The 72,089-nt window shown below is 44.1% G+C and overlaps 2 protein-coding genes across 3 annotated transcripts; one reads left to right on the forward strand and one right to left on the reverse strand.

Annotated features, from left to right (window-relative positions):
- Positions 1-13,712: 13,712 nt before the first annotated feature.
- On the forward strand, positions 13,713-47,699 carry egln2 (egl-9 family hypoxia-inducible factor 2). Of its 2 annotated transcripts, none has more exons than XM_080731597.1 (6): positions 13,713-13,793; positions 14,590-16,076; positions 41,101-41,220; positions 43,010-43,146; positions 45,326-45,393; positions 45,522-47,699. In XM_080731597.1, the coding sequence occupies exons 2-6, from the start codon at positions 14,799-14,801 to the stop codon at positions 45,599-45,601; spliced, it is 1,683 nt and encodes a 560-aa protein (XP_080587723.1). In that variant the 5' UTR covers positions 13,713-13,793; positions 14,590-14,798; the 3' UTR covers positions 45,602-47,699. The 2 variants fall into 2 exon arrangements, with proteins under 2 accessions (XP_080587723.1, XP_080587722.1); XM_080731596.1 differs by having other exon boundaries at positions 13,718-14,014.
- Positions 47,700-59,285: 11,586 nt separating this feature from the next.
- Positions 59,286-60,296, reverse strand: LOC308290120 (adenosine 3'-phospho 5'-phosphosulfate transporter 2-like; the record flags this gene model as incomplete). Its single annotated transcript, XM_080731895.1, has 1 exon — positions 59,286-60,296. One exon carries the CDS (start codon positions 60,294-60,296, stop codon positions 59,286-59,288), a length of 1,011 nt encoding a protein of 336 aa, XP_080588021.1.
- Between the last annotated feature and the right edge of the window lie 11,793 nt (positions 60,297-72,089).

The following is a 72,089-nucleotide window of genomic DNA, read 5'->3' on the forward strand; positions in this document are numbered from 1 at the left end:
GTGCCGGTTCCCCCTTTAATGCAAACCCCATTATACCTGTTATTGGGGTTTGCATTAAAGGGTGGGGCATTCATGGGGTTTGCATTAAAGGGTGGGGCATTCATTCCCTATTTCAAATTCGGCACGTGCGTTCCCCACCGCAGCAGGTAGTGCAGTGCTCGGCCTCGACCCGACCCGATACACGATTTTCTGGAACCAGCACGAAAGGTTCGGATTCTGATGTCTGACATCAGGATTTTCCGGAACTGGCACTGTGTCTGCATAGATCTCCATATATGGGCATAAAATGGATGCAGACAGACAAATACAGATATCTCCATATATGGGCATAAATGGACACAGGCAAACAGATGGTCAAAGATCTCCATATATGGGCATAAAGTGGACGCAGACAGACAGATACAGATATCTCCATATATGGGCATAAATGGACACAGGCAAACAGATGGTCAAAACGGGTCCTATGACAACAGGTATAATGGGGTTTGCATTAAGTTTGTCTCCTCCTCCATCTGTTTGTCTGTGTCCCTTTATTCCCATTATGGAGATCTCTGTATCTGTCTGTGCCACCGACTGTGTTGCAGACACAGTGCCGGTTCCCCCTTTAATGCAAACCCCATTATACCTGTTGTCATAGGACCCGTTTTGACCATCTGTTTGAAAAAGCGACAGAAATCTCATATATGGGCATAAAATGGACGCAGATAAACAGATATCTCCATATATGGCATATATGGGCATACAATGGATGCAGAATCACAAAGATCTCCATATACGGGCATAAAAGGGACACAGACAGACAGATACAGAGATCTCCATATATGGGCATAAAATGGACGCAGATAGACAGATATCTCCATATATGGGCATATATGGGCATAAAATGGACCCAGAACTATAACTGCAGTGATCTCCATATATGGACATAAAATGGACACCGACAGACAGACAGATACAGATATCTCCATATATGGGCATAAATGGACACAGGCAGACAAATGGTCAAAACGGGTCCTATGAAAACAGGTATAATGGGGTTTGCATTAAAGGGCGGGGCATTCATTCCCTATTTACATTGTTCCGAGTTGGCCAGGTCGCCGACTAGACGCTGGGCCGCCCGAAGGGCGGCCCAGCTTCTAGTATTATTAATTGAACTTAGAGGGAAGCGTGGGTGGGGTGTTTTTGTTGACATTTTGTTCTAAGGGTCCTAAAAAGCCATGGGGTCAAAATCAGCCATGGCAGTTCACCCAGTAGTTTTTGAGATGATTGTGCACTTTGGTTTGGGACCAAGTGGTAGTAGACAGACGGACGGACGGACGGACGGACGGACGGACGGACGGACGGACGGACGGACGGACGGACGGACGGACGGACGGACGGACGGACGGACGGACGGACGGACGGACAGACAGACAGACAGACAGACAGACAGACAGACAGACAGACAGACAGACAGACAGACAGACAGACAGACAGACAGACAGACAGACGGCTGGACGAATGAACGAACAAACGAAGAAACAGACATGACGGAAGAACGAACGGACGAAAAAACGGATGGACGAATGGCAAGATGGTCATTGCCATGCTTAGATTCCAGCTGATAGAGAGTGATGCATTTGAGCAGTTCATGTGTGTGTCTCACTACTGCCCCCACGGTTGACAAAAGTTCGCCACGGGTAATTCATGCATATGTACGTTTTAATCGGTTTTAATAAGTCGGGTTGGGTGTTGTCCGCTAGCCTATGGACAGGGAGAAAGAACGGACACCAAACGGACCAGACGGCAGGAATCTCTCTTCCCCTACATTTCTAGTGTCGACCTGCGGTCCTTATGTACCGGTACACTATGCATGATACTTTAGTGTGCTCAACAGCGCCACTTGCTCATCCAGGCCTGCCACTGGTCAACCAGCGGTATTGCAGCTGATGCTAAAAACATACGTAGTTAGTTACAAACACACGCAGTCAAGCATTGGAGACGGTGTGACCACCTCTCAAAAACATTGGGAAAGCTCCCTCATTATGAACACTACAGGACACTGGATGGGCCTGTGAAGAAAGAGTTATTTATGGGTGCAATAAATGTGCTGTATGTGCATTGTGCATGCATGTGTTTCTAGGCCTGTTGTTTCCTTTAATTGCGACCGTAGGTAGCATTTACTATCAAACCCTGCACAAAGTGTAAGTCCGTCCGTCAGTCCGTCCGTCAGTCAGTCTGTCTGTCACACCTCACACGTCACACTCTTGCCCTGCTCATATCTCCGCAACCGTTGCCCCGATCCATGCCAAATTTTGCACACACACTCCTTACCTGCCAAACTACAACCTCCAAGGACCCCCGGAGCTCCAGGGACCCCCAGGTCCCTGGGGGACCCCCAGATGTAAAAAATGACCAAATGTGCTAAACTGACCAAATGACCACCCCAACGGGGCTGCTCACGGGGAATTCCCGGGGACCACCGACTCCTGGTGCTCCAGAACGGATGCAAAAGTGGTGGCGCCCCCAGTGGAGGACCCCCTACACTGCAGCTCACATAAAATGCCGTAACTCCGACTAGGAGCGACCGGGACAGCCGGGGCCGGTACCTATTCGTCCGCCTTGCCGGCGCGGAGACCCCACCCCTCATTTCTCACATGGCCCTCTTCTAGCGCCACCATGAGGCCGATTCTTGCAAAACACATTTTTGGACACTGCTCCTACAATTTTTGCCCTAAAATCACGCAAATCGGTACACAGTATGTCTACACTCATCCCATCAACATGAATCTCTCCCATATAGCGCCACCTCCAGGCCGATTTTTCAAAACACATTTTTGGACACTGCTCCTACAGATTTTGCCCTAAAATCACGAAAATCACTACACAGTATGTCTACACTCATGTCAGCAACATGGATCAGGAAGATTTTGGCAAAACACATTTTTGCCCTATTTGTGGAGATAATTTAAGTGACCTACGGTCGCTTATCTCCCGATTAGGGAGTCTTACTGGTTATGAATTTACTCCCTATCTCCATTAGTGCATCAATAACATTGTAGTGGCGTGCACATGTGTGTGTCTCACTGACTCCTTGAACTTCAATTCAGAACTAAACTTTTTTTTCCAGAGACTCAAACACCAATATTGATCTGCACCAAGCAACGCTCCTAAAATACCACACAAGAATGATTTTCCAAAAAGATGTCAACTTGTTACGTTTATTTGCATCCATTTGTTTCATCACATCTTTTGTTGCTGCAGCAACATAATGAAAACTACCATGCCAAGTGCCAACCTAGTCACACAGATGTGTCAAAAAAGACACATCCATTTAAAGAGTGTGCAGCAATCAATGAAGCATCTTACATTTCCCACTGCTAGGAAAACCACATTGTTTCTAATTTTAAGCTATTATTGCGACCGTCAGGTCGCAGTTACTATCAAAACCTTCACAAACTGTGAGTCCGTCAGTCAGTCCGTCCGTCAGTCTGTCTGTCACACGTCACATGTCACACTTTTGCCCTGCTCATATCTCCGCAACCGTTGCCCCGATCCATGCCAGATTTTGCACACACACTCCTTGCCTGCCAAACTACAACCTCCAGGGACCCCCAGGTCCCTGGGGGACCCCCAGATGTAAAAAATGACCAAATGTGCAAAAATGACCAAATGACCACCCCAACGGGGCTGCTCTCGGGGAATTCCCGGGGACCACCGACTCCTGGTGCTCCAGAACGGATGCAAAAGTGGTGGCGCCCCCAGTGGAGGACCCCCTGCCACTGCAGCGTACATAAAATGCCGTAACTCGGGCTAGGAGCGACCGGGAGAGCCGGGGCCGGTACCTATTCGTCCGCCTCGGCGGCGCGGAGACCCCACCCCTCATTTCTCACATGGCCCTCTTCTAGCGCCACCATGTGGCGGATTCTTGCAAAACACATTTTTGGACACTGCTCCTACAATTTTTGCCCTAAAATCACTCAAATCGGTACACAGTATGTCTACACTCATGTCATCAACATGGATCTGTCCCATATAGCGCCACCTTCAGGCCGATTCTTTAAAACACATTTTTGGACACTGCTCCTACAATTTTTGCCCTAAAACAGTGGTGAAAGTGAGCCGGAACGGCCGGAACCCCCGTTCCGTTAAAACATTTGGGGCCGGAACGGAGTTCCGTTAAGACGAGGAGAAGCCAGCTGTCAAAATCCCATGTTAAACCTGCCACAAACACACGTCCAGGAAGAAAACAATAGCCTATACCAAAGTCAGCCCTGCTAGAAAAACCAGCACAAGACCAGCACCAGCACAAACCAGCGCATGTTGTGTTTTCGTGCTGGTCTGTGCTGGTGCTGGTGCTGGTTTGTGCTGGTCCCACCATCTAAACCAGCATGAACCAGCACCAGCACAAACCAGCGCTTACTGCTGGTCTGTGCTGGTGTGGTCAGGGACCTCCGGGGGACCCCCCAGAGAAGTGGACCAGGTCTTTGCTGGTTTAATTTGCTCTTTGCTCTGGTGCTTGAATCCTGTTCTGTATTTGACCATATTAGATTGTGACATTATTTTTGACATTGTGGGTGTGAGTGGGATTCGAACTTACTACCTCTGGCACTTCAGTCCTGCACTTATCCTCGGCGCCACTGGAACCTGTTAGTTAAAATGGGTGTTTGTCCCTATTTGTATATGACCAGCTTAGACCAGCACAGACCAGCACAGACCAGCACCAGCACAGACCAGCACCAGCACCAGCAGTAAAACACAACATGTGCTGGTTTGTGCTGGTGCTGGTCTGTGCTGGTTTATGCTGGTTCATGCTGGTCTGTGCTGGACCAGCACCAGCACCAGCACAGACCAGCAGTAAAACACAACATGTGCTGGTTTGTGCTGGTGCTGGTCTGTGCTGGTCTATGCTGGTTCATGCTGGTCTGTGCTGGACCAGCACCAGCACCAGCACAGACCAGCAGTAAAACACAACATGTGCTGGTTTGTGCTGGTGCTGGTCTGTGCTGGTCTATGCTGGTTCATGCTGGTCTGTGCTGGACCAGCACCAGCACCAGCACAGACCAGCAGTAAAACACAACATGTGCTGGTTTGTGCTGGTGCTGGTCTGTGCTGGTCTATGCTGGTTCATGCTGGTCTGTGCTGGTGCTGGTGCTGGTCTATGCTGGACCAGCACCAGCACCAGCACAGACCAGCAGTAAAACACAACATGTGCTGGTTTGTGCTGGTGCTGGTCTGTACTGGTCTGTGCTGGTCTATGCTGGTTTATGCTGGTTCATGCTGGTCTGTGCTGGTGCTGGTGCTGGTCTGTGCTGGTGGACCAGCATGGGACCAGCACAGACCAGCATAGACCAGCACCAGCACCAGCACAGACCAGCATGAACCAGCATAAACCAGCATAGACCAGCACAGACCAGCATGAAAATTGTGCTGGTCTGTGCTGGTTTTTCTAGCAGGGAGATTAACATACAGTAAGGCAACACAAGTGTTACTAGTTATATTTTCTGATAAAGGGCTTCTAAATTATTCCCGTGGGTTTGTGTAGGTCAGTGTGATCCAGTCTGTTTGCGTTATAGTGTTTGTTTGACACGGAGCACACGGAGCTAATAGAGGTGGGACGTTCGCGAACGAATCAAGTCTTTTGAACGGCTCTTTGAAATGAACGATATGATTCGGTTCACAGTAGGGAGCCGTTCCTTTCTAATGAACAGTGGCCGTCTTTTGAACGGCTCTTTGAAAGGAACGGATCCCAGAGATCCGGCTCACTTCAAAGAGCCATACATCCCATCTCTAGGAGGACTCGTTGTGTCTGTCTGTGCCTGCATGGATGCGGCCTTAAGCTAGATGCAGAATAGACCAAAATGATTCTATTCTGCATGTGTAGTGGAGTAGAATTAAAAGTATTGGAAATACTCCAGTAAAGTAGGCTAGGCTATACTTAAAACCTGTACTTAAATACACTACTTTAGTAAATGTACTTAGTTACTTTAGATAACTGGTTATAATAATATTAATAATAATATGGGTAATAATATAATAAATATAATAATAATATATATATGCTTACCCTTCTGTATGGAACAATGAACAATATGAAGAGGCTTATTATAGATATTTCATTTAGGATTTCAATCATGTTTCATGTTACAGTAAGTGTGTTGCCTAATTCAGGTGTAGGACCTGTAGTGTTTTACTGTTCCAAAATGCATTTTTCTATGCATTTCAGGGGTTTTGGGGGGTTAGAGCCTCCCAATTTTTTTCGGCCGCGCAGCTTCGCCGCGCGGCCAATTTATGACAGTTCCGGCAAGAATTTCAAACCACTTTCACCCCTGCCCTAAAATCACGCAAATCGCTACACAGTATGTCTACACTCATGTCATCAACATGGATCTGTCCCATATAGCGCCACCTTCAGGCCGATTTTTTCAAACACATTTTTAGACACTGCTCCTACAGATTTTGCCCTAAAATCACACAAATCGGTACACACTATGTCTACACTCAGCGCCACCATCAGGCCGATTTTTTTCAACCACATTTTTGGACACTGCTCCTACACATTTTGCCCTAAAATCACGCTGCGACCTGACGGTCGCTTATCTCCCGATTAGGGAGTCTTACTGGTAATAGACAGGCTGTCTGTCAGTCTGTCCGTCTGTCAGTCTGTCCGTCACGTCACACTTTTCCCCAACTCATATCTCCGCCACCGTTGCCCCAATCCATGCCAAACTTTGCACACACACTCCTTGTCTGCCAATCCACAACCTCCACCCCTCCCGGGACCCCCGGAGCTCCAGGGACCCCCAGGGACCCCCTGTCGCCGCCGCCAAAAAGTGCTAAAATGACCAATGACCACCCCAACGGGGCTGTTCACGGGGAATTCCCAGGGACCACCGACTCCTGGTGCTCCAGAATGGATGCAAAAGTGGTCGCACCCCTAGTGGAAGACCCCTGCCACTGCAGCGCACATAAAATGCCGTAACTCGGGCTAGGAGCGACCGGGAGAGCCGGGGTCGGTACCCACGCACCCGCCTCGGCGGCGCCAAGAGAACCGTCAACATGAATCTGTCCCATATAGCGCCACCATCAGGCCCAATTTTTCAAACACATTTTTGGACACTGCTCCTACAGATTTTGCCCTAAAATCACGCAAATCGGTACACAGTATGTCTACACTTGTGTCATCAACATGGATCTGTCCCATATAGAGCCACCATCAGGCCCATTTTTTCAAACACATTTTTGGACACTGCTCCTACAGATTTTGCCATAAAATCACACAAATCGGTACACAGTATGTCTACACTCATGCCATCAACATGGATCTGTCCCATATAGCGCCACCATCAGGCCGACTTTTTCAAACACATTTTTGGACACTGCCCCTACAGATTTTGCCCTAAAATTACGCAAATCGATACACAGTATGTCTACACTCATGTCATCAACATGGATCTGTCCCATATATTTTTTTAAACACATTTTTTGGACACTGCTCCTACACATTTTGCCCTAAAATCACGCTGCGACCTGACGGTCGCTTATCTCCCGATTAGGGAGTCTTACTGGTTATAGCCAACTGGGCTGACAGATTGTATGCGTATACATTCTGAGCCTTATTGAAAGGGAATGAATTGATGAAATTCCACTTTGCAGTGTGTTTGTGTGGATTATGTTTTATTGACATAATGTACTAGTAAGACGCCTCAGGGCGACAAGCGACACAGTAATGTGGACATCAGGTTTGTGGACATTAGGGATTGTGGAAATCATCTCCATATACTTTATGGGCATAAAAGCGATTTGTTCCCCTGGCATCACAGGGATTTCCATATCTCCATATATGGGCTAAAAGGGATTTGTTCCCCCTGGCATCACAGGGATCTCTCTAACAGGGCATCATTAATATTGATGACATCAGGGAACTCCATATATGGCCATAAAAGGGATTCTGTTAGTGTGACATCACAGGGAAGCCAGAGCGTGATGTCAGAACGGCAAACCCATTCTGGTAGAGTGGTTCCCCTGACATCACAGTGACATCATGCTCTGGGAACCACTCTACCAGAGCGGCAAACCCATAGACCGTAAAAATGTGACAAGCTGTGACGTTTCTCATAGTAAACTGCGACCTTCGATCGCAATAAATGCTCCCCTCATCAACTGACCATTGTAAGATTAATGCTTGTGAAGATATAACTACCAACTAGTAAGACGCCTCAGGGTGACAAGCGGCGAGGTCGCGCCACTTGACCATCTGACCAGTGATGTTTATCGGATCAGTTACCCATATATGGAGACCCCTGGTACCCATATGGAGATCCATGTACTGTATATGGTGATATGCTGTGAGAGCCCAAACATGCTTACTCAGTTATTCTGAGCATGATGTCAGAGCAGCAAACCCATAGACCTTACAAAAGTGTACACGTCCGTCCGTCCGTCCGGACGGACGGACGTATACGGACAAGCTGTGACGGTCTGATAGTAAACTGCGACCTATGGTCGCAATAACAGCAACAGCAACAACAAAAATACCTTCCATCCAGCTACACAGGACGTTTGTGCACAGCCTTTATACATTTGTTTTTACCTTTACCAGTCTGTGGGGCAACTGTGATATCATTTCCAGGAACATGATAACCAAATATGATACATTTCCTGAACATGATCCATCACTGTGTAGTATTCTTCATGCTGATCCTCAAATAAGTGTTCGTCCTTGTTCTCTTACAGACCACAAACCAAAGTTCACTACATATCTGCTGTATATTTACACAATCCTGTTAGTCATGATGCATGCACATGAATGAACACTCACCAATGGAGATTTCTTTCTTTCTTTCTTTTTCTAATACACAGCAGTAAACCACTTTCAACTTGGTGTCCCTAAACTTCATGTTGCATCATGAAGACAAGTATAGGGTTTAAGAGGTTGAACTGACTGACTGACTGACTGACTGACTGACTGACTGACTGATCAAATTAATACATAATTAATGAGAAAAGATGATAAAAACCTGGATTGGAACCTGAATGTATGTTGCTACTTTTAGATAACTTAAATAAAATAAATATGGATCTATAAATCCATAAATAAAATAAGACTCAGAGACAGCCAAGGACTATATCTTAAATCGTTGTATTTTGAAGAGAGTAGACAAGGAAGACAAACAGTGAGCATACCATCCTGGTGGCAGCATTCTATTCTCTCTTCCAAAGATGGTGGTAAGACATACAGTATATAAATAACAGTATATGACAGTTAGATCGTGGGACTCATTGATTGGTTCCCATATCATAACAAGAAGACAGAGACACGTAAAGTCCGGGTAACTTTCCACTAGCCAGAACTTACAGTACAACCACAACATGCTCTCAGGGTAACAATGACCTATACTGTAAGTTCAGACAGTAGATCATGTAATATAACCTGTTATGGTCATATGAGCCTCATACATGAATCATACATTTATGTAACATAACTCATATCTAATAATCAATATGAATTGATAAAAAATATGATATTAACCATAATAAAATACCTATCAGCTGTACTGCCCTAAAGTGTGACTGAAGGCTTGTATGAAACTAGAAGTTTGCGGCCCTTTGGGCCGCAAAAGTCTAGAGTTCAGGCCGCTGTGCGTCCCTCACCGCCATGTTGCGGAAGCGTGGTGTGTAATGGTCAAATATGGGTAAAAAAAAAAAAAGTAAAAAAAAAATGTTTTTGGAAAAAAAAAGTTTTGAAAAAAAAAAAGTATTGGTGATGCGATGACGTGGTGTATACGGACGTTACTGCGTTTGAGGTGAAAGAGAAAAGTGTAAAGTTGTGAGCTAACTATTAGCTATTTGGCTAACTGTTTCCGGGTCGACTTGAGTCTATTTTATGCAGAGGAAAAATATGAGGGTAATAACGAATACAACTAACTGTATACAGAGGTTTGGAAACGACATCTTGCAAAGGTGACATGGGTGTTTGAATTTTTAAGCTATATTTAGTACATATATAGTACATCTTGGCCAAGTGGTTTGGTATTAAGTTAGCAATACATACGGGTGATGACCCGGAAGTAGATCACTTACTCTGATGTAATATAAAGATGTGTGTGTGACTTAGTGTATTTTGTAATGTATAGGCTGTTCCAGATACCTTTCGCTGAACTACTGTAACATTTGCTCACTTTATGTGAAGTATTTACAAGAAAAGAAAAGAAAAACACAAAAAGACACATTAAAAGTGAAACTCCATGGACCAAACAAAGAAAAACTGCAGGACATTGTGACTTTGAACTTTTGACCCAAATATTATGCATTGCCTGCATGTGGAAATATGTAACTATGACTAACACCATCTCATTGTGTATTTGAGTTACAGCACCAGTGTGTGTGCGTGCGTGCGTGCGTGCGTGCGTGCGTGCGTGCGTGCGTGCGTTTGTGTGTGCGCGTGTGTGTGTGTGTGTGTTGTGTGTGTGTGCGATGTGTGTGTGTGTGTGTGTGTGTGTGTGTGTGTGTGTGTGTGTGTGTGTGTGTGTGTGTGTTTGTGTGTGTGTGTGTGTGTGTGTGTGTGTGTGTGTGTGTGTGTGTGTGTGTGTGTGTGTGTGTGTGTGAGCAGCCCCATGCTGATCCAGCCCCATGTCGTCCACATTGGCTGCTGTCCAATCCCATATGTCCATGCTGGATGAATGTATAGCATACCAACATTCAGTACAAAGACCTCCCCCTTCCTCTAGTAATCCCTCAGAGTGGGCCATGATAATCCTTAACCCCATTCCTGGCAATATAGTGGCACATTTTACTTCACTTCCCCTAATACGTATACATTATGATTGGATCTCAAAGTCATTTTATTTTGAGGAGCTCCATAACGACACGGAACAACGTGTATATACAACACGGAACAACGTTTGGTTCCATTTATACACTCTCCGAGTTACAGACCCGTAAGGGTCCATTTAGAACCTCCTCCCAACCATCCCCCTCAAGGACTGAGAACCACTGATGCGTGTGTATAGGTCAAAGCAAAGATTGCTGTCTGACTGGGCCCAAACAAAATGCTGACAACGGCCTGCAGCAAAATCCACAAATTTCAATGAAGACATCATATAATATCATACTCTTGTCTGCAAGAGAGAAAGTCTTTTGTAGACTGGTCAGGTGTCTGTTAATTGATTGACACATTAATGGAAAAATATTATTCTTCCAGTACTTTTACTGGAAGTACCGTAAAATTCCGAAAGCCAAAACTTCTGGCACACGTATAGCTGTTTTCGCATGGGAGAGTATTTTTTGCAGGTCTTTCAATCCGAGTGTATCATAAAAAAGCAACTAGGTTAAGCGCTGTTGGTCCGACCAGTTTAACATTCACCAGGTTAGCATTCACCAGCGTCGGCAGGTTAGCATTCCACCAGGTTAGCAATCACCAGCGTTAGTTTTACTGAGGTTAGGGTAGGGTAACCCCAAGAGCGTATGGCTGCAGGGGTGGAGTCAGCTCCTCTCTCAGATCTCTCTTCTCAGATCTCCCGTCTCAGGTACAACGGCAAGTCTACATGGGTCAAAAATCCTAAAACAGTATAGCGACTTGCCGTTGCGCATCCGACTTTGCCGCCTCCCGTGTAGCCGCAAAAATGACCCCTCCAACGGGGCTGCTCACGGGGAATTCCCGGAGTAGTACCACTACTCCGGGGACCCCTGGAACTGACGCAAAAGTGGTCGCGCCGCCTAGTGGAGGACCTCCGCCACTGCTGCGCACATAAAAGGCCCTAGCTCAGTCTCCAAGCAATCAGGAGAGCTGGGGCCGGCACCCAAGCGTCGGTCTCAACGGCGCGGAGACAGCCGTGTGTAGAAGGCCACCTGGCGGCGAACCCCCGCCACTGCAGCCCACTAAAAACGGACATAACTCGGCCTCCCCCCGTTGGATAGGTCATTTTCGTGGCTACACGGGAGGTGCCGCCACCAGGGGGTCCCTGGAGCTCCGCGATACCTCCAGGGGTCCCTGGAGGTGGTCCCCGAGTGTGTGCAACTCTGCAGTCCCAGGCCGCGGCCCCAAAGTCGGATACGCAACGGCAAGTCTCTTTATCGTTTTAGGATTTTTGACCCTGTAGACTTGCCGTTTGTACCTGAGACGGGAGATCTGAGAAGAGAGATCTGCTGAGGGAGGTGCTCCACGGCTGCAGTCATACCCGCCTCGGGTAACATCGTGTCACCAGGCTTTCTCGGGGGAAAAGGGCACCTCTGCGCAGCCAATCACAAGCTTCCGCTGCCTTAACCAAGTTGCTTTTTTGATGCACTCGGACTGAAAGACCTGCAAAAAACTAGCCTGGGCTGGCTTCCAATTTCGGGCTTTTGATCCGGTTGGGAGTGGATGGCGTCCTACGTCATTCTGTATAGTCAAAACGGACTACACTTTGGCAGGAATCACCAAACCGGAAAACGTTTTAACTCCTATTTGCGCATGCGTAAACTACTTGCGCATGCGCTAACTGGGTTGAAACTGTTTCCGGTTTGGTGTTTCCTGCCAAAGTGTTGTCCGTTTTGAATACAAAATGACGTAGGATGCCATCCGGTCTAGACCGGATCAAACGACCTGTTTTGTAAACGAAGACCGGTGAGGCGAGGTTAGCAAAAAAAAAACTCCCGTTTCATGAGGTGAATTTCTGAATTTCCACTTTAGGCCTAGGCAGGGTTCGAGTTATGTGGGGGCCAATGGGGGCTTAGCTCCCATAGTTAAAGTCTGGGACCCCATAGTCAACAACCCCTGTGGGGTCTCTTTTTTTCTAAGTGTGTTTTTTTTTTTTTTTTTTTCTCCTCGTTTTTTTATTTCATGTTCCATTGACAATGCCCGTGACAATGTTTTTTTAGTAAATAAATATGAACCCGACCCGCCTTGTTTTGAGAAAGAAAAATACCCATTTTAGCCAACTTTATGCTGCCAGAACGGGAACTTTTGGCTGGATGGCTCAGAGCTCAGATGGAGGAATTGGGAAGGCTGAGCAATAATGGTGAGTTAATATGAACAGAAAAGACTGCCTGGAGTTGTCAACATAGCCAATGTGAAGCCCCAAAGACACCCGAATTAATATTGTGAAAGGAAAAATATGATTTAATATAGGAAAATACCCGTTTTAGCCGACTTTATACCCGAAAAATACCCGATTTAATATGATTTAATATAGGAAAATACCCGTTTTAGACGACTTTATACCCGAAAAATACCCGATTTTTTCCCGCCGAGAGACTCGAGTTTATTAATATCTGTTTGTTTTTGTCGCATTCCTAAAGACAAAAATCAGATTATAAAAATGTACCCCCATTCTGTCTCCACCCGGAATAATAATAAGTAATGCGTCAAAAACAAAAAATATATTTGAAAATATTATTGAACTCAAGTCTCCATGTGGGATGAGTAATCAATAGAAACTAATAATAAACAACAACCACGTGGGTAACAGTTCCACAGACACTTTCACCATTAAAAAATGAATAATAATCTGATTATCTGTTGAAACACATTAAGCTAAGGAACCAAGGCACACAGGCCAGGCATACTTTTATGGTATGTGGTTCCTATAGCAGCCCTTCCACATGAGCTGTAGTAGAAACACGTCACGTGACCTCTGTGCACGTGTAACTGACAGCATAGGGAATGGAGGGAGGGAGAGAGAGGAGGGGGGTGGAGTGGAGGGAGCTAGAGATAGAGCGAGAGAGCGAGAGTGTCGAGGCAGAGAGAGAAGTGTTGGGGAGCAGTAGACGCACGTATGGCACGGAACGGAACGAAGCGGACTTTCTAGTTGTTGTTGTTGGGGTGTCGTGTGTATGTAAGTATGTTGTTGGACTACAACTGGACGCTTGGCTTGTATATATTATTAACAGCGCCGAAGAAGAGCAAACGGTGTCGGTTTCTCTGATATTTATAACCGCGCAAAAACACATCAAATAAAAATAGCATGGGACGAGGAGCGGCATTAAGACAATCCCGGCGGAACATGCGTACCCGCAGACCGTCACGTACGCTGCTGTAGCTCTGCCTCTGGCCAAGGTAAGACCCACTGTTGTTCCATTCACTGTAACCATATCTTTAATAGTCTGGCAGGAAGGTGTACGCTTGCAAAAAAAAAACAGCTAAAAGCTGACACAACGCGTTGCACCATGACTTTTCTTTTATATATTTGTGTGTGCCTTGCCTTGTCTTGTAAGATCTTACTTGTACCAAAGCAAATATCAACCCAAATTGTTGTTGATTCAAATATCAGTGAAGACCAGGACCTGCTGGGCGTTTCAGTGCATATCATCGATTCATATTTCAATTTTGAAGAGAAAACAAATCATTTATTGTTACTAAATTCACCTAAAGCAGCCTACAGAAAGTCTATCGTCAGTTCCTATCACAAGATTTGCCATTCAGAAAATATCAGAGACATAATAGGCTAATTATCGACATTAGACTAATATAAGTAGGCCTACAAGAAGTGGTCTGTATTTACTATAGGCTATAGCCTACTTTAAAGCTTGTGGAGCAACACCTATTAACAAAGTATGTTGATTATCCATGTCTGCTGTCAGCCTGTCAATCAGACTAACATCCTGTTTTCTGTTTACTTCAATACCACCCAGGACATAATGAGTAAAATAGTCTAATCCAGGAGGATGAATGAAAGAAAAGCACACGGAAGAAGTGAAAGTTCCAGCAGTAGCATTGTCAAAGGCCCTCTCCCTCAGAGGGAACCGTTGTTGTGCTGCACTCTCACTGTGACTCAGTGCCACGGCTAGAAAATGAAGCGAGGAGGACGTGAGCTACGTGAGCATATTATGTACACTATGAAATGGAGAGCTGGGATCACATGGACCTCTTGAATCCCAGCTCTTCCTACAGGGCTGTCAGTGTCTCGGTCTCTCAGGAGAGAACGACAGCTTGCAATCCTCGGTCGGCTCACCAAGAGAACATGGGACGGAAGCTCTACTGCACGGTAAGGCACTCAAATAGTGCCCCCGCGGCGTCCGCATTGTTAGCGGGCCTCGCCTCCCAAACCGTTCCCAACGGGATTACGGCCATACAGATTCAGTCCAAATTGGGAATTCCTCGTTGCAACGGAGTGGTGTCTCCGTGTTCCGGCATCAAGGGGAGCCACAGTTGCGGTTTGACCCAAACACCCAAAGGTTACCCTCCGCCTTTGGAAGGGACAGCTGCGGAGGTGCCGCCGAGTGGTTACACCCTTTTCGGCAGAACGTGTGGGACGGAGAACGGAGACAGAATAGTTCCTGGCGAATGTGATTCGTTGCTGAAAAGTGTCAGCGGCGAGCTGAAAACCAGACAGGTGCAACAACAGAAGCGGAAAGGCGGGGAGAATCCCGAAATCGAGTCAGTGACTATTAATGGGCATATGGGGTCATCAGGGTCCGGGTTGGGAAGTTCCGTGGCCCTGGCTTACTGCTCAGGAGACTCAGCGACTGCAGATTTCAAAAGGAGGCGCCTTGCAGAGGACAATGTCTTTCACAAATCCTCTGACCGTTCCGGAATGTCCCGGGTCGTTGCTGCTTCACTCGCCGTCAATGGCAATAACATTATCCATAGCAACCAAATGAACCACAACAATAATTTGCACTATAGTGTATCTCAGCCCCTTACCTCGCTGCATACCCCCACCTCTCAGCTCCACCACAGCGGATATCTGCCGGCGTCACTGGGCCCGTTTCCCGCGGCCGGCCAGACCTCCCCGGTGGAGGCCAGCGTCATCCCGCCGTTACAGTTCTCCGCGGGGTCCGGCTGGTCGGCAGAGCGCGTGGCTCAGCAGTACATAGTTCCCTGTTTGAAGTATTATGGCATATGTGTGAAGGAGAACTTCCTGGGTTCTCGTCTGGGAGAGCGGGTTCTCGAGGAGGTGGAGGTCCTGAACAGCACCGGGAAGTTCAGAGGCGGCCAGCTCGTCAGCCAGAAGAACATTCCTTCTCGGAACATCCGGGGCGACCAGATCGCCTGGGTGGAAGGACGCGAGCCGGGGTGCCAGAGCATCGGGGCGCTGATGGCTCATATCGATGAGGCCATCATGTACAGCGCCGCCAATGGACAGCTGGGGGACTGCGTCATCAATGGCCGCACTAAGGTGAGAAACAATGCAAGGACTGTGGTCCTGAAACTGCATCCTGCTGAACTGCAGTAATATGTAATATGCTAATAAGAAGGGGGGGGGGGGGGGGTATATTATGTGATTGTTGTTGACATTTTATACCAAGTGAAGAAAGACAGCTGGGAAGATGGGGGAGGGTGATAGCAGCAAAGCAAAGCTGGTATATTTACGAAAGTCTGATGTCAGTCTGATGACATCACCAGTTCCTCTCAATGTCTCTGTGTCCGCATTGTTCCAAGCAGGTAGACAGGAAAAGAAAACACACACACGCGCGCGTGCCACAGAGCAGGGGTGGGAAGTGTAATCGTCAGGGTGAGTCTGGCTTAAAACCTGACATTGTATACACTACAGGCTAAGATTCCAGATTGTATTTATTACATCCCATATACAGGTACGCGAGAGTAAAATTAATTGGTTTCAGCTCCTCAATGTCATATTGACAAGAGAAATTACCAGTTATAATATATATATATATATATATATATATATATATATATATATATATATATATATATATATATATATATATATATAATAATATAGGCCCCATGCCTTGGGGAGTTGTTTATCACAGTACATTTGTACATACGTGAAATGTATTCTCTGCATTTTACCCATCCTAGAACGACTAGGAGCAGTGAGCAGCCATATGTGGCACTCGGGGAGCAATTAGGGGATAAGGGACACATTGACACATAGCTGCCTGACCAGGAATCGTACCTGCGACAACCAGGAGCTGTGGCTCCCCGGGGCAGGCTCCCTAACCACTCCCCTAACCACTCAGCTACGGCCGGCCCTGTTCGCACGCCAACCAGTCTTTCCTGTGGCCTTGGCTCTGTGCCCCAGTCCAGGCCTGCCTCAGTCTGCCCCCGTCGCTGCTACCACTCCGTTGGCACCTCGCTGGGCTGTAGGTATCTCTCCTGCCATCGTTGTCTCTGTGGCTTTGAAGATGACGTTCTATCTCGATCTCTTTGCCCGTACCGTACACAAACAAGGCGTCCTTGAAGCTGGCATGGTGTGTGTGTGTGTATGTGTGTAATTTTCTTTCCCCCATATCAGTTTGTGCAGTTATTTTCTCTTTATTGGACGAGCGAATATGCCACAGCATAAACTGTTTGCTTGGGCCAACGTAGTAGTTTAGTGCGTACCCCATAAACCATGGTATTTGCCTGCAGAGCTGTAGGGTAGAAAGGTAGGGGATTATTGCTGCATGTTTTCCGCTAATGATATAGCCAAATAACATGAACAAATTTGTTCAATGATTTTGGGAGCAAATGTTTTTCATCACACTTTGTGTGTCTGTTTGACAATCCCATTATTATATTTTCTTGTTTTCTTTTTAGTAACATAAAACTTGGGTAATTAATTTAATGTCACCCCTATTATTTTTTACACCCTTTGTTGCTGTCAATCTATTTGCCAATCCTGTTTTGTTTTTCAGTCGATCATCTGTCTGTTTATCGCTCTCTCACACTTGCTGTCTGATCTTTCTGGACTCTTGACTCTTGAATGGTGCCTTCATGGCCTAGTGTGTTTTCTTTTTCCTGTTTTCCTATCAGATGTGACTTATGAGTTAAACATCACAGGCCTGAATAGACAGTTTTACCTAACTCTTTCTAAACATTCTGTTAACCTCTGGCCTCGAGATCCTGACACTATTCTCTTTCCACAGTAACTTAGGTTATGTGTATAGTGTTGGTTTAAATGATTAGTATAATTTGAACATACAATTGAAAAATGTTCTGTTTAAAACCGTATTCACACAAGGAAATTGAGTTGCATAGAGTAGTAACACAAGATATTGCAGAGAAAGAAATCCATATACTCTTATTGGCCATACTCATACATAAAATAGTCTTTAAATCAACAGAATATTCAATTCTCTACTACAGTGTTTCTCAACCTTTTTTCTGCATGGGCACACTTTTCATGTCCCAAGAATCCATGGGCACCCCAACATAATACGGGGGTGTAAATATCGTCACTGTCGGCAAGAAACCTTGTATCTCTTAAGTTTCAAATTTGTACGTTTCTTCGCAAAGTAAAGCCCTGCTTCATCATACAAGGCTGTCGCACAACAGTAGTGAAAACAGCAGATCTACAAGCACACAACACCTCGCACCGCGAGGCGTTGTGTGCTTGTAGATCGTCTGTTTTCACTATTTTTAATCATTTTTAAAATGATAAATACAATACTGGCTTTCAAGCAGTTTCAAGGGGCACACTTGACCCTTCTCAGGGGCACACCAAAGGTCCCCAGGCACAGTGGTTGAGAAACACTGCTCTACTACAACAACCTTGGTCTCTGCTTGATTGCAACTATGCGTAAAACACACAATTACAGATTTGTTGATGAAATCACCTAATCAATTACGTTGTTGACAAATTCCTGTGACTCCTACTCTGGTTCGCTGAGAAGAGCTTGAGACACCTACTTTAGAGCACCAATTCTGTTTTTAATTATTATTTCAAAACATTTTCAAGAAACATTCCCAAAAAAGCAAATATTCTCATGATAAATGCAATGATTTTCCAAGTAATTTCATGAATAAATAAAACAAAAATCTAAGAAATTCCATAAATTAGAAAACAAATGTTTAAAGGACAACTTTGTTTTTTTACAACATGGGTTCATATTTTAGATTGTAATTAGAGAAAATAAAAGATGAGTGTTAAAATGTTTTAATTTACTGCTTTCTATCGTTTTAGTGATTTTAATGATGTTGATTTTCAGTGGGTGGGGGCATGCGTACAAGTGGTTAAATATGTATTTTTAGACACAACAAGCCCATTCCCAAGATGCACCACAAACTTTCATGGGCAGATGTAACTTATGGGGGCTAGTAGTGTTACTGTAAATAGTATTAAAGAAATCGGTGGCTTAAGGCCCTATCATAGTACAGTCTAGGGTGATGAGCCATCACCGCGGTGTAGTCTTTTAAAGTCAGAAAACTACAACATTACGTCATTAGCCACGGTGAAGCGCTATCACCGCAAACCCCGACATATCTCCTCTCATCTCTCATCTTACCTTCAGACATCTTCCCATCACCCTGTTCACTGATTGGTCGATCTAGACCAATCAGTGTGCCCCCTGGTTTCAGGCACAGAGGAATAATAGTCACCGTGATAGGACTTCACCGTGACTACGATGGCCTCCACTTGTTATCTAATTTTTAGGTGATAATTTATTAACTGAAAGTTGAAGTGATCACCCTTCACCTCGGAGTATGATAAAGCCTTTATTGTGTCTAAAAAGACATATTTAGGCACTTGTACGCATGCCCCCATCCCACCAAAATCAAATTCGCTAAAATGGCTAAAACGAATGAAAGCAGTACATTTTATTTATTTATTTAGCGAATGCAAAGTCCTTAAGCCAAGCAGTTGCCTCCTGGTCTGCTGTATGGAGGATGACTAATCCTCCTTCCAGTCTTTGGAGAGGGCAGGCTTCTATGATGTGCTCCATAGTTTGCTCCTCTCCACAAGCACACAGTGGGCTTGGGCTGCTGCCCCATCTGTGAAGGCTGGCCAAGCAGGGGCCATGTCCAGTCCTGAAACGATTGAGTGTAGACCACTGTCTCCTTGGGAGGTTGGTGCCAGGAACCTGTTGGTTGGGGTTTGACACCAGATGTTTGTTTGGGACCTCCTTGGACTCCCATTCCTTTTCCCAAGCTGATTGGATGGTGAAGTCAGCTGGTGGGGGGTTCTTCCAAATTGGTCGTCTAGATGGAAGTCGAGCAGTGGGTGGGTTGTATATGTCTGCGTGGATTGGTAGATGGGGAGAGTCTTTGGCCTTTTGAAGCATCCTTTGAGTAAGTGCTGCTCGCCGGATATGTGGAGGGGCTATGTTTGATAGGACAGGGAGCCAGGGGAGTGGTGTTGAGCGAATTGTCCCGGTTATGGTTCTCATGGTAGTGTTGAGCTGGGTGTCCACAAGGTGTGTGTGGGATGACCTGGACCAGACAGGGGCACAATATTCTGCTGCAGAGTATGCAAGGGCCTGTGCTGATGTGCGCAGGGTGGAGGCTGCCGCCCCCCATTTTGCACAAGCGAGCTTGCAGAGCAGATTGTTTCTAGACTTCACCTTAGCTGCCGTCCCCTTTAGGTGTTCCTTGAAGGATAGGGTCCTGTCAAGGGTCACTCCAAGGTAGGTTGGATTAGGGGCATGCTTCAGTTTCAGTCCACTCAGATGGATGTTTAATTCTCTGGCAGCTTTTGCATTGTGGAGGTGGAACACACTGGAAACAGTTTTTGCTGGGCTTGGTTTTAGGCGCCAGGTTTTGCAGAACTGGTCCAGTTTAGCAAGGTCTTCCGTAAGCACCCGTTCCAGTGCTTACGGAAGACCTTGCTAAACTGAAGCAGTAAATGAAAACATTTTAACACTCATCTTTTATTTTCTTTAATTACAATCTAAAATATGAACCCTTGTAAAAAACTAAACTTGTCCTTTAAAACGTCTAATTTCTCTTTTGGGTCACAGGCTAAACAGTTTTGGAACCACTGCTTTAGAGGAACCGTGTCTTCCAACTGTGTTATCTCTCCCTCTCTCTCTGCCTTCATGTGGCATGGACATGTGATGTGCCCAATGTCCATGCCACACTCACGCACATGATAGTATCTGCCAGTCTTATCAGTTAAGCATTACCCCGACATCTGTGTTCAAACAAGGACTGCTAGGTCTCACTCCCCTATCAGCAGCCTTTGCTCCGCTACAACAGAGCGGCCTTTGGCGATTGGAGGTCGAAGGCCACACTTCATCTATTATTTGCTGTCTCAGTGAAATGCCAGACGGGTTGGAAAGGAAAGTTACAGTCAGCAGTGTGTGCGTATGAGACTGGATAAGTCATTACGTGTTTAAGCTGGTGAACATTTCCTCTTTTTCTTTACCCTCCCCTAATTACTTGTTCCACCTTGGATTGCATGTTGGTTTCAATGTGGATAGATACAATATTATGAGTCAGCTGTTCAATAATGTCCCATGGTCAGTCATACGCAACCAAGACACGAGGGTCTGAATGAATGAAATCGGAATCGCACGCAGTCAGGGTTAGGGTTCTGCCATAGAAGAATTCAGGTAAGACTCCGATTGACTGTGCTGTAATCCGATTGGCTGTGCTGTAATGTAAGCCTGTGGTTGGTCTAAGGATATCCGTGTTCGGTCATTTCTTGTCTGTCACAATTTCTTTTCTTTTTTCTTTTCTTTTTTTCTCCCCTAATTACTTGTTCCACCTTGGATTGCATGTTGGTTTCAATGTGAATTGAGACAGTATTGTGAGTCAGCTGTATAATTATGTCACGTCTGTCACACTTTTGTTTTGTCTTAGGGGGTGGTCATTTAATAGCTTTTCAGTAGTTGTGACCCAGATGTTATCAACTGGCTCCTGCAAGACGATTTGCACACTACAATCTGCCCTCATTCTTCTGCCCCCACTTAAAGGGATATTCCACTTTCAACAGGGAAACACCTTATGGGCTTTTCTCCCCACACACACCCATTGTAACTTTTTAACCATGATAGATTAATTAAAAACACACATAATTTTTTTTCTGGTGACTCATACTACCCTCCTAATACGTGAGCAGGCCGTGCGTTTTGCGTGCGCGATCCGTTCACGTAAATGTCCCCGCAATTAATCCATGTGTGACTCAAGAGCAGAACTGAAAATTTTCGCTAGCATAGCCCCTAGCATGGCTGCTGTACAAGCACCAGGGTACAGACAGTAAACGAATGGGATAATGTGCCTTGGAAAAGGAAAGGCCAATGACATCACTTCTGCTTCATCTCAGCCCAGCCATGAGCTATCGATGCACGAGTGGTGACTAGGGAAGGTTAGACGATCGCCGATTTTCGGATGAAAATCATTTATTTCGGTAAATACGGGAAAGTACGGGAAAAGACGATTGGCTGCCCCTCCCCCCCTAGGAAGTTCGATATAGTACGGTTTTAACATTAAGGGGCTCCCCGTGGCTTGGAAAGGATTAATACAAAAAATAAATGAAAAAAAGTACCCTCCTCACGTATTAGGAGGGTAGTATGAGTCACCAGAAAAAATAATGGGTGTTTTTAATGAATCTATCATGGTTAAAATGAAGTTTGAAGTTACAATGGGTGTGTGTGGGGAGAGGCCCTGGGCCTGGAGAGCCTGGTAACATTTACATCAAATATCTAAATATTGAATCAAGCAAATTTAAAACTGTTCAGGGTGTTCATAAAAGCCTGATTAGATGATAAAATTGCCAAAAGTTTTTTTGAAAGTGAAATATCCCTTTAAAAAGAATAAAAAGAAGAAAGTCAGCAATCGTACGCAGCTTATCCTGACCCAGTCCTCTCTTTTAAGATAGGGATGGACGAGAAGGCGTCATAGGAAAGGAAGAGAGGGGGAATCAGATGAGTGTTCACTGCAGCCTGATAGAAGGTTACAACACCTTTATCTTTCTGCCTTCTGTCTGCATTGCTTTCCCTGTCTATTCCTCCTTTTGTTCCCTCTCTCCTAGAAACCTAGATCAGTGGTTCACAAACTTTTTAGCCTGTGACACAAAAGAGAGATTAGATGTTTGCCCGGGAGCCAAATTACTGAAAACAGCAGATCTACAAGCTCACAACAAGCTTGTAGATTGGCTATTTTTACTACTTCTTAAATGTTTGTTTTCTAATTTATGGAATTCCTCCGATTTTTCTTTGATTTCTTCATGAAATTATGAAAAAGAATCATTGAATTAGTTTTTTAATTCATGAAAGATTTTTAGGAATGTTTTTTCTTTTTTTTTTTTCCCAAAAAATAAATAAATCAAAATGTAGGAAACCAAAAATTAAGGGACACCCATAAAAATCTGTCTGCAACCCACAAATGGTTCCCGACCCAGTGTTTGGGAAACAGTGTGCTAGATCAGTGGTTCTCAACCTGTGGGTCGGGACCCCCAAATTATTTTGGGGGGTCCCCAGATGATTAACTTAATGTGCGACATTGTTTTCTCACTCAACAGTAAACAAACCAACATAAAGTTTAAGTGGATAAAGGGTATATGCACTTTTCTAAAGTGACAAATTAAACATTGGCCAAATTGTCAAATATTAGAGGCATAAATTGTGAAAATAGCCGATCTACATGCTCACCACGCCTCGCAACGCGAGCATGTAGATCGGCTATTTTCACAATAGAACCGTGTTATACAAAGTGTAATGCCTCAACTCTTAGTGCTCGTCAGGGTGGGGGGGGGTTCCCCATTTAAAATATGATTATTTTGGGGGTTGTGGCCTGATAAGGTTGAGAACCATTGTGCTAGGTGTTTGTCCTGGCCAGTGTCCCCATGCCCTCTTCGTCCTCTCTCCTTCACCTTCACCAGTCCCTCACTAGCTTCTCACACCAAATATTCCCCCACTGTTTCCTTGGTAACGGCCCATACAGAGAGGAGCTCTGCGATGTGTGTGTGAGTGTGAGTGTGAGTGTGAGTGTGAGTGTGTGTGTGTGTGTGTGTGTGTGTGTGTGTGTGTGTGTGAGAGAGAGAGAGACAGAGAGGGGCTGGCACCGGCAGTGCCCACAATAATGTGAACCCAGCTCTGGCTTGTATCGCTGCAAACCCAGACACTGTCTGGTGTCTCATGGAATCATCTTGGTAGTAATGCTGGAGTTAGAGGAGGTGGGGGTATACAGTATGGTGACATTCAAGGTTCGAGGTTGTATGTACTCCATTGTTAACACCTTGTGCACAGGTACGTACTGTAAGCGTAAAACACATTTTTGTTTCTTATTTTTCAGACGATATTGCAGCATAGGTAATAAAGAAGAAGAAAAGAAAAGACAAGCAAGAAATAAATAAATAAAGGCAAGGGCAAAAAAGTGTCGTACTAATGGGATAATAAACATAGATCAGCGTTCGTAAACTTGGAATATTATATACACCACGGCATTCATCAGTAGTTGCCACAGTACTTTATACATGTACAACACCACAGTACCTTATCGTCACTGTCGGGCAGAAACCTTGTATCTCCAAGTTTCAAATTTGTATTTTTTTTCGCAAAGTGAAGCACTGCTTCATCACACAAGGCCGTCGCAGAAAAGTAGTGAAAACAGCTGATCTATAAGCACACAACGCCTCGCACTCGAGGCGTTGTGTGCTTGTAGATCGGCTGTTTTCACTAGTTTAAACATTTTTAAAATGATAAATGCAAAACAAACGGTTTTGGACATACAGGGTTTTCACCCGACAACGACCATACAACATGACGTTATGCGTTCATGAGAATGGTGTGGATATTAGTGATGGGGCGTTAATGATCGATTTGTTCAAAATAACTGGTTCTTTGCTCTGAACAGGAACAAAATTGTTCACCTCCTGAAACTGCTCCATTCACGCTTTCGTTCATACACGGGACGGGAGGGCGAGCTGTACACACAACGTAATAACACGCCCGCGATGGTGTATTTTCACTAGACAATAGCGCTACTGAAATGTGAATGTGAACAAATCATTTGAACTAACTTGATTGAAATCGTTCGTTCACTGAAATGTTCTTTTATCCCCCACCACCAGTGGATATGGTTAAGAACAGTGAATGATACACATACAGGAGGGGAAGGGATGTACTGGAAACCAGAACGACGCGAGGAGCTGGACTGTGGGTGGGGTTGAGAACAGGAGGAGACGCCACGCTGCAGATGCTGTTTTCTCAATGCAAATGTCTGCTGCAGTGTGTCCTTAGATGCCCCTGGCCGCAGCCCCTTGGCTCGGCTCGGCTCTGTCTGGCCTGATACAACAAACACACTCACAAACACAGAAACCGCACCTGTGTGGGAAAGAGTGTAGGCAACTCCAACAAAGGAATTCCGACTTCGCTTGTCGCTTGTGTTGACTAGGCCTGTCACAATTATTACATAATCGTCTAATCGCAATTATTTGACATTATCGCAATTATTTGACAATATCGCAATTATTTGGTCATAATCGTTTCCACATTGAAAATATGAGGCGTTGTGAGCATGTAGATCAGCTATTTTCACAATATTTATCTGCGGAACAGAGTCACATTAAATGTAATACCTGGCTACAATTCCAAGTGCTTGTCAGGGTGGGGGTCCCCAGTTCAAATGTGTTTATTTTGGGGGTCACAGCCTAAAAAGGTTTGAGAACCCCTGGTATACAGCATTAACAAATTCATCCACCAGGGGCATTGACAACTCATTCTTATGACTTCCTATCTCGCCAAGCTTTATAAACTATATATTTTTTAAAGAGAAAACAATAAAAAAAATAAAAATAAGCAAATATTCGACTTCGGTGAACAATGTCGAATAGTGACTTTGATATTCGATTATTCGATTATTCAAATATTCAAATATTTAGAAAAAGCTGTTGAGGTGCAAATTCACAGTATAGCAATGCTGAGCTGCAGCCAGCCAGGCGGGGCATCCGAGGACTCACTGCAGCACCTCGTCCTTATGACAATGTCTGCTGCATCCCAGCTCCTCTCTCTTTACATCTCCCTACATTATCCACTCACTGCTCTCTGCAGTCATTGATCCCCTCCGATTCACGATAATGTTTAACCACAGCCTCTTCTTTAGATGAATTTCAGTGTTAACGCAGCGTATTGTGTCAATCGAGTGAAAGATCGTGAAAGATTGTGTAGATTCTTTTAGATTTAGGTTTTGTGATCTCCACTGAAAGGCATTTTGTGCATTACGGTTTGGCCCGTTTCCATTTCATTCCACAGCAACGTTGGGTTCTAGTTGCTGACCGGTAGTGCCTGAATCTCTGTGCTGCCAGGGGAGCGTGTCGCTGTTACTACATCTCATCTTTTCGACACCCGACTCTAACCCTCACCCTAACCTTAACCTCCGTGGAGTGAATCGCTAACCCTCCAGTCGAAATGATGGGTGTTCGCAAAAGCGAGATTTCCCCGCTGCCAGACAGACGCACGCGCGCGCACGCGCGCACGCACGCACGCACGCACGCACGCACGCACGCACGCACGCACGCACGCACGCACGCACGCACGCACGCACGCACGCACGCACGCACGCACGCACGCACGCACGCACGCACGCACACACACACACACACACACACACACACACACACACACACACACACACACACACACACACACACACACACACACACACACACACACACACACACAGCATAGAGAAGTTGTTGAAAACCACAGTGCGTTTTCCATAACTCTCAAATGATTGCTCATGTACTCTACAGCAGTGGTTCTCAACCTGTGGGTCGGCCCCCAAGTTATTTTGGGGGGTCCTCAGATGATTAACTTAATGTGCAACATTGTTTTCTCACTCAACAGTAAACAAACCGACATAAGGTTTAAGTGTATAGAGGGTAAATGCACATTTCTAATGTGACAATTTAAGGACTTTGTATGTAAAACCTCTAAAATGACAAATTAAACATTGGCCAAATTGTCAAATATTAGAGGCAGAAATTGTGAAAATAGCCGATCTACATGCTCACAACGAGCATGTAGATCTGCTATTTTCACAATAGAACCGTGTTATGAAAAATGTAATGCCTCAACTCTTAGTGCTTGTCAGGGTGGGTCTCCAGTTCAAATGAGTACGGTATTTTGGGGGTCGCGGCCTGAAAAGGTTGAGAACCACTTACAGTACAATGCCAAGTCAGAACAGAAGCCAAATCCAGCTAAAGGTTAAAGTCCACATGAATATGATTTGGAGCTTATAGAAACCGGTGTTGTGATGTATTTCTGAGTGGAAACGAGATAGACAGGCAGCAAGTTGAAGGCCTGTTTCAAACCTACGTAAGAAGCACATATATTTTGGTTTACACAGGAATAAAATATTATTTGATTTTGATAAAACGTTATCAACATGGCCATGTTTATCCTCCGACTGAATGGAAACAATGGACCCTTTTCATAGCAAACATTTTGATGTCTAAAAAGACAGCTAAAGAAAGGTAATAATGCTATTTGGGGTGGGTTTCAGTTTATGTGTGCCAGCATGAAGTTGACTGTATAGCAGTTGTCAATGCTTGTACACAGTAACTCCTTAATTAAACATATCCACAGTTAGCTTTATTTATCTTCAGCTGCGTTTGCGTGTCAAATCGCAGACATGCTGATATCCAGTATAACAGCCGACCTCGACTGTGATATTGCTTAATCATTTATTGTGCTCATAACTTTGCGGAATCCAGCTGACAATACAATTTGGGACTTCTGCCCTCTCAGACGAACTCACGCACTCACGCGCGCGCATGCGCGCGCGCACACACACACACACACACACACACACACACACACACACACACACACACACACACACACACACACACACAGAGCTTTTCTTAGACTTATGGGGTTATTGGTGACTCATACTTAATGTGAACCATTGGGACCATCAGCAGGATTGACTCATCAGGGCCGAGCGCCATTTCTACCACTTTCTCTTTCTCTGTGTTCTCTGTCACTAAGCACACACACACCCACGCACAGCACAGCACAGCAAACAGAAGTACAGTTACTTTACAGTAAGTACCCTAGCCAATGACGCATAAACCCCACAGACCCATTATCCAGCATACCGTTGTTGTCGGCTGGAAACCTTGTGTGTTCATTTTGTATTTATCTTCTTTTTTTTCGATTTATGTGTGCTTGTAGATCTGCTATTTTCACTTGTTTTGTACAACAGTCTTGTATGATGACGCGGGGCTTTTTACTTTACGAAAGAACGTACACGTTTGAAACTTGGAGATATAAGGTTTCTGCCCGACAGTGACGATATAGGAAGAGCTGTTATGTACCAGGGGGAATGCTACAGTAGATTGATGATAGACCATGGTGGGAGCCAGGGAACAGAGCAAGGATAAGCTAGCAGTGACATAACACTTGATGATTACTGGTCATGATTGATCGGGATTCTATTTTAAATTCCTCAGGACTTTCATCTGTACTCAGCCGTACTCAAATGGAAACTATCGCTAACCTTGTATATCTCATCTTATTTGCCTACCAGCTTGTTATTAGCTGTGGGACTGCAGCAATCAAGATTATCTTTATTACTATGGACTGTAACTACAGTGTAGTGATTCCACATGGATCATTCAACACCTAGAATCTTTTCTGTATTTAATATTCATCATAGTCATTCTGTTCTGTAAAAAAAAAAAGACATTTGCTTGAGGCAACTTACAACACCAGCAGAACTAGAAAGGTTGTACTCAGTAACCTGGGATATGAGTGATTATGTCATTTTACAGATCTTCATCATCAAATCCTTTTGCTTATTGATAAAATGCCCCAAACAATTAATTTTGGTTAAAAAGTCAGTTCAGAGTAGTCAATTTAGTCGATCTTAAGAATTCTATTCTAACTTCTCATTTGTTTAGTTGATGTATAGGAAAATTATAGTTGCTTTTCGAAGATGAAGTAGGTTATTGGTACTAAATATCCGTGTCGATATATTGCCGTTAATTGACCAGCTCTATAACAGAGTTGTATCCATGTAGTTTCTGAGAATTATAGTTAAGATGGTGAAGGACATTGTAGTGACTAGTGAGTCAGTATAAATCTATCTGTAAATTATTGCAACAGAATGACTATCCTGACAAAGGTCTGACCAGAAGACCTTGATCTTGGTCAATTGTAGTTTGTCAGATTTCCACCTCTCTTGGTTTAATCAAATATACAATTTTGACATACAGTAAGTCCATTTTGCAATGTTTTAGGTGATATGTTATACATGTGATCATTCCCTGATCATCGCCACAAAGTTAAATGAAAATCTGGCCATTCGTTCTCAAGTAAAACCATCTGGCCCTGTGTTGTGTTGTGTCGTGCATCTCTGCCAGGCTTCTAAATGTATCGAATTTGAGCAGACGGCAAGGCTCAGCCAAGTTCAACCCATTTGCACATGGATTGCAGTGTCTTTCCTTTCCGTTTACATTGTGGTGTTCTTTTAAAAATATGAGTACTACCCTGCCATGCATGGTACAACAGAATATAAAGTTAATGTCGTTGCCCAGCAGAAGCCCACGTCATGCACCGCTTGTATGCATCACAGAATTTAACCCATACAGGCCTAGAATTGTTGAATGCTTTAACCAGTGAAAAATAGCAGATATACAAGCTCACAGCGCGGCACCGAGTGCCGCGTTGCAAGCTTGTAGATCTGCTATTTTTGAAAAAGTCGTGAAAATGTGTGCAAATCTTTGACTATATGTATTTTCAAAGCGAACGTTTGTAACTCAAGTTTTGCTTCTGGGTGGTCCCTGGAACTAAATATTTTGAGATGGGGGTCCGTGGCCAAATACTTATCATTTTGGGGGTCCTTCACATGAACAGGTTTGAGAACCACTGACATAGTAGTCTCTCAAGAACAGACCAACTGAGCTCCATTTAAGTGAAAAGGACCTTTTCGTTGACGATGGCTGGCCAGATTGCTGACATGGAAACATAGGTTTTATCAAAAAATCTTAGAAGGATTCAAAAGACACTTATTGAATCGGGTCAAAATTCTAATTTTCACGATTTTTCAAAAATAGGAGATCTACAAGCTCACAGCGCGGCACTCGGTGCCGCGCTGTGAGCTTGTATATCTGCTATTTTTCAATAGTTAAAGCATAAAATAATGATACACACCCGTTCTAAATGGGTTAAATGTGTTATTCTTGGCACCGATACCAGGCCAGCCTTTAGCAGCCTGCACATTACAGTTAAATTAACTTGCAGCTACAGCAATCTACCAACAACCTTTCTCTCTTTCCATCAGTGTCGCACGCACGCAACCCCACCACACACACACAGACTCTCTCTCTCTCTCTTCTCTTACTCCAGTAATGGCAGCAGCAGGACCTGTATTTGTTCAGTCTTATCTTGACCCCCTCCCCTTCGCTGTGCCTCTTATCAGAATATGCGTGCAGCAATGCCGTTTATTTTCATTCTTGTCCGGAACAGTGTGTACTGTGTGCACGGCCATCACCTTGGCAGTGCAGTTATCTACGCAGCACGCCTATTAAGACATTAATCCAGGCGGCTGGTGGACTGACAACCGTTTCCAAACAGACTGGTGGTGTCATGGGGGCAACTTTTTCTTTTTTCTTGGGTTAGGGTTAGTCAAGTCATTTTTTGGGGGGCTTTTTTGAGCCTTTATTGGTAGTGACAGGAAACGGGGAGAGAGAGAGTAGTGGATGACAATGACAGCAAATGAGTCGAACCAGCGACTCTGTCAGGCATTAGAGCAGGGGTCTGCAACCCGCGGCTCTAGAACCACATGTGGCTCTTTTGCACCTCCCTAGTGGCTCCCTGTAACTTAAAAAAATATATATGGAGGGGCGCCCACTGGCCTACTGGTCCATGCAGGCGCATACTACTTAGGCATAGCCACATAGGCATGGATGCCTGGCGGCACGCCGGTTCGATTCCAGATCCGGACGACCTTTGCCGCATGTCACTCCCCATCTCTCCCCCCATTTCCTGTCAGTCTACTGTCCTATCCAATAAAGGCATAAAAGGCCAAAAACAAATCTTTATATATATATATATATATATATATATATATATATATATATATATATATATATTGGAAATTAACACTTTGAGTGCCAGCCCCCCCTGGCCCCCGTCCCTTACCAGTGCCACCATTAGGTCCCATTCATTCTGCCCCGATTCCAGGGAATATATTGAAAATGATCCGATATTCACATCGGAACAAAAATGGGAGGTTTGGTAAAAGAGGATTTTTTTTTTTACCAAAAAGATTTTGGAGTGATTTCGGTGAGCGGTTTTGGAGATAGGTGCTCGAGAGTGCGCACTGCGCAAACCAGTCAATAACCTCAGAAATCTAGATTCTGAGATATTTGAGTTCAAAGAAAAAAAACTTTAGGAAGCCATAGCGACAAATTGGTAAATGGTAACGGAACACAAGTACCCTTGACAGAAAGAATAGCATGCCTACTTTATTTTCTGCAAAAAAAGTGAAAAAAATATTGTACCATCGTCTAGTTTCAAGGGGGCAAAGTGAAAAAGTATGAAATGACTCAGAAGGTGGAAATTGCCTTACATTTTGATAGAACTATGCACTGTGAATTCACTGTGTTTTTACCTGGTCTAGAAGGTCAGGAAGACAAAAAGTCAGAAAAGCGATGTCAACCTTTTATTTTATGGCAACATCGAACCCTAACCCTGGTGAGTACCTCACACATCCAGCATGAACATATTTATGTTCAACAATATTTACAAATATTTCCAAAAAAAAAATCACAAATATGACTTCACAAAAATAAAATATAACTGGATAAAAGTAAAATAAAATAAATGTGCAGCAAGTAAAGAATAAATAAAATAATATAAAAGTCAAAAAAAGGCATTCAACAAGCCAACATTCAGGAGTCAAAGGCACCACAAATCAAGGTCAAAGATGGTACTGTTCACCGTGTGTGTGTGTGTGTGTGTGTGTGTGTGTGTGTGTGTGTGTGTGTGTGTGTGTGTGTGTGTGTGTGTGTGTGTGTGTGTGTGTGTGTGTGTGTGTGTGTGTGTGTGTGTGTGTGTGTGTGTGTGTGTGTGTGTGTGTGCGCGCGCGCGCGCGTGTGTGTGTGTACCTCAGGTGCCTCAAAATGGCCTGGTACCTGTTCCTTGCCATTGTTCTGGGAAAGTACGGCATGGCAATGTTTTTTTGACCACTGCATGGCAATCTCCGGCTTGTGAACGATAGCTGTGAGGAAGAGAAGTCCCAGAAAGTTCTTCAGCTCCCCTAGAGTGACATTGGTCCAGGCAGCGAACCTACAGTGTGTATGACCTATGCCTGACTCCTCCGCTCTCGCTATCTCCGCCATCATACTGTCCTCTGCGTTGTCATTGGTCTGGTTGCAGATCGGGCTCCCATCCTTCCTCCATCCAGTCAGACTCCACGGGCCCTGTATATGATAGAAATAAATACAAAATACTAAATGAACGTGCTTCTGTATAATTTGTATGTTCTTTAGCAAAGGCTGTCGCACAAAAGTAGTGAAAACAGCAGATCTACAAGCGAGGCGTTGTGTGCTTGTAGATCGGCTGTTTTCACTAGTCTAAATAATTTCAAATGTATATATGTATATATACGTGGCCACTGAATTCTATAGGCTCTGCTTTGATACAAATTTGATACAGATTTGAGATCGATTTGATAGATTATTATGTCACACACACACACACACACACACACACACACACACACACACACACACACACACACAGATTGTATTACTAAACTATCTATCTAGGTATACACACACAATAAAAAACTAAACTATAAAGAAATGTATTCTTACTGGAAGAAGTTGGAGGAACTTCATACACCTACTACAAACCATGGATTGACATCTAGACCTACTGCACATACAGTATGAAACAGAGCTGATACCTTTATGTACTATGAGGAAAATAATGCTGCTATTTGTACCCTGTATATATATAAAATGACAATGCGACATAGCTCTGTTTGAACAATGCTGTACCCCCTCCAACTGTATATTTTCAACTGTTTTTTTTATTGTATTTGTGATACTTGCTTTGGCAATGTAAACGTATGTTTTCTCATGCCAATAACGCTCCTTTGAATTGAATTGTATATTACCAAATGCACCCTACGTGGGAAAAAAACAATAGCAGGTCAGGCTTATTGACATCGGTTATTGATTGATTGAAGAATGTATTACAAGCTTGCATTAGAGTAGACCTACAGATTCATGGCTCATTTCCACAGGAACACACTTTATGCATATCATACAGTGGTGTGTTCTAGACTTTTTTTGAGGGCATACGATCAGCTACTATTCGTTTGGCCAGGGCAGACGCTATAGTACATAATCCCTATCAAATACGCTACTTTGAAAGGTTCACGAGGGCAGACGCCGTTCATATTTTATTGTTCCTCCATCACGGAGGTATAGAGGCCGGCGCCTGGCGGCGCCGTGCCTGCGAGGGTGTCCCAAGTCGGGCGAGGTGTGGAGGGTAGTCCCCGGTGAGTCCCCAGAACACAGCACTGATCTCATATAACATTGAAAGACAGACAGACGTATAGAACATATTGAAACGTAAAAAGCATAGCTTTATAATGCTTACCCGGTTCGCTGATCGCAGCACACCTCAGCAGTGCTTCCTTCAGGGCAGGGGCGAGACAGCACCGCAGCGACCGGGTCGTCCTCCTCGACTAAGTCCACGCACGGCCTCATTTGGGTGTATTAGCGCCCGCTGCAACTCCGCTCTCCGGGGCCATACCTATCGGTGCAGCCGGTGGGCGCCGTAAGATGATACACTGCTCCAAACAGCCTGCCTCCGGTCCGGATCACCGCCGTAGCTCCTCCGTCCACTGTGGATGGCTGGCGACGTTCCTTGGCTCCCCCGACACAGCAGCAAAAACACAGAATTCTCTTCAAATCGCCGGCATCAGCGTTCAACGGCATCACCGTTCATCCTCACGCGTCGCCTCAGTCAAGTCCCAAACGCAGCCGCGCAGCAACAAACGAAAGTCCAACTGGTGCTTCGGGTTTTGATTATGGTCGGTGGCGGCGCTGGGCAGCAGCAGGCTGCGGGCTTGGTGTCCACGGCCACGGGGCATGGTTCGGCTACCTGCTTGGTCTCCATGTGCGGCCATGACTTGCTCTCTGATCAGCGGAGCAACGGTCCGGTAACTGGGACGGCGTTTTCTTTTTTTACAAAATGGACGCCCCCAACCTACAAAGAAACTAGCCCTTCCCTTCCCCCACTCCTCCTAGGTAAAACCTCTACCTTCCGATCTCTCTCTCTATCTCTATCTCTCTAAATAATACTACATCTAATGATTTTATAACTAATTCTAGCTCATTCTCTCAATATATCTCTCTCTCCCTCTGATTGCTGTGTGTCCGGAAAATGTAAAAGTCACTGAACTCTTTGAGACCCTTGTTTCTGGGGGGAACCGGCCAATCAGCATGCTTGAATTTGGTCACATAAGCGTGTGATGTCATGCAGGGGCGTCAATTGGGTATGGCAGGGGTATGCAGCTGCCATACCTTGACAGGGGGAAATAATAAAAATGTACTTTTCATCGTGCCTGTTGCTAAGGTATGGCAACATGACTGGTGTCTTCACCAGACACCAGTCATGTTGCCATACCTTAGCTTGTTCTGAACTGACGCCACTGAATTGTCATGCATGACGACCGTCCCATCGTCCAAAAGGGCTGTATCTTGGTTACCGCATAGATCCAACACTGTACTACTGTAATATGAAAAAAAAGCATCTGGCGTCATATGACGCCAATATTATTTTCTGGCATCATTGCCAAGTGCGTGTCTGACGTCATATGACGCCCTGGCACTCAAAGTGTTAACTATAACATTTTCTTTACATCTTAATTTTAATTTATAGTTGCTGTAGGCCAAACATGACACATACATTCTTACAATAGGCTTATTGTAAAAATGTGTTATACATAAAAAGTTTCAACATTTCTGTCAAATGTAATGCAATTTCCGAATAGTAAAGTATAACTTACGGCTAGCATGATCAAGAACACAAGATAGGAAAAGGCACAAAGCATTATAATTTACTTTACCGTTCAAAATAATGATTTTGTTGGCTTTAAGTCCAGCTATTTCTGTTATAGTTTCCCCTTCAAAACTGACGCCAGCACCAGGAAGTTGCTGAGAAATTTGCTGAGTGGGCAGGCCGTGAATAGGGCTAATTAGACGTCACACTCCTTTTAATTACCGTTATTGTTGTGATTGTGTCATATATTATTATGTACACAGTAACATGTGAAATCTTTTTTTACCTACTACAACTACCTTTTTTCTTTGTCTGCAAAATAAGCAAAATAGCAAAAAAAATATTTCACCAATGGATACAAATCAACACTATTCAATCACATACTATACTAATTAATACGAATCACTGTAAAGGCAGGAGATAAAACTGTATTGTTTGTACATGGTATTATTGTACAGTATTAAATGAGTGATGGGTTAAATTGAGATTGCAGAGGTTGTTCAAGGACATGTTTTTGGCTGAAGCTGCTCAAACTGACTTGCTCTTTAATGCTACAAATGTGGCTCTGCATTGTTCATTCTACCTTCTGCGTTGCTAAGCAACAGCAGTGTAAATAGCAGTACAGTGAGTTCCATTGCAATCCCTGTCAATGGTGACCGAACATTTTGCTTCCATGTAAGCCTTACATGGAAGCTAATACATTGTAAGGTGTTTGTTTTCACACTTTTCAGAAGTATCGTATTCGTATTTCAACTTGTAATGTCAGAATGCTAATGGTGTTCCACTGCTTGGGAGAAGCCAAACATACTGTACACACAAATCAAAATCATACCCATCAAAGCAGCACATTCTTTACAGCCCAGGGCAATTGTAAATTACGCAATTTTGACCAAAATTTGTTTTTTGTAATTTCTTGTGAAAGATAAAGGCGAGGCTGTTTCTCGTAATAATTTATCGTATTTATTAATATGTATACTGGGGTCCACGCTTCTTCTTTCTTTCCTGCATAAAGTGTTATTTCCTTGGCAGCGTGCACGAATAATTTGGTGCCGATCGGCCCGGAGGTTTGCGAGATTAACCCCGCACAAACAAACGCACAGACTCTCACCTACAGTAGGCGGTTCTTCTGCCTTCTGATAGAGCAGGCGTCTTCAACGTTTTCAGGCCAAGGACCCCTTAGTTGAGAGAGTTTAAGCAGGGACCCCCACAACCTGTTCATAGATTCCATACAGTTTCATTGTTTGACAGCACAATCATCAGTGTATTTTGGATTCATGTCAATTTGTGTTTTCAGATATCTTCCTCTTGAGCCGTCATTACCTAATGAACTTGACCTTTTACTCTGTACTTAGTCTGCTCTTTTTCCCCTCTACACCAACCAAACCTCTTTGCTGAAAATAGCTGATCTAGCTGCGAGGCGTTGTGAGCTTGTAGATCTGCTATTTTTGGGTATAGTTCTCACAATATAGACACTAGAGTTCAAGTTGTTAATATAAAAAGGATTGGAAGATTTGGAGGACCCCCTGTAGTAACTCTGAGGACCCCCTAGGGATCCCCCTGTTGAAGACCCCTGTGATAGAGCCAAGCCGTAAAAATGCGAGTGGATTCTAGTCGAGTAGAGGCAGTTATCATGCAAGTGGAAAAGCGACATTTAATATACTATATAAGGGCCCACATATTCATACAGGAAAACAATACAGTTGGGATACGGCCAAGGGCCTGCATGTACCTGTTTTGACCTAATGCACTGAACGACCTGGGAAGTTGTTATTAGCAGGGCTTTGGTTGTTACTGCAGGCATTGACACTAACCACCTGCCCCCGGCAGGTAAATAAAACCTTCGGTCAGGTGGAGTTTGCTTTCAGGTTGCCTGACCGGGCAAGTGCTTGTTTGAGATGGGACGCAACCGTCTATTAACACAACACGAGATTTCTGTCTAAACACCTGAACGTGGCCAGGCGCTCTTGTCTTCTGGTCTGGGGAATAGAGCACTGTTTACATATAATGTGCTGTTTTTACTGTTGCTACATATGTGAACCCATATATTCAATCATAGCTATGTAGTTATAAAAAAATAAAAAGTAAGACAGTTTTTATCGCACAGCCCCAGAAAGTAAAACTAAATAAAAGTTAAATTGAACGGTAATTAAATTTTTCGGTAATTCATTTTATAATGGATTAAACAATTTACTTTTCGAGCAAGTGGGCATGACCTTTGGGCAAGTGGAACATGACCTGTACTTGCCCGACTTGCAAGTGCCTCTGAGATCTTAGTGTCAACTCCTGTACTATATTGGCAACATTGTTTGCAGATGTCTGTACACAAGTCTGTCGGTGTGTGTGTGTGTGTGTGTGTGTGTGTGTGTGTGTGTGTGTGTGTGTGTGTGTGTGTGTGTGTGTGTGTGTGTGTGTGTGTGTGTGTGTGTGTGTGTGTGTGCTTGCTCCAAGGTGCACAGCAGGTCTGAAAGCCAGAGGTTCCGAGGTTAATGGGCTCAGGCTGTGAGCGTTTGTCAGTAATGAGAGGCGACAATGGTGGCTGAGTGACCGCAGTCACACTTCACAACACCACTCATGTCCACTTGGCTCTACATGAGGAGTGACACACACTGACTGACCCCTCAAAGACACATAAATGTACAGCACACTTTATTACGTTAATCTGTAATCTATAACTGGATAGTTTTTCATATTCACTTGTAGGGTAATTTATGCTAGGGCATATATCGAAACCATCATTTTTAATCTAATCGGCATGATTTCTTTTATAATTGACTTAATCGATTAGTCTGATTAACCACTTAAGCCCTGTGTTATACTTAGCTGCAAGGCTGAGTTCTTCTCGCGGCAGGTTAGATATTTACCCGTGTTCGTTTTACTGAGGTTAGGGTTAAGGTTTGGTTTAGGTGCTACCTCCCGGCGCTCCGCATCGTCGTCAGGTTAACGTTTCACCTGCGTCACTTGAGGGGTCGCGCCCGCCCTCCATGGGGACGCGGCTCCCGGCGCTCCGCATCGTCGGAAGGTTAAAGGACCAGGTCACCTCTGGGACAACCAGATCTTATTTTATTGTTGTGTGGGACACGATCAACACAATCCTGAATTATTTTTTGTGTTCAATCTGTGTTTTTAGATATGTTAGTATTTCAGCATGCTACAACTGGTCATATGATGCATTTTGCATCATATGACCAGTTGTAGCATGCTGAAATCGGCTGAAATACTAAAATATCTAAAAACACAGATTGAACACAAAAAATAACTCAGGATTGTGTTGATCGTGTCCCACACAACAATAAAATAAGATCTGGTTGTCCCAGAGGTGACCTGGTCCTTTAACGTTTCACCTGCGTCACTTGAGGGGCTGCGTCCCCATGGAGGGGGATGGGCCGGGCCGTTTGAAGAAGCTGCTGTGCCTCATACTTATAGTTGTATAACGATGGCATGCAAAAGGTTTGTACAAGAACGTTGCTGCTGATTGGTCCAGCGATTTGTGATATTAACCCCGGGCAGACCACATACCCTACTGTTGATGGCTCTGCCCGTACAGAGCTTCTCCATAAAGATGACGTATTTCTGTCTGAAACAAAGTGTCGACATGAAACGTGGAGACTCTCGTCTCTCGGGGAGACCCTGGTGGAGACTCTTGTCTCATGCTGTAGTAACCCACAGCGTGAATGATAGGATCTGGCAAGTTAAATCAATATGGTAGCAGTGTAGAATTCGTCCCTGGAGCTTCCACGTGTATATTATGTTTCTTGTTAACCTGGGAAGACGGTGTCCCACAGACAAGCTGAAATGAGACAGGACTGAAGATATTGTAAGTGTCATTTCCCCCTACAGGGCGATGGAGCTCAGGTCATTGACAGCGTCGTCTGTCGCAGTCAGCCTTAAGAGATGGAAGAAGTTATTACTTTACATGCTGCCCCGTGGCCGCCATCATCAACTACAAAACTCTCTCCATCAGCCTAGACTAGTGATGGCGTGATTCTCAGTCAGATCAAGTCATGGATCTTTTCTGTTTGTGTTGCGTTTATGGACATACTGTAGCAGCCTTGCCCATAGTTGATTTTCAGTTTATGGATGGTTTAGTATGGCTTACAATATGGCTATGTATTGTTTGATTTTATGATGCGGCTGCATAGTAGATGAAAAACATATTGAAATCGACTTGTCTAAATTGGCTAATCTGCAGTCAGTGTAGAATCTCATTTGATTTGATCTCCCTGATGCAAGTAGGCTGCTGGGAAATAATTTATGTGGGGAAAAAAAGCAAGGCCAACATGTGTCACAAGTCATGTATCATAATCCCAATATTAAGCACACAAAAATGTCTCAATACTTCTACTCCACTACATCTCTGATCCAAATAGTGTGCTTTTACTCAACTATATTTATTTGAAAGCTTTAGTTACTTTGCAGATATAAATTATAATATTATAAAACATACATTAACCACTTTAGCCCTATTTTATACCTAGGCTATTTGAAAATAGCCGATCTACAAGCTCTCAAGCAGGTTGTGAGCTTGTAGATCTGCTATTTTCAAACATTTTGTACTCTTACTTTTAGTACTATAAGTACATTTTGATACCAACATTTTAATACTTTTACTCTGGACTTATACTTGCAACAATTGCATTTCTACATTGCAGTATTGACACTTTTACTAAGTTAAAATAATGTGAGTTGTTTTCCCACCGCTGGTTCCCTCTGTCTCCACATAGAGAAGGCTCCACTGCCTCTAGCACAGAGAAGTGACACAGGGGAAATACCAGCAGGAGACCATTGTTTTAACATTGATACTGCATCACAATACACTGACCTCTACTACCCCACTCCCTTTCTATGTCAGACCAGTTAGTGCATACCTTCACCACACATAACCACAGGCGTCCGTCCGTCCGTCCGTCCGTCCGTCCGTCCGTCCGTGTGTGTGTGTGTTTGTGTTTGTGTGTGCATGCATTGCATTTAGATCATACAGTACGTACTTACTGGTACATTTCCCTGAGGAGATCTACAAGCTCACAATGCCTCAAAAAAAAAACTTGAAGTTTGAGTTTTGGGAATTTTTGTGGGGAGGATTCATTGGCGACCGTCTGTTAGAGGAGAATAACAGGTTAAAGGAGAATTCCGGCCTAGAAGGCAATCTTACCTTTAGAAGTTGTTTTTCTCCACAAAAGGTGTTCCAGGTGGTTTTCTTTCCATAAAAGGCAATTTTGTCCATTTGAAATCGGTTGCAAATGGACGGTTGTATTGTTAATGCTCTTATTTCTCTCGCTCTAAAATCAAATTTCTTCGGTACATGTCTGTCGTACATAAAGGCTCACATAATGGTTAATCCACAGTCTAGTTTCGCATAGGCGGTCTTGTTTCGCACCGGGCGCTGCAATTGTGTGTTTACAAGAGAAGCTGCGCAGATGTGGGTGCGCACAAGGTCCCATCGACTCCAACAGGATTTGTATTTCTCGCGAGACAAGATTTCGCACGTGAATTCAAAGTTCACAGCTCGTAAACAACAATGGTGGTGCATTGTTGGGAATAGACACTGTATAGTGACTGGTGGGATTACGGTACGACAGACATTGTTGGCTTGTGGTGGACATTCTTGTCAAAATTCTATTTCAGTTTTTGCCACAGACCTACAATGAGTGCACAATGATATTAACAGAAACACAAAGAGATAGCCCTGAACGACCATAACAGGTCTGTATCTTTGTCAGCGTTACAGGGGTCCTTTAAAATAAAACATTTGGACTATTTGGATAATGTGCCATAGTGTTGTAGTAAATAAGTCATACATAATTATTCTGAAGAAAACCTGGAGACGTTCAGTAATTGGTTCCTATGATCAAAATAAGAACATTTAAAAAAGAAAATCTAAAAGTTGCCTCGGACAAGGGCCTTTGCCAACGGACACATTTGTCTGTGTACAGACATGTTGATGACCCCTGGTAATTGTTGACTAAACATGTGTTTTTCAAGTTTTTCAGAAAACAGGATTTAGACTGTTTTTTTTAGAAATGGCCTCAGGTCTGAAATGGGTCTCCCGTTCAGCAACATAACCAGGGACGTGCAGAGAATATTAGAGAGGCAGGGGCTGAAACTTCCAAAAGGGCCTTTTGGTGAAAATATTGAAAATAGCAGACCTCGGCTAGAGGTCGGCTATTTTCGGTGTGTGAAACCACACTGAACTAAGCAAAATCAAGTCAATACTGGAGATGTGGCGTAGTGGCATGGATTTCTACACAGAGAGGGCAATTCTTTCAACATAAGATGCTGCATTCAAGTTCAGGAGAGTTTGGACAAGGCAATTCTCTTGAATGCTGCCTTCAGGTATGGCATGGAAAAGGGGGCATTTGCATTTCTTTCACGAAGGTAAAAACGGCATTCATGGTCTGGAAAGGGCAGTTTTTACAGACCGATAAAGGGTCAGGGGCTCAAGCCCACTTTGATGTCTATGTGTGCACGTGCCTGGACGTAACTAAGTGTCCTCCTCTGCTCTGTCCTCAGGCCATGGTGGCATGTTACCCGGGCAACGGGACAGGGTACGTTCGTCACGTTGACAACCCCAATGGTGACGGCCGCTGCATCACCTGCATCTACTATCTCAACAAGGACTGGAATGTCCAGGTACGCACACACGCACGCACGCACGTGCACACACACACACACACACACACACACACACTGCACTCTGACTCAACTTTGGTGGACACATCCTTATGGACATGCCAGTGTTGGAAAGTAACAAGTAGATTTACTTAAGTACTGTAATTAAGTATATTTTTTAGGGATTTGTACTTGAGTATTTCCAATTTCCAATACTTTTACTTCTACTCCACTACATCTCGGATCCAAATATTGTACTTCTACTCCACTACCCTCCACTTCACTTGAACAATTGAGTTACTAGTTACTTTGCAGATTTAGATTATCATAACAAAACATACATTAACCTCTCCAGCCCTTTATGCATTTCAGCCATTTGAAAATAGCCGATCTACAAGCTGCGTGCGTGCGTGCGTGTGTATGAATGAATGAATGGATTCATGTTCTCAGTCGCCGATTCTTTTAAATATAAACCAGCAATAGAATACATCTATTGCCTAAAGTACAACTCCAGACTAAATAACATATACTGTATGCTCATATTCCTCCTTACATTTATTCCAAATGACTTGCCATGGGGTCTATTTTGTAGAATTGTTCAGTTTTCTATGCAGACCTTATAGCATAGAGCGGACTCCATAAGCATATCGCTTTTACGCAATTTTTTCTGGTCAAAAGATATACCCAAAAATATAGGCAAGTAACATATTATGTTATGTTACTAAGTAACATATTATGTTATGTTACTAAGTAACATATTATGTTACATAGTCTGGAGTTGTCCTTTAAATCCTACATTGATGTTCAGAAACATACTTCCATAAAACCCTAATGGTGTCAGTCTGCAATTCCTTCAACTGGTCAGCTGTATGTTAGAAGAGCAAGAACGTAGGTTTAAGAATGATAATACCTTAACACGGTGGTGGTGTGTGGACGACTACTTTCATGCTGTTTAACAAACAACGGCCTAAACAAACACATTCAGTCGTGAGATTTAGGTTTTGCTTTAAAGGACAACTTTAGTTTTTTACAACAAGGGTTCATATATATATATATTTAGATTGTAATTAAAGAATATAAAACATGAGTGTTAAAATGATTTCATTTACTTCTTTCTATTCCCATTCCCAAGATACAATGCAACCTTTCATGGTTGCATGTGACTTATGGGGGCTAGAAGTGTTACTGTAAATAGCAATAAAGAAACTGCTCGCTTATTGTGTCTAAAAATACATATTTAGCCACTTGTACGCATGCCCCCATGCGTACGCATGGCCCGCATTTTAGCACATTAAACGCGATAAAACCATGCGTACGCATGCCCCACATTTTAGCACGTTAAACGCGATAAAACAATAGAACGAAGCAAATTAAAACATTTTAACACTCACTTTTTCTTTTCTCTATTTACAATCTAAAATATGAACCCTTGTTGTAAAAAGTTGTCCTTTAAGCCATTTAGGCCTGAGGCCGATTCTAAAAACACTGGGTCGGGACCCCCTTTGTGTTTCGCGGACACGTGTCAGCTATTTGCAGAGTGCCACACCCGAGTGCAACCAAACATAAAATGACTTGTCTTTTAGTTCTACTGGATCTCTTCTCCACTAGTCCCTCCCTAACATTTGAGTCTATTTTTTATTTGTTGACGAAATTGTCAATATTTAGTCTTCGTTTTAGTCATCATAGCTTAATTTTTATTTCGTTTTTATTTTGTATTTGTCAATGAAAAAAGGTAGTCGACGAACATTTTTTTAGTCAAAGTTTTAGTTGCTGAAATGAACAGTGCATTTGTGTGTCTCTGTGTGTGTAGAAGCAAGGAGGCCTCCTGCAGATCTATCCTGAAGGCAAGAACGCAGTGGCCAACATTGAGCCGCTGTTTGATCGGCTGCTCATCTTCTGGTCTGACCGCAGGAACCCACACGAGGTCAAGCCCGCCTTCGCCACTCGGTCAGTTTACAAACACTCCCACACATGCATAGGGCTGAAAAATGTTACTTGAGGAGTAATTGTCATGCAAATAATTGCAATTAAGGTTTTAATTTAGATATATATTTTTTTTTTGCATTGGACTTTGGAACATTCGGTGCGTTTGGTGTTGTCCTCATTGATTAGCGAGATTTGGAGTTGCAGGGGTTGAATTGAATTGACAGTAAACAACAGCGTTGTACTAAACCACAATGATGGTTTCAAGTCAGTTTGATACACAGAGGAAAGCTGAATGGCCGAAACTACTCGAAGAGTGCATATATAGAAAAAGCCATTTAAAATGATGAACACAAATCAAACAGTTTTGGACATACAAGGTCTCCACCCGACAACAGCAATATATAGCTTACATAAGTAAGTGCTTAAGACCGGTCTTTTGTCAGCTTTGTGAAAGTGTTGTACAAAATGTACGTGCACGGCACACACCCGTTCACTCACACTTCCTGTCGTTACGGAGTATTGTGAATCCACCATCCTCTCTGCTGCACTGCACATCACAGGAAGAGTTTCCCTAGCATATCGTCGTTGTCTGGTGAAAACCTTGTATGTCCAAAACCGTTCGTTTTGCATTTATTATTTTAAAAATGATTTAATCTAGTGAAAACAGCAGATCTACAAGCACACAACGCCTCGCGGTGCGAGGCGTTGTGTGCTTGTAGATCGTCTGTTTTCACTACTTTTGTGCGACGGCCTTGTATGATGAAGCAGGGCTTTACTTGGTGAAAAAACGTACAAACTTGAAACTTGGAGATACGAGGTTTCTGCCTGACAGTGACGATATATAGCATGACAGTAATGTTGTGAAACAAGACTTAAATCAACCGTTTCACTCCTAAAGCCTGCTATTTCACTCCTAAATCAACACTTTTGCTATTTCACTCTGAAGAGTTGAAATGAAAAAGGTTTGAGAACCATTGTGCTATTTTAAACGGCACAAAAGTTCAAGGGTGTTTATTGTCACATTCAACAACACAGCAGGTAAGCAACGTTGTAGGCAGCGGACTTCTTGTACTTGGGAGCCTGCTTTGACAGGTGTGGGCGGCAATAAAATCGAATGAAAATATAATACATAATAAAGACGGCGAGTCGCAGTGATGCTGCCTGCGTCTGGGAACGTGAGCTCACACTTCTCCTGTCTTCCTTCTCCCCTCGGACCGACTGCTGGGGGGCAAGGTGGAGCTTGAGACAGGAAATACGTGTTTCCTGGGGGGGAGGGGGGCGGGCGGGTGGAGGCGGTTTCAGTGATGGGGGAGGAAGGTTCGATTGCAAGAGTGGGGTGTGTGTGTGTGTGGGGGGGGGGGGGGAGGGGGGGGGTGTACTGTGCACGAGAGACAGGAATAAACAACGCGGCCCCTCCAGAGAGAAGAGAAGGAAACCATCCACATTAACCCTGTGCTGCCTGACCGACACAATGAGTTGAGCCACTGTTTCTCAAACTTTCAAATGTCAAGGTCTCCCCTTTAACTGTGACAGTATACACTGTCATTTGTACACTGTCAGGGATAGAGTCAATTCAGACCCCCCTAAAGGGACCCATAGAGGCCCTGGAATCCACTTTGAGAACCACTGAGTTGAGAGGACCTACCCCCTTCAGTGATGCATCTCAACGCTGACACATATCTTTCCAAGCTGTATCACGATACACGATCGTATCACGATTCTTTTTCATGTTTTTTTATGGTTATTTTTTTCAAGTTACTTAACAGTACAACCACCTACAAGGTAACACAAACTAAAAGAAAAAGGGGTCCTCAAAGTGGGGTCCAGGGACCCTGTGGGTTCCTTTTGGGAGGTCTAAATTGACCCTTACAAGTATTCAACTAATACCCTTACGGGTTCATTTGGTTTCATTTGTATACTGTCAGAGTTAATGGGAGACCTGGACATTTTAAAGTTTGAGAACGACTGATTTAGACCAAAATGCAGGTTTAAATGAATTCTGCAATGAATCTCTGTATTAACAATTCAACAGGATATTTTTATAAGGCTCCCTCATTGTATCACAATATATACGTTATCTCCGAAAAGGCATATCATGGAGAACTTGTATCGTCTCAACGATATTTATCACCATATCGTCCACCCCTAATTCACATCTACGTCATGTTAACATCTACGTCTTCCTATTGTGTCTTCACAGCTATGCCATCACTGTCTGGTACTTTGATGCCAAGGAGAGGGCAGAGGCCAAGGAGAAGTACCGATTGGGTGAGATAGTCATCTTTGTTTTTTTTTTAAATTATGTATACGTGGGCATTTCAATTTCTCAGGTGAATCGCTAAAGTCCTACGTATATATCAGAGATTCCCACTGACATGCCTCTCCTGTGTCTACAGCAACCGGTCAAAAAGGAGTTCAAGTGCCTGTCCCCCAAAACAGCAAGACCCAATCACTGGACAGTGCTCTGAACGTGTGACATGCCTGCCGAATAAGCTGCTATTGGTACAGTACAGTCATAAAGGGAGAATGCTGGCGAACTTTCAATCAAAAAACGTCAAGCTCTATCCAGCCCCGCTCTTGGATGTCGACTGTCAGTCTTCCTTCACAGGATTCCGTTTCTACGGCTTTCCGATCGGGCCGCTGAGCAAAGCCAAGTGTCGGAGACTGAGCTTAATGGATTGAAATGAATGTGAGAGGTGGATTAGAGTGGAACTCTGGTGGGGAGACGGACAGCAAGATGTTCCACATGGTTCTCCTCCTCATCCTATCATCAGTGGTCCTCAAAACCTTTTGATTTTTATTTCAAGGATCCCTGCAACTCTCAGAGATACAGACCTGTAGGGGTCCATACATTTGGAAACCCGCAACGAAAACCCCCCTCACACACACACACACTTTGAGAAGGAGAACTACATGGCGAAATGGACATGCTTTCAGATTTTGTTAACATTGCGGTTTTGCCTTTTCAATAATCAGTGCTATTGTGGTTTTGTCCATTGCAAAGGCTTGTCAAATGTTTATGTATATGCCCCAAACCTACTTAATTTCACCTTTCCCCAGCAAAAGTCTTATTAGATTTGTTTATCATTGAGGGCCAGGGCTTTAACTAATAATGTAACGAAGGGGTGGGAGTGGAGTGGAGCCGTTCATGTGTGATGCATTTGGTCAAATGTTTAGGAAATCATTAATTAAGCTGGACAGATATATTTTTCTGACAGCTGAACATGCCCTCTTTCTTTCTTTTTTTTTTTTTAAATGTTTCCGTGCTGAAATGGCACCGAATACTAGGAATGAGAATGACCCTGGTATGTCTGATCCTTCCGTCACGATTAATGGTCATATTCCTGAACGGTTCCTATAGGGGGTTCCAAATGGACCTTTAGAACCTTGCGGGTCCATTTGCTTTCATTTGTGCCCTCTCAGAGTTATGCTGGTATTACTAACTATACAATTTTGAGAACCAACGGTAATTGTATAGCTGACGCAAAGTCCACATAACCATCTCTGACAGTGTGATTTAAAAAAAAAAAAACGGTTCCAAATGTGATGGTTCCTTCGATTCTTCCGGTTCCGGATCCCAACACTGGTAAGAGATGCACAGATCACTGATACATGCACAAATTAGTGTGTGTGAGTGATTCACAAGAGAGGGAGAGAAAGACACACACACGACGTGTCGCTTCTGTCAGAAATAGATGTGTGATGTTGGAATCTGCTGGCCTCACCTCTAACCACATTCCCCCTGGAAATACATGACGGATACAATAAAAAGTTACTAAACGGATTAACTGAACAAAGTTACGACAAACCGAACTCTGCTGAATCAGTGATACAGTTGTGAACAAATGGGTATCCCTCCACCACCAAAAATGTAAAATACTAGTGGAGGCCTGTTATTCTGTGTGATTAACTCTGCTCTTGGTAAAAGAAGTAACATGACAGACAGCAGATACTGATTTTCAAACCATTTGCTGTAATGGGTTTGTTAATGTTGATGTTTGTAAACATTGGCGTAAAACAGACCTATATTTTAATTTATGATGGGGTAAGAAAACAACTCATTCATCTATAAATCAAACTCATCAGAACGTACACTAGGCGAATATATCCCTAATTTATATTTTAAGAAACAATCGCTGATTGGACCTTTAAGAGTTTGATAAGCACAGAGCTAGAATGCACTGTATGCGAACTACAGTACAGAACTACTGCCTATTCGTGTGTATGCGTGTGTGTGTGTGTGCGACGTGCGTGTGTTTGAGCATGCATGCTTGCAAAGCATGTGTCTAGAGAAGAGTTCATCCAGAGCCCTGAAGGTGGTATTTCAGAGTGTTAGATGGTGTTACGAGAGTTTGTCTTAAAAGAGAGGGGGAAAAAAGCACTTTATTATGTGAAATGTCCTGTGTGAATGATAGAGGACAGAATTATAACAAGAGATTTAGTCTAATACTTTGATGGATAATGCTGTGGATGATACAGCCTTTTCAAATGCAATAGCTGTAGAACAGAAATGGTTTGCCAGATTTTCTGGGATTTCTCTTGCAGTATTTAATTAAAACATGTTTGTTTTTGTACATGAAGTGTTTGTGGATTTATTGTGTAAAATCTGACCTGAAAAATAGTAAAATAACTTAAAATAAAAATGGTTTTCTGAAAAACCTATGTTTCTATATGAGTGGTGCTCAACCTTTTTGATGTCAAGGCCTCTAGAATTAACCGCAGACCCCATCTCAAAATATTTTGTTCCAGGGACCCTGAGAAAGAAAGATTTGAGTTCCAAATGTTCACTTTAAAAATATATATATTCAAAGATTTACAAGACTTTTCACAATTTCAAAAAAAGCAGATCTACAAGCTACAAGCTCACAGTGCCGCACTGTGAGCTTATGTATCTGCTATTTTGTAATATAGTTAAAGCACAAAATAATGGTTAAAGTGGTTAAACTCTAGAGTGACACGGAAGCGTTCCTGGTCTTAATGGATTGTAAACCATATACTAAGTTAACTAGTACTTGCTGGATTGGGGTTGGCTCTGTACTCCGTCTGGGGGAAATCTCGCTATTTCGACGTACCAGTCTTATCAACAATGAGTCTCTGAATGAATACAGTATGAAGCTAGGTACAGTCTATCAACAGTTGATCAACAGCGAATATGTATGAATACATTCAGTCTACCAGCATTTATCAGGCTTGACATTCAGGCTTGGTAATATACAGTATATGTAGCCTGGTGGCTACTGGCCTGTTGGACTGTCCAAGTTTGCCATCTAGTGATAAATTGACAATCCCTTCAGACTGTTTCTCATCCTCCTCAGCTGACATAGGCCTACTGGCAGAGAGCAGTAGCAGATATGCCAGCATCTCAGCTGACAGGTTTCAAGGTGATCTTTGTTATGTCTAATGTACAGGTAGATACAGTACAGTAAGATAATTGTTGTTGTTTTTTCTGTATAAGATGGTTTCAACTAATTTGTTATTAGTTATTAAAAGGGTTACATCATAATATCAAGGCATATACTGTATATATACAGGTATTTATCCATTTTATAAAAAGGAGATCTCTAGACGTGAGCGGCCCGAGACAGGACGGGTAGATCCCGTTCCTAGATCCCCGGTTCGGCCCAGTCTGCACGGGCCTTAAAGGCCCGTGCAGACTGGGCCGAACCCGGGACCGATTGTCGGGATGATCCCCCGGGGAAATCGTTCGGTCGGCCCCGGAATCGGTCTTGGGTTTGAACAGTACCCCGACACGATCGGATTATGTTAATTAGCTTTTTATGACCTCGGGACTCGTCGGGAGCGCTCCCGATAATATCAAAAAAGCTTGATATTCTCGGGTCATCGGGTAGGAATCCTTTACGATTATTGTCGTCTGAATGAGCTCACGGGATTGCTTCAGATTATATGAAGCCAGCTCCTCCCTAGGCTGCGCAGAGTGTAGGCTATTCTGTCACCTCACAATAGAACAGCCTACACTTTTATTATTATTATTAGCCTACTTACTTTTTACTTTAGCCTACTTTCTCCCTAAAATGTTGTAATCACTTGTTCAAAAACGTTATAGCCTATAGCGTTCTTTTTTTTTTTTTTTTTTTTCTTCTGCGCAGTCATTTGGCGACAAGGCAGTGTATACTGTATTCTATCACCTCACGAAAGCCTTTCCCTACGACAACACATGGGGATATATAATATATTTTTTATATTTATAAAAGATAATAATATATTGGGCTATCATCTTGGAGTTGGCTGTGAAATCATCTTTTCTCCGACTGCACGGGAGTTGCAATGTACTCAAGTTGGCTGGTAGGTGGGCTTATTCCATGTCGTCTCTCCACTGTATAGCGTTCGCAAAGTGAACCCTTTCATCATTATCCATATTACCATATAGTTTGAGAACCGCTGCCCCTTTCAAAATAATATAACAGGCTAATAGGTCTATCTGACTGGCATCACTTAGGGAAGGGTCAGGAGAGGGTAAGGGTCTAGTTATTAGTGTAGTTGCCCGAAGGCGAAGGGGAACACACTGTATTTCTGGGGAAACTTTATTTTCACTAGACAAACCTCCCAATCCAACACATTCCCAATCACACCTTTTCAGGTATTTCCTGCTGTCAGGAAAGCCAGTACATTTGGAAATATCTGGGATGCTCCATTAGGACCCCCTTGCAGAATGTAACAGACCCATAAGGGGTCCTTTGTGACCCCGGGTTGAATGTTACAGACCCCTAAGGGGTCCTTTATGACCCCCTGGCAGAATGTTACAGACCCCTAAGAGGTCCTTTATGACCCTGTAGCAACTCATAATGTAATAACGGCTCATAATGTAATAAGGGCTCATATTGTAATAACAAAAATGTAATAAAAACTCATAATGTAATAATCAGCTCATAATGTAATAAAAAAACGAGCGCATAACGTAATACGTTTTTTCAATAATGTAATAATGTGTTACATTAACACATTGACCGCCATTTTAACATACCTCCGTACTCCCACCTGCCATTCGTCTCCATAGACTTCCATGTAATTGGGTGTGCACGGATCATGCACACCCATGCCTAGATAATGCACCACGTGTGTCCACATTGCTCACAGCTTTCAAACAAAAAAATCCGAATGGAAATCCGTTCAGGCATTCATGAGATAACAGCCACTATGTTTAACAAAGATGGCTGCCAAAATGGCTGCCATGCTTGAAAGATGGGGTTGCTATGGGGGTTTTTTTTTTTTTTTTAATTCTCGGGACTATCGGGCCTGGCGGGTAAAGACATTGGAATAATCTCGGGACTATCGGGCCTGGCAGGGAATGAGTTAAGAACTTCCACATAGGAGGCTCATAATGTAATAAAACTTCATAATGTAATAATGTATTTTTTATTACATTATGAACTGATTATTAAATTATGAGCTTTTATTACATTTTAATTATTACATTATGAGCTAGTTTTTTATTACATTATCAGCTGATTATTACATTATGAGTTTTTATTTAAAAAAAATGATTGCCAACTTTGTTGATGAAGAATGGAGCAACTATCTGCTAAACATGCAGCAAATGAATACATACAGTATAGGGATCATTTAAAGGGAATACACCATGAATTTTTATGTATTTTTTTGGTGTCCCACCAGCAGGTTCTATCCTCACAAAGTCCTATTTCTGACCATTGTGTCTTTATCAGTTTATGGGCAGATCTATGTAAGCAGGTTTCAGAACGGGTTGTCTGATTTTAGGTCCGATTGTGTGCTGAGTGGGGGTTGGGGAGGGGTGGGCAGGCCTGAGAAGGAGGCAGGAGGAGCTGGGAGAGGGTTTGGGGAGGGGTGGGCAGGCCTGCTGAGCAGGAGGTGGGGAGGAGTGTGGGGCCAAAACTGGTTCAATAGCACAGTCCTCCCACTCAGGACAAGGTGGTACTGCAGCTGAAAATGTTCTGAAAGCCAGGCAGAAATGACAGGGGCTCTGTATTCAGGAGTGGTAATTTAGCCTCAAACCTTTTGAAAAACGTTTTTTTTGGGACACAAACAATGTTATATTATTTTTAAATTATTACGTTATTTTTAAAAGCATGGTGTAGAACCATTAACTGTACAAAGAGCATCCACAATGTTCAACGTACAGTTCGTGATTGTATCGACACTGGGTGTTGATGCAACATCGATAATATTCCCATGTGGTCAGTATGACGACAGTCTACCATTGCTAGTTCTGGGGACACTTTGCCGAAGGTCATGGGGACCATTATGTAAGCCTTGATGGACCAGTCACACACTTGATTCAAAGAGTCCAGGAAGCAGAGGAGAGCGCACCACTTCCATCTGGCCCTCACTCTCGCCCTAAGTCTGGCCCTCACTCTGGCCCTGACCCAGTACCTCACTGTGGCCCTGACCCGATACCTCACCTTGGCCCTGACCAGTACCCAGGGCCGATTCTAGGGTAGAGCGAACGGTGCGGTCGCTCAGGGCCCCGCACCTGCAAGGGCCCCGCGCTAGGCTTGGTTAATTGATTTAGTTTTGATTTCATATTAAATCTTCACACAAACACCACAATCTGCAGGACGGAGACAGACCCTGTCAACCGATTGGCTGTGATATCTCCCTGACAACCACCAACAACCAGTGAAACGGCTGACTGTCCCTTCGGGCTATGGGATTTAATACTGTATCTAGTCTTGAGACGCAGACGGGATCCTACAACTTGATTCAGCGTTCCCTTCCCTTCCGTTACTTACTTATGAGAGAGTTGAGAGAGAGAGAGCATCATATCTGCGCGAGGTAAGGCCAGGGTAATGTTCTACAAAGTTATGAGGAATCCCATCATCTGACAACATGACAATCTTGTGTCTGATCGATAGACTATAGTGAAGTAAATACATGGTCCCATTCAGCTATTGCATTCATTCAGCAGGAGTCTGCTTGACTGCTTTGTGGCCGTGTAGGCTACAATTAAAAGCAGCAGAATAAACATGCTTTTCTTACCGTTTTAGAGGTAGAGTTGCAGCATAATTCCATAGCATTTATAGATGCACAGCCACAAAAATCGGTTGCGCACACGTGCGCGTGCACACACGTGCGCGTGCACACACGTACAAGTAAAAAAATCGCGGCCGCGCTCGGCGCGGGGGGGGGGGGGGGGGGGGGGGACTTCGCTTGGGGGGGGGGGTTGGACTTCGCTCAGGGCCCCGCATTTCTCCCAAACGGCCCTGCCAGTACCTCACTCTTGGTCTTAAGTCTGGACAGATCAAAGTGGTGCGCTCTCCTCTGCTTCCTGGACTCTTTGAATTAAGTGTGTGTTATCGATGTTGCATCAACACCCAGTGTCGATACAATCACGAATTGTACGTTGAACATTGTGGATATTTGTTGTACAGTTAAATGATCCCCATGGGTATTCATTTGCTGCATGTTTAGCAGATAGTTGCTCCATTCTTCATCAACAAAGTTGGCAGGGTGTGTAGCAACCAATAATGTAATAACGGCTCATATGTAATAAGAGCTCATAATGTAATAAGAAATGTAATAAAAACTCATAATATAATAATCAGCTCATAATGTAACAAAAAACAAGCACATAATGTAATAATTAAAATGTAATAAAAGCTCATAATGTAATAATCAGCTCATAACGTAATAAAAAATACATTATTACATTATGAAGTTTTATTACATTATGAGCCTCCTATGTGGAGGTTCTTAATGTAACACATTATTACATTATTGAAAAAGCTGTTATTACGTTATGCACTCGTTTTTTTATTACATTATGAGCTGATTATTACATTATGAGTTTTTATTACATTTTTTTTATTACATTATGAGCCCTTATTACATTATGAGCCGTTATTACATTATGAGTTGCTACAGACCCCCTGGAAGTTAGTCCTTGAACCCTACGAGGAGAACCAGTAGCTCACTGGATTGGCCAATGCAACTGTTGGCTTTGTGTGATTGGCAAAACTTTGTATGCCGGTTTGTGTGTCCGAACCAACATTAAGCGCAGGCGCAGTAAGCGCACACAATATCAGTCCATTCATTTACGGTTTGATAGAACGCCAGAGTATAGCGCTCCAGAACTTTACAGTTCAACAGAGGATCGATCGGGCTGTGAGAGATGTTCAGCTGGACGGTGCCTCTTAGAGGACCAGATAGATCCTGTCAAACTGCACTCACCGTAGGACACAAGCTGTACTTCTTCAGAGGGTCAGATTCAGGTTCAGGTGATCTGGACATCAGCAGTCAGATCTGCGTGTACATCTTAAACACGGTGGCTTTGCACTGGGTGAAGTTTCCCCCGGTGCCAACTGGAAGGCGAGGAGAGCGCCCCCCTGAGGTTCCCCACATGCGCACAGGCCACTCGGCCGTGCTGGTAGAGCACATCGTCTACATCTGGGGGGAGGAGTTTACTCACGGTAACCAGTTGTATGCGTTTGACGTCGGCGACCACAGATAGATGAAGACGGAGGTTTCTGGGACTGTTCCAGAGGCGAGGTCCGGGCACTCAGCCTGTGTCTTGGGGAAGGTCATGTACATCCACGGAGGACACATCAGGACAGACAGCAACAATGACATGTACAAGTTGGACACCACCACAATGGTCTGGTCTTTAATCAAGACCAGTGGAGCTAGACCACCTGCTTCATCACAGCATTCCGCCACCGTCATGGGGACAAAGATGGTTGTAATTGGGGGCTGGGGGAGCCTGTTTCCACGTGGGCGCTTTGGGGGCTGGGGGAGCCCGTTTCCATGTGAGCGCCGATGCAACAACATCAGAGTGTTTGACACAGAGACCGACTGCTGGCAGAGCATCACGTCTTCTCCTCAGCTCGTTCCTGAACATCACTCTGCTCATGCAGCCTTTGCCTACGATGGGGAGCTGTACGTATTTGGTGGCCACAACGATGAGACCACGAGTGTGTGGAAGACCATCAAAGATTATCTGTGGAAGTTCAATCCAAATACCTTCTCCTGGAAGAAGCTCGAGCCCAAGGGGAAAGGTCCGTCCAATATGTCTGATCAGGGCTGTTGCATGGTAGGAGATCGTGTCATCCTCTTTTGTAGAGACCTGTTGTACATCTTAGACTTAAGTCCTAGTCTGAAGACCTTATGCAAGCTGGCAGTTATTCAGTACGGTCTGCAGCAGTCTGAACTCCCACACGACATCAGGTGGGAACTGGCAGCCATGACATCAGGTGGGAACTGGCATCAGGTGAGAAATGGCATCAGGTGGGAACTGGCAGAAGGTGGGAACTGGCAGGAGGTGGGCACTGGCAGAGTGCGGGAACAGGCAGCAGGTAGAAACTGGCAGCTAGGAGGAACTGGTATAGGGTGGGAACTGGCAGTAGGGGGGGAATGGCGTAGGGTGGGAAATGGCATCAGGTGGGAACTGGGAGAATGGGGCAACTGGCAGCAGGTTTTGTAGGAACTGGCAACTGGGGGAACTGGCGACAATAACTAGAGTAGAGGCCCATTTATGCCCATTTTTGATTGGCTATAGGCATAGACAGCCCCTTTTGTGGCCCTTATATGTTCCTGAATATCAGGGAGTGATGGTGGGTATGGGCCAGAAAGACAGCTACGTTGGAGATGAAGCCCAGAGCAAGAGGGGTATCCTAACACTGAAGTACCCCATTGAGCACGGTATTGTCACCAACTGGGATGACATGGAGAAGATCTGGCATCACACATTCTACAACAAGCTGAGAGTTGCTGTTGCTGTGATTGCCTTTTAATTTGTTAAACATGGATAATGCTCCTTGGACTTAGACAGTCGTTTAGTTTCAGCACACAATGTTTTAGTTTCATAGAGGTATATGAGGGTCTTGTCTGGGAGCTTGAGGGACTGGATGGCCTGTAGGACAGTGTCCCAGTGGCCACTGTTGATGTCTGCCACAAAGCTCTCTATACTGTCCACTGTATTCAAAGAGACGGTGGTCTCCTCCTGGAGGGTCGCTAGTGTCCGATGCAAGTTGTTCTCGTTCAGGTACTGCATGATTAGACGGATTACGTCTGCTGAATGCTGATTCCACTTCCAGAGACATGATGATTGTTTATGTAAAATGACCGCAGAGGAGAGGAGTTGAGCAGCACAGCAGAGCATACGCAGCACGGAGCCATATGCTAAGTACAGTATAATGATGATGTATAGACCCACATGATGTCACAGGGGGCATATTGCCCAATTAAAATACAGTATGATGATGATGATGATGTATAGATCCACATGATGTCACAAGGGGCATATTGTCCAATCAGAATACAGTGTGATGATGATGTATAGACCTAGCCTGGCGGGGCCCGACGTCATACTGCGTTCATGCTCCTTGGACTTAGACAGTCGTTTAGTTTCAGCACACAATGTTTTAGTTTCATAGAGGTCTATGAGGGTCTTGTCTGGGAGCTTGAGGGACTGGATGGCCTGTAGGACAGTGTCGCAGTGGCCACTGTTGATGTCTGCCACAAAGCTCTCTATACTGTCCACTGTATTCAAAGAGACGGTGGTCTCCTCCTGGAGGGTCGCTAGTGTCCGATGCAAGTTGTTCTCGTTCAGGTACTGCATGATTAGACGGATTACGTCTGCTGAATGCTGATTCCACTTCCAGAGACATGATGATTGTTTATGTAAAATGACCGCAGAGGAGAGGAGTTGAGCAGCACAGCAGAGCATACGCAGCACGGAGCCATATGCTAAGTACAGTATAATGATGATGTATAGACCCACATGATGTCACAGGGGGCATATTGCCCAATTAAAATACAGTATGATGATGATGATGATGTATAGATCCACATGATGTCACAAGGGGCATATTGTCCAATCAGAATACAGTGTGATGATGATGTATAGACCTAGCCTGGCGGGGCCCGACGTCATACTGCGTTCATTCACTCATTCCTTCCGCAGTATAACGTCTGGCCTTTGGCCTATTGGCAGCTTGAAAAGTGGGCGGGAGTACTTGCCTTGACAGACAGACTCCTCTAACCAATCAGCGTAGCAAAACATCTCTCAGCCAGTCGGAAGAACGGCAAACAAACACGTCTTTTCGGCCGATAAACTCCACTAGCGCATCCTCCGTGTTCCTTTTTAATTGTTGTAATTGATTCCAACTCTGAAATAACTGCACTTATTGCTTGTTTTATGGTTAGAGCGTTAACTGTTACACTTGTTGCATCGCGAGGGCAGCCATTGTTGTTTTGAAAATGCTGCAGCATGCATCTACGTCACCGTCGTCTACACATGGACCAATCAGGGAAATCTTTTCACTTGTTGTCAGGAAAGACAGCTACGTTTGTTATGCGGAAGCAGTCACTGATTGGACCCGATCAGAAAATATAATCATAATACTCGCTGCCAATACCTGGAAGTCCAGACGTTATACTGTGGAAGGAATGAGTGAGTGAACGCAGTATGACGTCGGGCCCCGCCAGGCTAGTATAGACCCACATGATGTCACAGAGGGCATATTGTCCAATCAGAAAAGGATAGCAATGTACATACGCAAAATGTCAAAACAGGCCAAACAGTTAGCAAGGTACTGCTTGCTCAGTGTCAGCCATTATAGGAATTTTCTTAATTTGGAGGAGACGTTGTTTCTTTTACCCATGATTTATGTCCGCTATCTAAGTTAGCAAGGTACTGCTCAGTGTCAGTCATTATAGTAATAATCTACTCAAATTGGAGGATGCGTTGTTTCTTTTACCCATGATTTATGTCTGCTATGTCAGTTACCGGTAAGTTACTGCTCAGTGTCAGCCATTATAGAAATCTGCTCAATTTGGAGATGTTTCTTTTACCCATGATTTATGTCTGCTATGTCAGTTAGCAAGGTACTGCTCAGTGTCAGCCATTTTATTATAGTAATTTGGAGGAGACGTTGTTTCTTTTACCCATGATTTATGTCCACTATGTCAGTTAGCAAGTTACTTCTCAGTGTCAGCCATTATAGGAATCTGCTCAATTTGGAGGAGACATTGTTTCTTTTACCCATGATTATGTCCGCTATGTCTGACAAGTACTGTATGTAACAATATTCTGCCGCCTATGCACTTTGCAACTGGCTGGTCTTTCAAATTGTCTGACTGCACTGGCAGTGTTTATGTCCTTTGGATGAGGCAACAACAACCAGTGTACTAATGTAGAGCTTTGGCACAATAGTTCCATTTAAGGCTCGTACATCCTGCAAGATATTGAAGTGGTCGGGAGTCATCGGATCATTAAAGTATTTCACACTACACAAGTGCCTTTCTTGAAATCGGCTGTCATAATGTCGTGGTTTTCACAACATGATTGATCGCTGAGAAGGCATCACACACATTGCAAGACATTTCACAGGACTTATAGCCGAGCTTCTGGGCAATGAGAGGGAGTGTTGTTTGGGACTCGACATTAGCAGCACGAAGCTCAGGGAATGGTTGAGAGAGATGTTTTGGGTGCGTGGCACTGTGCTTATGGAGATATATGGAGATTACTGACATCACAGATGACTGACGTCATAGACCACATGAGACTGACAAAGTATGACCATATCAGGGATCTCACATCAGGGATCTCCATATATGGGCTAGTATAGGTTAGTGGGTCTACGTGTGACGTAGACATGATGTCACGTGTAGGTCAAGTCTGTGTGTCGTAGACCTGCAACTACCAACTACTCTGGCAGCTGATACAGTGGTTATTCTACCTATTAAATCCAGGTCTGTGTGTGTGTGTGCGTGTGTGCACATGCGTGCGTGCGTAACTCAGTATTTGGATTCGAGAAGTATAGTGGAGTATAAGTAAAAGTATTGGGAATTGGAAATACTGAAGTGAATGACACATTCCTCAAAACTGTGCTCAAGTAAATGTACTTAGTTACTTTACGCCACTGCTTACACAGTCTGTTCTCCGCACAGCAATGTAATTCTCCACTGTCTGTCTGTCTGGGATACGTCTGTCTGCACCCCTCCAACTGTATATATGTTCCCCTTTGCAACTGTTTTTATTATGTTTTGACACTTACATTGCCAATGTATTGCCAATGTAAACATATGTTTTTTCATGCCAATCAATTTGATTTTAATTGAATTGTCTGGGTGGTGCGTCTGTCTGGGGCGTAGCCTCAGCTGGTGCCTAGCAGGTGACTTACTGTAGAAGGAGAATCCGACTGTTAAATTAAAACAGAACATCACAATGACCCTGTTTTGTTCTTTGTTGTACTTGCAGTGCAGTGAAACTATCCATACAAGCTCCTATGCTATAGCTCGTAGGGGGACTAGTTACATTAGCTACAGTACATATATTTTAACCATCTTCACCTTTAAAATGTTTAAATCATTAGATTTTGTCTGATATCCACACTTTAAGACATGGATTGCTGGTTGGCTGAAATGTCACGTGAAGCTCACCAATCCACCAATCCTCAAGCTATGTCTGACATAAGCCCGTTTATGGCCTTCTGATTGGCTACCAGCCACCCATGTAGAGGATTATTGTCAGACAGACAGACGGACATAGATTTGGCTGATTTGATGACACCAGGGATCTCCATATATGGGCATAGAGGGGACAAGGACAGAATGGTTATTACTGCTCCAATAGGGACAAGGACAGACAGATACAGAGATAGCTTTTATTCCTTGTGACTCACACCAGGGCAACACTTGCAATTCTCCACAATTGCATATTTCTAGTTATATATCATTACTGGGTGTGATTTTCATTAAACAGCAGGTCGTTTAATCCTTTTAAAATGAACAGGTAGCTTCATGTTGTTTACATTAAAGGAGTAGTTCACCCCAAAATGATTTTCTTTTCCTATTAATTACTCGTGCCATTGTGACTCGAGTTCAATAATGTTTTTTCTTTTTTGTCGCATCCCTAAGACCAAAAAATTAATTCCCGGTCGCATCCCTAAGACCAAAAAATTAATTACCGGAATCAATGGGGGTAAATTTACTGTAATCTTATCAAATTATTGTTTTAGGAATGTGACAAAAAACTAAAAATATTTCTGAACTCAAGTAGGAGATGTCTGTGCGCTTCAGCCAGCAGTTATTGGTAGAAGGACTCGTTGGTGTTCAACAAGGACAAACTAGGCTATATCAAAAAAACATATTACCGACAGGGTGACTAGTCACCCTGTCGCTCTACAATAAATGAACGTGCAGACCAGTTGAGTGCTCCATCATTTTTAAACTGTAGGTAGCTTCATATCGTTGGCCTTCCTTCCATTGACATTCAGGTAAACTCCTAACAGGACCAGCATGCCTCCCCAGAGGTACTGCAGAGTAAAAGGTTTGTTGTAGGCCAGGAAGGACAGCACCACGGTGGCAGCCTTCCTGCCTGTGGTCACGGTGGTCGCCGCCAGCGCGCCGAAGTGCTTGACGAGCGCCAGCACGAAGGACACGCCCAGGTAGCCGCTGAGCGACAGCAGGAACATGTGTCCGTACGTCCTACCCATGCCACTCTGCCGGCAGAAGGCCACGGCTGGGGCGAGCCGCCCGGCGCAGCTCAGCCCGGCCAGGATGAACAGGAATCCCATGCCGTAGGAGTAGAGCAGCATCTCTGCGTTGGAGCCCTGGTGAACACGCATGGCCTTCTCCTGCACGTTGCCCATGGCGGCGTCGGCGCACAGAGACGCGGCCACCAGCAGCAGGCCTCTGGCGTCCAGGCCTCCCTGGAGCAGCATGCTGTCGGCCATCGTGAACCAGACCAGGCCCAGAGCCATGCACAGCGCGGCCCACACGTCTGTGGCGCTGTAGCGCTTCCCCTGGATGAACACCGCTCCCAGCATCACAGACAGCAGCTTGCAGCTCTTGAACACCACCTGCGTGGGGAAGCTGAGGTAGCCCAGCGACGTGTTGGCCAGGCCCAGGGACGCCACGGTCAGGAGGGCTATGAGCATGTAGGTCCGCACCGGCACACCTCCCCCTCCCCTCCGCTGTCCGTCCTCGTCCCTTGCGGTCAAGCGGCGCTCAAGCAGGCCGAACAGCGAGTAGAGGCCAAACTGCACCAGCGTCAGGTACCAGCCGAACGGCCGGAAGCCCTCCAGGGAGAAGAGCGCCTCCTGCAGGTAGCCGTGGAGCAGGAAGAACACAAACACCCCCGCAGTGCAGATGAGGAAGCGTTCGGTGCTGCTGAAGGGAATTAGGTCCAAACCCAGGACCCTCAGCTCCTCAGGGGGCCTGGAGCGGAACGACATGGTGTTGGGGAGAGGGCCCTCTGGTCTGGGTGGGCCTTCTGGTCTGGGTGGGCCTTCTGGTCTGGGTGGGCCTTCTGAGTGGACCACGGTATTCAGTTTCCTTCTTTAAAAATCTGCCAGAAGTTATTTTCCTATATACCTATTATTTCTAGAGGTATGTACACGCTCTGCCCCTTTTATAATAAAATGATATGATGTCACGTGAAACTTGACCAATCAGATTGGCCCATCTAGTTTCTAGCCCATTTATGCCCATCTGATTGGCTACGGGAATAGACGGCCCCTCCCGTGGCCCTTATATATGCCTCGATATTATGACGTTGGTGTTTTGATAATGGCTGCAATAACTTGCATATAAATGGTATATGGGTCTTTTTGACAATGTTTTAACATAGCTCATTATTTTGTACATATTTTCTCAAATCTAGAAACACTGATTAGAAGTATATTTCCGGAAGGTGCATGCATGATGATACCCCCTTCTTCCCACTGGACTACTGGGGCTCATCACCCTTCTCGTGTATGTGCGAGGTGCACATATGGACCCTGCAATCAATCAATCAAATAATCAATCAATCAATCAATCAAGGGTGTACGTGCGGTGCGAGTCGTCCCTTCTTCTTGTTTTGTGTACCCCAGACAAGAAGAAGGGACACTTGGACACTTGGAGAATTATTTGGATGAGCAGATATTTCCACAATGAGAAGCTTTATGGTGACGACAGTGTGTCCTTCTGGCTTAGTGACCTAGCTGGTGTTGTCTCTTTAACCTCTGCGGTCAGCTTCGACCAGACAGAGTTTAGGAATAAAGTTGCTAAAGTATGTACTGTTACTGTATATCATCTCTTCAGACGAATTGCGTTATTCCGCATATTACGTTTTGTGTACGTGCAAACTCGCACATGCACAAAACGACTCGCCCCGCACATACACCCTTGATTGATTGATTGCCCAATCAATCAATCAAGGGTATACGTGCTGTGTGACTTGTTTTGAGTATGTGCGAGTTTGCACATACACAAAACAGAGTTCACTCAGGTCATCATGATAGACTATAAAAAGCACAACCCGCCTCCGTTACTCCACCACAGACAAGAAGAAGGGACATTTAGAGAATTATTTGGATGAGCAGACATTTCTACAATGAGAGGCCTTATGGTGACGACAGTGTGTCCTTCTGGCTTAATGACCTACCTGGTGTTGTTCTCTTTCATCTCTTTAACCGCTGCGGCCAGCTTCGACCAGACAGAGCTTAGGATTAAAGTTGCCAAAATTAAAGTGAATCCACGACCACGATGCAATCTTTGGGCAACAGGTATGTACTGTTACTGTATATACGTATGTACGTATAATACGCACAATACGTTTTGAGCTGTAGTTTAATCTTAACACTAAGCATTTTTACATGATTTTTAATATCTCATTGTATTATCCTGTCTTGTTTGTTAATATATTTCTATGGAGTTCGCTAATAAATATTTGATACCCTCATTTCAGAAAAATACATTGTTACGCATGTTAAACGTGCATTACACCATGCTCGAAGTCCTTAATGGGGTGCCAGGGGCTCCCTGCAGCAAATTGAAGTATCAGTTTGAAACGGAAGCCTGTGTGTTTCTGAACCAATCAGAAGGTCACATGCTCAGCCATTCAGGCAATGATCTGAGTCACGTGTTGCCTATCCACCTGTTTCCGCGAGAATTTACTGTAGACACTTCCGGTTAACAGCAGACATACAAACCAACGTCGCGTTGCAGATGCAACCGTTGTGAGCTTGTAGATCACACTCGGCTGTGGCGCCGGAAGCTGCCGCACGCCTTCTGCGCAATGCACGATGGGATGTTGGAAAGTTGTGGATAGTGTTATTGTTTGTAGCCTCACTAGACTGCAGACACAGGCAGAGAGACACGGCCAGTCGGCCACTTGTGCAAAATGTTTGTTACCAAGTTGCTTATTATTATAACCTTTTTTTTTATTGGGTTTTTTATTGGGTTTTAAAAAATAATAATATTGTTTTCAGATACATATTTTAGTATGCTTAAGTTTACAACGATTAATACACATTCAGGACATCTTGAATGAGATTCAAAACGGAGTAGCTCTGGAGCTGGAGCTCTCAGCGTTTGGAGGAACGTGCAGCTAATCGAATAAAATTTGATTCCCATTCACATTTGATTTTCAAACGTGAATGTAATCAAGATGTATAATTTGTAGAGTCTTGCCATTTCATCACGCAGCAAGTTTTCGTTCACAGGAAGTAATTAAGATTGGGTTTTTATGGACTTTTGAAAATACACCAATTGTTTATTTTCTTTTTTTGGCATCTAGGTATGCCCATATGACCACGGATATGCTGTGGACTTTCAAAATGTTGAACATTTTGCAATACACTTGAAATATTATCTTAAAAGTACGTATTTTATAGGGGTCCCTGGCACAACATCAGACGGCGGTCTGCGGGCAAATACATCAGTTTGGGGAATCCTGACACCATCTGTAGCCTATAGCCTACACTGTGTTAATTAGCCTAATCAATTCTAAAATTGTCATAAATGCAGCAACAGTTTTAGGCTGCCAGTCCGTTGCGCACGATTAATGGTCAATTAAATGGGTTAATTTTTATCTTAAAGGACATTTTATGGGCAAGAGGAGCGTGATGGACAACCCATTGCTACCTTCACCTGATGATGATGAAGGTGGCGACAAAGGAGAAGATGATGTTGTCTCGAGGGAGAATTATCTTCTTGGGAATCTTTTCCAGGAGGTTTTGCGGATTGTGTTGAAAGCGCTGTTGGATGCACACGACAGCTGCTCCAAGAGCCAGGTGAGTGAAAACCTGTGAAGAAAAAGGGAAATTCAAATGTTTTCAACCACAATTGAATATTTTTTTTTAAATCGATTAAATCTATTAGTTTGATTAACTAACTGTTGCACCACTCATTTGCTGTGTCTCTGCATTGTGTGTTTTGTAGGGGAAGGGACTGTTGATGAAGATTTTACAGAGCTACATTAAAAGCAGCAGAACGTGACATCATCAAACTGCGCTGGCGCCCGCCCGCTTGAACACGCCGAGGTCATCATCGGACAAAAAAATTATTATTGTAAATTTACCCCCATTGCACCATGGAATCAATGGGGGTAAATACGACAAATACAAAAAGATATTATTGAACTCAAGTCTCCATGGCGTGAGTAATCAATAGAAAAAAGGTAATTTGGGGGAAAAATTTAAGTCGGAAAATAAATCTATCCACCTGTTTCCGCGGGAGTTTACTGGAGATTATTTGGACCACACTTCCGGTTTAACAGCAGACATATAAGCTCACGTCAGGTTGCAGATGCAGCCCGTTGTGAGCTTGTAAATCACACTCGGCTGCGGCGCCGGAAGCTCGGTACAACGTCTGCGCAATGCACTATGGGGCGTTGGAAAACCCGTGGATAAGACAGGCCTTAAAGGGGAAGGGGGGTTTGTATTGTAAATCACACCGTGATGACATCACACCGGTGTGATTTACAATACAAACCCCAAAATCAATCCTCCAGTTCTAGGTAACACAGAAGGGGGGGGGGGGGAGACTTTCTTTTTATTTCCACACAACTCTTCTAAGATATATTAATGACATAGTTGAATATTGAAAATGGGTGGTCTTCCCCTTTAAGGCATGTCCACACTTTGACCGAAACCGAACTTTTCGGTCAAAAGGTTCGGTTCGACTACAAAATGAAGTCACTCACGACTTCTGAAAAGCATTACACCGAATTAGAGTTTGGAAATTTCCAGACTCACTGAACATTTCGGAGATACTATGGACAGGCCTCTCTCTCTCTCTCTCTCTCTCTCTCTCTCTCTCTCTCTCTCTCTCTCACAATTATTACATAATCGTCTAATCGCAATTATTTGACATAATCGCGATTATTTGACATAATCGCGATTATTTTTCATAATCGTCATAATCGTTTCCATGTTGAAAAATGTTCATTTATTTTTTAAGTAAAAAAAATAGTGGAAATAGCAGATCTACAAGCTCACAACGCGTCGCGATGTGACGCGTTGTGAGCTTGTAGATCGGCTATTTCCACTATCAATGTTCTTTTTTTAAGTATAAAGTTGTCAAATATGTCAGTAAATTCTTTGTATATTTGTGTTATGTGTCATATCTGCCATGTATGTGCAACTTCAAAGCCTACAAGCCAAACAGAAATGTAATTGTCAACGACAAAAACACAATTAAATCGTTAATCGCAATTATTTGAGAGAAAATTAATCATCATGTAAAATGTCATAATCGTGACAGCCCTACTCCTCCCCCTAGTCAGACTTTTCCTAATTCTTAATAGTTGGGTTTTACCCTTTTTAACCATTAGACTTGTGATAATAAACATAATATGTTATAGTTCTCATTTGATTGTTGACTTTAACCTAATGTTTTGAGAATAGACCTGATTGACCAGGTTGTCACCAAGACATAGAAGCAACTCCTTTTCAGAGTGACAGAAAGCATCCCCACATTAACTCATCAGTTAATTGCTTTCTCCAATATTCAGGCCTCTTTACTTAGGTTTGTTCAATCCATTCGCTATCTTCACATAACCACAAGTCATTGATTGCTAATATTGTGATGTCTGGTTGTGTGTGCACAGCAAATGTTCTCTTAAGCCAAATAAGCTCATCTAAACTGAATTGAACAACATTGTATTACTCTAGTCTTGTGTCCTAGCGCCCCCAGGTGAGTGAAACATGTCATCACATGCTGTGTTCCAGAAAGTATCTCATGCACATCAAAAAGGGAAAACAGTCCTCAACCCTAACCCAGAATAGATGATAAAAGTCACGCACATTGATTATACCAGTGGTTTTCAACCAGTGGTCCTCGAGGGGGTTCCACATGGTCCTCAGGTAAGTGCTGGAAGAATTAACCAAATGGACCCTTCTAGAGCTTTAACTCTTGAGAGCGTTCATTTATATGCTCTCAAGAGTTAAATTATTGTTAAACAGATGTTTAACAAGAGAAACTATCCAACGATAAAAACTATTCAAAGTTTTGGGTCTGAGAGGCTAAATCTCATCAAATGGTGGTTTTTGGCTCAAATGCAGAATATATAATGGACCTTGATGTGAAAAAGGTTGAAAACCACTGGATTATACCAAAGAGAAATTCCAACCCAACCAATCTCATCCTGAATCATCCACCTCATAATTAATTATGCATATTATTAATCACACATAGTAAATCACATCTACTTATGTGTGCATTTATTTCTCACCAGTCACCAAACTTATATAAGGCACTGTGGCAGCTACTGATAAGTGCTGATGGTGTGCGTATATACTGTATAATGTGTATGCCATGAATAATACATTGTACATGATCTATTTTTTTATTATCCTGTATTAGTATAAAACTATTTTCTCTCTTTCGCTCTCTTTTTTTTTAACCAATACCAGGGGTCATCAATGTGTTCGTAAACAGACAAACATGTCCATGGCAAGACTTGTCCATGTCCGCTGCAATTCTTCTATTTAAAAATAAAAGAAATACTAGAGCCAGTATACAGTGGCTGACTTGTCTCCAGGTTTCCTTCAGAATAGGTTTGATTTAATTCTTGCAGAAATACTAAATACCAGTGGTGTAATTGCAAGTACTTTGTTACAATACTTCTATACTTTACTTGAGTTTATAGCCTGCTCGTCGCAACTTTCGCTTTTACTTCAATACATTTAAAATAATAAATGTGTTTTATTCCACTACATTATCATTAGACACCTCTTTAATCAAATCAAATACGAATAATTGCAAAATGCAAGTCACTCATCATGATACTGGATTATCCACACTGTTCATATACCGTATTCACAACGGGCACTCTCATCAAGATGCCTGCTGTCCAATGTTGTATGCTGATGTATAAATAGGTTTAAAGTGGTTAAACAGATTTTGATGCTATTGAGCAATTTTGCTGGGACCCCCTGGAACCCCCTCAAGGACCCCTGGGGGTCCCCAGACTCCATTTTGAGAACCACTGGCCTAAGGTGTCAGTACATTCTGAGCTGGGTTTCCCAAATGCCCTTTGACATTAACACTAATAAAGACACTGCCAGAAAGGTATTCAAACCTTGTTAAACCAGGTACCAAAGAGTGGCGGATAAGTGCCTAATGTAATGCTGGGCCTGGAAAAATGGGACAGTTTTTTACGCGGTGGATGACGTCAATATGACAATTCTTCTCAGCGTCTCTGATTGTCTTTTATGCTTTGAAAAGTTCAAAGCAATCACTTCAATTTAGAAAGTGAAGCAGGTGAAGCAGAAAGTAGAAATAAGTATAGTACAGAGATGGCCATGGAAATGACAATAATACACTTGACTTTTAAAGCATTGAAAATGGGTTACAAATTGGTCAATCTACGGTGCCTTCCCTCACAGCTTTTCTACTTACAATCTTAAAGGTTCAAAGGGAGGAGGACAAACCACTCTCCCTCTTTAAAAACACAGCATGTGTTGCTCCCTCATGTCTACTGGATACAATTTTATATTTCTGATTTCTGACTGTTATATGATGTTTATTGCATAGTACTATTTGTTTGTCATTTAATGCAGGGGTCTTCAACTGGACCCCTAAGGGGTCCTCAGAGTTAGTACAGGGGGTCCTTCAAATCTTTGTGTGATAGAAACTTTTTTCCTTTTTTTATATTAACCACTTGAACCCTAGCGTCCATATTCAGAGAACTTTAGGCAAAAATAGCACTGCGAGGCGTTGTGAGCTTGTAGATCGTCTATTTTCGGCGAAGAGCTTTAGTGTAGAAGGGAATGTTCGGCTGCTAATAACCCCAATAGTTAAAAGAGCCGGTAGGCTAAGCATGGGAGATTAAAAGACTTGTATGACTCGCACCTTAAATCACTCACATCCACAAATCGTTTATATGTTTAAAATGCTTTACTTAGATTCGAGTTTTCAGTTACACCAATTATTACAATTATGCGATTAAAATAACGTAATAAATATGTGTATGAAATAAATAAGCAGTGAGCAAAATACAACAATAAAAGTGATTTCTTGCTATGAAAGTGCTCTAGTGCGGTCAACAAAAGTTTTCCCTCCCAGCTCACCCTACCTCCAAGGACACCACCAGCCTTGAAGGTGAGCATGGGAGCTCTGCCTTTTGTTAACTCTGTGAAACTGAGGCCACCTACAGAGACACGCCCACAAATGAGGTGCCAATGGGTGCCTCCACCAGATAGCCATTCAATCAATTAAACGAGTGCCAAAATACCACTTAACCCAGTTTGGCTCCTACATTCCGGCCCCTAATTAAGCCTGTGCGTTAATTACACAAATATTACTAAGTAGGAGACAGACTTTAACCTTAGCACCATTATTATTTAATAATTCAAGAAAATAGAAATTCAATGCAAATTCATTCAAATGCATAATTTCATATCAATAGAAACTTCATCTTCGTATTCTCCTCTCCATCTGCAAAAAATGGAAAATAGAGAGAGAATTTCAAAGAGCCCAAGAGCTCTAAGAGTGAACAAAGGATTCAGAGCACGAACGCTCCAATTAAGAGTTCATGGCCCCTCTGCTTCCTGAAGAAGGCACACTTTTGTAATGGGCCTGTCCAAGCAGCTGGTCTTAGTCTTAATGCGAATTTGTCGCACCAGCCCCTTCTTATCTGGAATTGCCTTCACAACTTTTCCTGTCAACCACGTATTACGAGGTGCGGTTTCATCCACCACAATGACCAGATCTCCAGGAACAAAGTTCCGCTCAATGTTCTGCCACTTGTGGCGCTCCTGCAGCTGCGGGAGGTACTCCTTCACCCAGCGCTTCCAAAACAAGTCAGACATATACTGTATCTGTCTCCAACGACGACGAACATAGATGTCTTGCTTGTCAAACACTCCTGGGGGTAACGAGGGCTTAGACTTGAGAAGCAGAAGATGGTTTGGCGTCAATGCTTCTAAGTCGTTGGGATCGGTGGAAGCTTTAGTTATTGGGCGGCTGTTCACAATAGCTTCCGCCTCACAAAGAACTGTATGCAGGCCTTCGTCGTCAAGATTCTGGGTCCGCAGGATGGAATTCAACACCTTACGTACAGATCTTATCAAGCGCTCCCACACTCCACCATGGTGTGACCCATAGGGAGGATTGAAAACCCACTTGATTCCCTTCTGCAGGAGCATGCCGCCAATTTGAGCCTGGTTCCATCTTCCAATTGACTCCCTGAGCTCACGTTCAGCCCCGACAAAGTTCGTCCCATTGTCCGAACGCAACTCCAACACCTGACCACGCCTTGCCACGAAGCGTCTGAGAGCATTGATAAAGGAATCAGTGTCAAGAGATGCTGCTACCTCAAGATGCACAGCTCTTACGGCCAGACAGGTGAAGATGACCCCGTACCTTTTTACTGTACATCTTCCTCGCCGAACCTCAAAAGGTCCAAAGCAGTCCACTCCAGTTCGAGTAAATGGAGGCTCGTCAGGGGAAACCCTGTCAAGAGGGAGATCTGCCATACGTTGGCGTCCCGGTACTGCATGCAGTCTTCGGCAGATGACACACTTAGACAGAGTCCTTCTAATAGCAACACTTGCTCCTGGGATCCAGTATCTCTGACGGAGATTCGACAGCATGTGGTTTCGGCCACCATGCCCTGTCACTTGATGAATGTGACGCAGAAGAAGGTCAGAAACGTGAAAGTCCTTGGCCAAGATAGCAGGATGTCTTGCCTCCTCTGGCATGGCTGCTCTACCAAGCCTACCCCCAACTCTTAGAATGCCACCTTCAAGAATGGGGTTGAGCCTGTAGAGATGGCTAGTCTTCTTCACACCTTCCCCTTTCTGCAAGGCACTTATCTCGTCAGAGAACCTCTTCCCTTGACAAAAGGAAACAATTGCAGCTTCTGCCTTGGCAAGCTCTTCAACTGAAAGAGGACCTTTCACCACCACCTGAGCTCTGGCAGTCTGCATCTCCTCACGTAACTTCTCTTCCTCCAGACCAGACTGGACAAGATGCCTTCTCTTCTGAGCCAGATCCAGCAACAGCCTCTTGAACCTGAAAAGCCAACCAACCATCTTTCTCAGGCGGAACCAAGACGAGAAGTGACTAATGAACTGCGTGACCAAGTCTGCCCGCTCGTCGGCTTGAATCGCATTGACAGACACAACGGCCTTGACCTCAGGATCTTCTGGAGATACCCTTCCAGAGAGATCAGGTTGTGCTGGCCACTCGGTTTCAGGCTCAACAAGGAACTTGGGTCCTGTCACCCAAGCATCAGACCTCAAGAAGGATTCCACTCTGGCACCTCTGGAAGCCAGGTCTGCTGGATTACGTGACGTGTCAACGTATCTCCACTGAGAAGGACTGGACAACGTGAGTATTTCAGAGACACGATTTGCCACAAATGTCTTGAACCTCGATGTTTCGTTCCGGATGTATTTAAGTACGGAGGTACTATCCGTCCAGAAGACTGATTCCAGCAGTGGCATTTGCAACTCTCTTTTCCAGAGCTTATCCATCCTGCTTGCCACCACTGCGGCTGTCAACTCCATGCGAGGAATTGTGACAGATTTCAATGGAGCCACTCGTGCCTTACCCATTACAAAGGAACAGTGGGTTTGTTCGTGGATGTCATTCAGTAACAGGTAAGTGACTGTGCCGTACCCATCCTCGCTGGCATCCGCAAAGTGATGCAATCGAGCGGAAGTGACTTCTCCAAACTTGGGAGGCTTCAAGCACCTGCTGATCCGAAACTCTTCAATCAGATGAAGCTCCTCCAGCCAGCCTGCCCACTCCTGGGCAGTACTTACCGGCAAAGCATCATCCCAGCCCAGCTGATTTCTGCACAGGCTTTGAAGTAGCTTCTTGGCGCTCAGCACCACAGGCGCAAGGAATCCCAAGGGATCGTAGATGGAGCTGACGGTGGATAAGATTCCTCTCCTTGTCAGAGGTTTGTCCTTCAGTGTGATCTTGAACTTGAAGGCATCCGACTGGACGCACCACTGTACGCCCAGAGCCCTTTCCACAGGCAAAGTATCATTGTCCAAGTCAAGATCCTTGACATCCACCGCTCTTTCCTGGTGAGGTATGGCAGCAAGCACAGCGCGTCTGTTGCTAATCCACTTGTTTAGCTGGAAGCCTCCTTTAGCACACAGATCCCTTAGTTGGCGATATAGTGATACCGCCTCCTCTTCAGTGCCAACTGATACAAGGCAATCATCCACATAGAAATGATGCAGAACAGTGTTCACAACCTCTGGGCCGAACTGGTCCCGGTTATCCTCTGCACATTTTCTTAAGGCAAAGTTTGCACAACTTGGGGAAGACGTTGCCCCAAACAGATGTGCCAACATCCTATGCTCCACCAAATCCTGACTGTGGTCCCCATTTGGCCACCAAAGGAACCTCAAGAGGTCAGAGTCCGATCTTGGTACTTTGACCTGATGGAACATAGCTGCGATGTCAGCCATAAGAACAACAGGCTCTTTTCGGAACCTGCTCATGACCCCAACCAGTGAGCTCGTAAGATCTGGGCCTTGAAGTAGTTGAGCATTCAAAGATGTTCCTCTGAAAGTAGCCGCGCAATCAAACACGACTCTCAACTTTTTCTTCTGCGGGTGGTACACACCATGATGCGGTATATACCACACCTTGCCATCGGAACGACCCAGATCCTCTGTAGGCACCTGCTCAGCATAACCGCTGGAGATGACCTCACTCATAAAGTTAGTGTAGTCCGCATGAAACGAACGGTCCTTGTTGAATCTCCTTTTGAGAGCCAAGGTACGCTGTTCAGCAACCTTCCTGTTGTTCGGCATCCTGACACTCCCTTGTCTCAAAGGTAGGCCAATGTGGTAATGACCATCAACCAACTGTACAGAACTGTTGACGGACTCCATGAAGTTGAGGTCTTCCCTAGACAATCCAAGCTGTTCATCCTGAACGCATTCAGGGAAGTCTGCCTTCGTCTGTTGCTCCCACAGCTGGTCAAGCGTTGCAACTGATATCCTATTGACGGTGACATCGTGACTCGGGCAAGCTGTGTCAGTAATGCATTCACCTCTGAGAGGACCATTGACGGTCCAGCCCAACATGGTTCGAATTGCATAAGGACCGTCATCCACGCTTCTGACCACCTCCCACGGCTCCAAAGCCTTGGGAACGTTGGTTCCAATAAGGAGATCGACCCCTGAATCGATCGCCGTTATCCTGATGTCTTCAAGATATGGCCATTTCAGCAGATCATCCTGCTTAGGGATGTTCCCTTGATGGACAGGCATGCATTTCTGCGTAAAGATTGCAGGTAGCTCACAGAAGTCATCTGTGTCCAGACCGGCTACCTCCAAATCCGTCACGATGTGACTGCCGACCACTTTTTCCTGACCCATAGTTCTCAAGAGGATGTCGGACCGTCTTCCAGAGAGGTTCAGACGGTTCATGAGCCCTTCCGTACAGAATGAAGCTGAGCTTCCTGGATCAAGGAAAGCATAGGTCACCACTGTTTTATGACCTTTCTTAGACTTCACCCGAACCGGAAGTATGGCGAGTGTGCAGTCACTCTCTCCGGCCCCAGAAAGACCACTGGACTGCACAGAGATCAAAGCGCTATCTGCTGTCACTGGAGTTCCTTTGGCTTGCTGTCTTTCCCTGTCTTTGAAGTTGATATGCAGCATAGTGGGATGTTTCAAACCACACACTTTGCACACCAGTCGTTTGCGGCATTCTTTGCTTCTGTGCCCAATGCACATGCAACCGAAACACACCCCTTTCTCTTTTAAGAAGGACATCTTATCAGTGTG

The sequence above is a fragment of the Nannobrachium achirus genome, assembly GCF_963921795.1.
Source record: "Nannobrachium achirus genome assembly, chromosome: 8".
Classification (NCBI taxonomy): Eukaryota; Metazoa; Chordata; class Actinopteri; order Myctophiformes; family Myctophidae; genus Nannobrachium; species Nannobrachium achirus.

Excerpts from the sequence above, each read along its gene's own strand:
- egln2 (XM_080731597.1), top strand. The coding sequence starts at position 14,799 with ATGGAGAGCTGGGATCACATGGACCTCTTGAATCCCAGCTCTTCCTAC. Across the intron at positions 16,077-41,100 it reads TCATCAATGGCCGCACTAAG|GCCATGGTGGCATGTTACCC; the intron begins GTGAGAAACAAT and ends CTCTGTCCTCAG. Across the intron at positions 43,147-45,325 it reads AAGCCCGCCTTCGCCACTCG|CTATGCCATCACTGTCTGGT; the intron begins GTCAGTTTACAA and ends GTGTCTTCACAG.